The following is a 72089-nucleotide window of genomic DNA, read 5'->3' as shown; positions in this document are numbered from 1 at the left end:
CAAACAAAAACCATAAGCACAAAGCTTAGTGAGTTCCCTAATATACCACATACCATACATACACATTATACATATATATCAACCTAAAGTTGTAATGAGTTTATTTCACCCCTGAGTCCCTTCCGACTCCATGAGTCCCTTCTGACTCTCTAATTCCCTTCCGAATATTTAAGTTCCTTCCGACTCCTTTGGTATCTTTCAACCAGTACGGGTGTATTTCACCCCTTCATCTAAGCATACAATCATTCTAGCAGGAGTCACAAAGACAACAAGCACATAAAGGCATATTAGTAAGTGTCACAAAGACAACTATTATCCTACAATATAATCCAGTGGGCTGAAATTGGTGCCTTTGACCCACAAGTACAGCAAGGAGACTCACCTCAATCTAATGATAAACAATCACACTTTCGTGTTGCTGCTACCATGGCTCCTTACACTGAACATATCCAAAATCAACATTAATTAATAATTAGGGTAATAACCTCTAATTGGTCCAAATCATATTCTATCTTACTATGGGTAAAATATCATTCTACCCTTCCCATATTCGACCCAACTAATCATGGCCCAAAACTCATATTGACCCAAGGCCCAAAAATGGCCAAAATGGGCTTCTAGGAGTATGCCATGCATACCTCCCTATTACACCTTACGCACTGGCTTCAACAGAAAGGGAAATATGGCATAGCCCGTTACACCATGTATACTCCATGGTTATGCCCATCACACCCCCCTGATGCTCAAGATCCGTTTTAAGCACTTAATACCTAAAGTCTAAACGTCCAATTCACATATCAAACTCTTGGAAAGGTATTAACTAATAAAGTTGACAACTTTTGGATTTTACATGGCCTGGTAGAGCCCAAAACCAAACCCTAACTTCTAACTTCATAAAATGGTCAAAAACTCATGCATGGATGAAATGTACCAAACAAGCTAGATTCGATTTTTGTGACTTAATGACCTTAAAAATGGCTAGAAATGATGCTCAAGGGTTCTGGAGTAACTCATACTCACAAGATCCAAATCCATGAGATTAAACATGCCAACACATAACCCAAATCTAGATCTAAAATAATGAGCCATAAAGTTTAGAGCTTTATACCTCCAGAAGATGCTAGATGAAAAACCAAGTTTAGATCTACTAGCTGCAAGCTTCTGAACACCTCTCCAATGAACTATTTCTTCATCAAAGAGAACAAAAACACACAAGAATCACTCTAAGAGCTCATGAACCTCACAAGGTGGTTAGGGTTTCAAAATGAGGCTTCGGGACAATGGAGGCTGGTGATAAGGGAGGCCTCAAGGACTTAACGTCCTTTAAATAGGGTCCAAACCCTAAAAATTAGGGTTTGGGATTTGCATGAGTATGCCCTACGTACCCCTTATGTAAGCCTAACGTACTCAACAAAATCTGTGTCCAAATTAAGTGGTGTAGGCCTTGCGTACCCATCAGGTACGCCCAATGTACTACCAACCCCCATTTTCATCTTAACTTCAAACAACCATAACTTCTTCGTTCCAACTCCGTTTTTGGCGTTCGTTTTATGCTCGGGAAAGTATTCAAGAGCCCCACAATCCTATCTCATTACTTTTGAATTAAACCATACCAAACTAAGATTCTTAATTCATGCAAGAAGCCCAATCTATAACTTTTCCCCTTTCTTCTCTTTGGTTCCAACATACGAACCAAGTCTAGACCTTACAACCTAATAACGCTTAGTTTATACATATAATTTAGGTGTTTTCTTATTATTTTATGCTATGTTTTTATAATATTTAGAGCTAAAAGGTACTTATAATGCTTTGAATTGTAATTTACAACTATTAATTATTGTTGGAGCGGAATTTAAGCAAAAAGCCCGGAAAAACAGAGTCGGGCTGCAAATAAGAAGAATTGGGTTGAAAGTGGGCCGCACGCCCTGCGTTCCTCGGATGAACGCGTTGCATTCGTGGCTTGCTGATTACGAGATTGCTTGGAGGAACGCCCTGCGTTCCTTGGACCTACGCGTCGCATTCGTTTGGCGGTGTAAAATTACTATATAGACATGAAATATCTAAATAATTAATGAAACTAAAACATCCTCTAAAACATCCACCTGACAATCCTGGACAGTCGGCCTTACTTGATAGATATTGATCTAGACTTTGGGATTGTTGAGGAATCTAAGTCCTTAGGATAATAAGTTCCATGAAATATGAAATTAGACTAAAACATAGTGTTATGTACATCTAGGTCTTTTGGAAAAAGTTGTAAGGCGAAGCTCTACCCGATTCACCAATCACCAGACATTTTGTCAAGTGATTACATAGTTACTTTTATCATACACATAGACATGAAATATCTAAATAATTAAATGATATATGTTCTTATATTCAAAAATGTTTTGTGTTATATGAAATATTATAAGATTATTTTTATAAGATTTACCCTATATTTATTTTCTTACCTGTAATATATTGGTCAGAAATAGGTAATGAGGGTTGAATAGAATAGAGGGGGAGATAGGTGATGAAAGATGAAAACAATAATAGGCCTTAACTTACTAGTACTATTGCACTGGAATATGACATCATCTACCAGAGTATTGTAACGCCCGTGTTTCTAGGCTAGACATTAATGTTGATGTATCAGTCTAGGTTAACCTTTGTAACTCGTTTTGAAATAATAAGAATGTATTATTTGAGTATTATGTGTTTTATGCTTAATTGTGTGAGTTAAATGAATAAAGAACAAGAATAAGCGTAATAATAAAATATTAGATAAGCCCGATATCTATGAAGGAAGTTGTAGTGGTCGTGACGAGGATTCTGAAATTATAAAGAATGCCGAAATCCGAGTTATGACCTGTCGAAGTTTCGCGACAGAACCGGTACGACACTCTGTGATGTAAATAGTGAATTTACGATAGAGAGATATTTAACCTTAGTGATCTAAACGAAAGTCGTAGAATACGTTAAACCGAGAGCATACATAAAAAGAGCGTCAAAATCTGACTTTGTATGAGGAAGTTATGATTTTTCTAAGTTTCGACTTAGCAGTATGCAACCCAAAGTTCGAATATGGGATCGAGTGATTTCTAGCCGAAACAATCTAAACGAGAATCGAAGATCTCGTCGATAGTAGTCCAACGGTAAAAAGATAGACGAAAACGGACGTCAGATGAAGAAGTAATGAATTTCTAACCGAGTTTTCCTGTCCTGATTTACTAAAAATAATATAGTCAAAATAAAATCAAAATAAGCCGACAGAGTCTAAATGAAAGTTGTAGAGCATAGTCTCACCTACGCATGGATATAAAGAACGTCAAAAACGGAGCTCGTATGGAAAATATACAAATTTTAGAATTTTGGAAATGAGGAGTACGTCCAGCGTACAGAAGTACGCCCAATGTACTTATGGTTCATGGTCTGGGTTGGGCCACGTCGCCCAACTCCCTAACTCGAGTGCCTCGGGTCCGAAGCCGTGACGCATCCGATCCAATCCACCCGGTACGCCTAGCGTACTAAGCGTACGCCCATCGTATAGGTCGACAAAGCAGTACGCCCCGCGTACTCTGAGATTACGCCCAACATAATCCGATGCTCAGCACCCTATAAATAGAACTCGAGGGCTACCGATTTTTTTTTTTGCTAATTTCCACTTCTTCACCCCTTTTTCTTTCTTCTACTTTGCGAGAAATACCCCCAAAGCCCCAGTATCAACCCTGACACCCGAAGCAAGTCCCAAAGCCCCAAAGATCCCAAGAAATAGAGTTGTCGACCCGAAACTCTGCCCGCGTGAAGCCCGGTTTTTGGAAGATATCCCGGTTTCATCGAAGATTATTATTTTAAGAGTCGTAGTGCTATCCGAGCATCGTCTTATCAAGTGAGTGTGTAGTTGCTTTCTTCTAACACATATATATGAATTATTTCTCTATAAAATACGTTCTATGTGTATATATATTATCTGTTATTTGGAATGAGTATTGAATGAATATATTATACAGGTTTTAAGTTATGTATGAATGTGTGTGTGTGTGTGTGTATATATATATATATATATATATATATATATATATATATATATATATATATATACAAAAATATTCGTTAAAGCATAGGTAGATAGTTGATGTGTGATGAAATAAAAATGATGAGAGGCCTCGATGTTGTTGTTGATCTAGTCATCTAGCAGAGTATGGATGACGACCACAGACTCTTTCTAGACAGTCCAATGGAACGCTGACAAGTTCATAACCTGTAGGTGTTGTGAACGATGTGTTTAGCGGTGTACTCTATCCCCCTCATGGTTGCGTTTAGGACATCTATTATTGAGGAAACCCCTTTGCAGTAACGTCCATCCCGATGAAAATCCTTAAACTAGGTCCATTGTGATAGTTGTTGTTTTAGGGACATAAAGTGAGGATAACGGGAATGGGTAATCGGGTTATTGTTGGTTGGTGAAATTAAATATAATTATTTATTGTAGGTTGAAAACCCTATATGCTTACCAGGCTCCCAAGCCTGACCCATTCAGTTTTATTTGTATTACAGGTAGTGGTGTGGGATCATAAGTTGGATGAATCATCAAGTTATTTTGTTTATAGGCCTGTAGTTGTAAATAACCGTTGTAAGGCTTATAATGTGCTATTTATGCTTTTGGTCTGTATCGGAACATGACATCCCGAGTTTTGTTATATATGAAAATACATTTCTTTAAGGAATGCTTTGATAAATTTCATTTATCATATTTTGTTTTGGGAACAAATTCCGCAACTCTTTTAAATCAAAAGATTACTCTGAAAATTATTTTAAAAACATAAATTAAATCGCTTTTTCTGGCCGTGATTTTGGGGATGTCACAAGTATAGATGACAACCACAAACTATTCTAGACAGTCTAGTGGAACGCTAGTAGGCTTGCAACCTGTATGTGTTTATGAACTATATGCTCACCAGATGTACTCTAAAACCTATTGAAATGTATTGTGGGTGAATTCCCTAAAATAATATTGTCTAATAAAGAAAATGATCCATAGGATAAATCCTTAGAAATGAATATAGAAGAAACCTACTGATAAGTATCACAGAGGAATCCCTGAACTAGTATTGTCAGCATAGATGATCCTTATGGTAGATCCTTAAGAATAAAGAAGATAATGGGCATGGGAAATCGGATTAATTGTTTGATAATTAAACATATTAACTATATTATTGTGGGTTGAAAACCCTTTTTACTCAATTGGTTTCCTAACCTGACTCACTCAGTTTATTGTATGACAAGTATAGATATAAAAGATACATTCTGCTGAGAGATTAAAGGAGTATTAGGCCACTAGTTTAATTAATGCAAGAATTGTAATATTTCATTATGCTTATGTTTCTATATTGACGATGACATCTCAACGTTTTAATATAAATAAAATACATTTCTTCGAAAATACTTTGATAATATCATTATCATGTTTTTGGGAACAAATTCCGCAAATTATTCCCCAAAAAAGGATACTATTATTTTAAATAAGCATAAACAAATCGGTCTTTTCTGGCCGCGAAATTGAAGATGTCACAGTTGGTATTAGAGCATTAGATTAAGAAAACAAGGAATTTTAGAGGATTTCTAGACTTAAAATTAGAATACTAAGCAATGATCATGAGGTGCGTGTCCATATTATTTTAGGTCGTACACGTGAATTGACAGAAGCACTAACTTACTTTAGGATAAGATGCCTAATTTTCTTTTATGTTCTAAATGGTTTGAATTATAGTGTGCATTAGGTTTCTTATCTAAATTGCTATTATTAGATTTAAGGTCTATTGCCGACCTAGAATTAAGAAATTTTATGTGTTCAAGTTTCTAAACGTTTAATTACGGTACTAGAATTGACATATAACTTTTCAGAGTAATAAGAAATTAGGAAATGAATTCAATTCCAAAGATGAGTTTCCATTTCAGGGGTATACTATGCTTGGCAACTCATACAACAAAAAATCGTCCCACTACCAGTACAACAATTGAGACTGGAATGGGAAATTAAATGGGCATCAGTACAATAATGAAGCTGGAACGGGAATGGTGGTGGACAAAACAATGTGAATTAGCAACAGAATGGGAACGAAGTTGAGCAACGAAATGTAAATGGTGAAGAGGGATATGAACATGCTTAATCTTATGGTTCTCCAAAAAAGGTATAACTTTGTTTAATTTTATAAAACACAAACACGAATTTATCAGATAACTTAAATATGTATTTACATGCATTATAGGAGGTTGTTCATTTGTTTTTTGGATGAAGTCTTTTACTTAGATAAGCTTCATAAATTGAAAATCAAAGAAGAATTCATTAATTTTCCATGTTTTAACAAATTATTGTCTTAATTGCTTTTTCACTTCTCATTAATATTAATTTATTATCATGACTACATGTTGAATCTTTTGTTTTGATCACTTGTTTTCATTTAATTTTTGTGCAAGTGTCACCATTATCCTTCAAGGTTAGGTTATTTTAAAATCTTAGATATACTTTATATAGCAAACACCATCATCCATATGATTTTCCTTTTATATTTTTCAGATTAAGCTACCTTCAAGCATTCGTTCTTCGGATGATGAATGAAAAACAATCAAAAGCATTTGACCATATGGTTGTATACAATATAAATATTTATTTAATTACCACCTAAACCGTTTGTATTTATTTTTTCATATTCTTGGTCATTCACTTGGTGGTGGCAACAAAAGTAGATTGTTATTTGTTGCAATTTTCATATTTAAATAGCATAATCCTTTACAATGTAACTTAATAAAATCTTCCTGTTTTTTCCGTTGGCGTAGCGTTTCCAACCCCGTAAAGCGGGGTTCTTCCCTAGTTTAAGCTTTAAATTATCATCTATGCTTGTGGTTATTATCAGTAATTTATCTAAAATTCTATATTATTTTAATATAATAACCGTATAGTATGTGAGTTTTAACCTAATTAGATTATATATCAAATTAAATATTATAGTTTATTTGTGATAATATATTTCAGTTTTTTAACTAACATCACAATAAGAAAATTTATTATTCATATATTCTAGCTTGAAGAACGAACGTGCATCCTAACAAGATAGTGATATATATATAATATAGAAAATGACCAATTCATTGTCCGACAATATATATCGAATTGAATTATGAACTGTAGTCTTCATGCACTAAAAATTATAATAAATACAAAAACTATGAAAACAATAAGTTTATAATCCTGAAACGTGTCATTAATCGTGTATAATCCATGGTTGAGGGGTGCATGTTGAAAGGAATGAGATATTTGCCGTATAAAAAAAATACATTTTTAAATTATAGTCAGTTTTGTTAAATATTTTAATACAATATGTTAAATATAATGATTATAAAAATAATTACACAAAAGAGGGTCAATCACGTAAATATTTTAAACTGTGTAGTCTTGTTTATATCAAAACATTCTCATATTTCACAACGTTTTCTTTATAAGTCTTGTAAAATTGACAATGTTTTGTTTTATACAAAGTTTCCAAGTTAAAATGATTCACTTCTTGATCACACAAATAATATTCATAATTTTCTTTAATTGTTTTGCAAGAAAATTAAATATTTATGTAAAATAAAACAAAACAATTTTCATGATATGAAAGGATTTGTTTTATTACCAATACAAAGGTCGCATTGATCTATCCGATAACATGATAACCTCTCTAAAATGATTTGATCTTTTTTTCTTTCTTTTTAAATTAACCAATTTTGAGAAACAGAGTTTTAAGAATACAAATTTTTTTACAACCTTTTATCTCATCCACTAAATATCATATAATATCATATGAGATGTAAATCCATACACAATAGTACACTAAATAATTATCTTAAAGACACAATCCACATTATAACTGCACTCCTAGATTTGAACACTTAACCCTTGAAGATTTTTTAAGTATATCTGATTGGAACCAAATGTGCCCCGGACAATTTCGTTATTTAGGTTCAAATGTCACTTTTTTATTTTCTACTATTTTTCTTTGTATGGGAACAATAAAATAGCAATCTAATAAATACATAGAAATATTGAAGTTAAATCCATGATGTCATGAAAAATATATTTGTTGAAAGCGCAATAATATGTAATAGCATAAAGATTATACAACTTTTTTATAGTAGTGTATTATTAAGATGCATTTTTATCTAAATTTCAAACAAAAATCCAAACCTCATTGTTAGATTTGGTCTTTCTAAAAGACTAGAACAATGTTTCAAAATGATTCATTTTTTGGATGTGGTGTTTTGGTTTTTTGTGGTTTTGATTTTATGTGCACATCTGCAAATCGTATACTGAAAAAAAAAATTAAAAAAATTAGTTACTTTAAATACAAAATTTATACAAAGAAAAATACATGTCCACTCCAAGGAGACTGTTTTGTCAACCCCACCACCGGGTGGGGTTTAAGCCTGTTACCGTTATTGCTTCTCTTTCTAGTTTCTATATATAACGTATGCTTTCTCTTTCTCTCTCTAAAAAACCTTACTTTCAAATTTCAAACATGGCTTCCACCTTCTTCCTCCTCCTCCTCTTCTTCACCACCACCACCATAGTCACCGCCCAAACTCCTCCAGCACCTGCACCATCACCATCCTCCGCCACCTGCAACGGCGTCTTCCTATCCTACTCATACAGTTCCGGAGCCCAAATCCCACCAAAACTCAAATCCGACCCCGCCAAACAACCTTACCGCTTCAAATCCACACTCTCTGTACTCAACAACGCCGCCGAGGAGCTTAAATCATGGAGGGTTTTTGTTGGATTTCAGCATGATGAATACCTGGTGTCCGCTTCTAACGCTGTCATTGCCGACGGCTCAGCTACTCTTCCGGGTCCAGTCGGAAATGGGACAGTTTTCGCTGGGTTTCCGAATTCTGACCTCAAAACCGCCATTGAGACCGCCGGAGATCTGACTCAAATGTCCGTTCAGGTGAAATTTCTTGGTACACAGTTCGGAGTCGGGTCACCGGATGTTCCCATGCCTAATAACATCTCTCTCGTGAACGATGGGTTTATCTGTTCTGTACCTACTATGCAAGGTAAACTCATTGCAATTTCGAATTCATTCATCTGGATTAGTGGATTTGATTTCATTTGACATAGAAATGATTCAATTGTTATGATTTTTCAGGGATTAGAGTAATGGAAGTTTGTTGTATGAAAGATCCAAACGCAATAACGAACGTAACTCTCCCCGACGAGTTTCTTCCACGGCAAACCGGCGACCTGACAATCATGTACGACGTGATTCGCACCTACGAGTCCAATTACTGGGCCGCCGTCACCATCGAAAACCACAACCCTCTCGGCCGCCTCGATAACTGGAATCTGACATGGGACTGGATGCGAGATGAGTTCATCGGAGATATAAAAGGTGCGTATCCCTTCACTCGGGATTCATCCAGTTGCATATTCGGCCCACAGGGTGCGTTTTACACATCAATGGATTTCTCCAACGTTTTGAACTGTGAACGCCGACCAACGTTGATCGATTTACCCCTCGAGATGACCAACAATACCCAAATCGGAAACATCCCGTTTTGTTGCCGGAACGGCACCATCCTCCCGCCGACGATGGACCCAAGCAAGTCAAAATCGGCATTCCAGATACAAGTCTACAAAATGCCACCGGATATCAACCGGTCGGAGCTCGTTCCGCCGCAAAACTTCAAGATAAACGGCCGGTTGAACCCGGATTATAACTGCGGCCCGCCGGTACGAGTCAGCCCGAGCGAGTCACCGGACTCTGGCGGACTACCTGGTTCGACGGCGGTTTCGAGCTGGCAAGTCGTCTGTAATATAACTCAACCTAAAGGTTCGAGTCCACGATGCTGTGTGTCGTTTTCGGCGTATTACAACGAGTCGATTATCCCGTGTCCGACTTGTGCGTGTGGCTGCCGGAATACGAATCCGGGAACGTGCAGTGCCACCGCACCGGCGTTATTTCTTCCGTCGCAGGCAATTTTAGTTCCGTTTGACAACCGAACTGCACTAGCCACGGCTTGGGCTCATCTGAAACACCGAAACGTACCGAGTCCGTTGCCATGTCCGGACAACTGTGGAGTTAGCATCAACTGGCACTTGTTGACGGACTTTCGCGGCGGATGGTCTTCCCGTTTGACTATGTTTAATTGGGAAGATGAGGCTTTCGCCGACTGGTTTGTGGCGGTGGAAATGGACAAATCTACACCGGGGTTCGAGAAAGCGTACTCGTTCAACGGGACGATTCTGGAGGTGAACCGAAGGAACGACACGATTTTGATGCAGGGTCTTCCAGGACTGAACTATCTCGTCGGAGAAGTAGATGGGGCGAGCCCGGAAAAAGATCCTCGGGTACCTGGGAAACAGCAATCGGTGCTTTCGTTCACGACGAAGAAGATGTCGGGGATTAATGTGGCCGGCGGCGATGGGTTTCCGACTAAAGTTTTCTTCAACGGGGAGGAGTGTGCGCTTCCGGGAATAATTCCGACGAATGATTCTCACCGGAAGAAGTTGGAAGGAGTGTTTTCAGTGGTTTTAGCGATTATTGTATTGGTGTTGATGCAGCATTGACATGACATCCATTGATGTCGATTTTCGATTTCTTGATTCTTTTTCTTTCGAATGATTTTGGGTCGAATTTTGTTGTATAGAAGTAGTTTTCTATGTAAAACATTTATTATATATGAATCCCACGTATTTTGAAACATATGGTATTGATCTTATATAATTGTAGATCGATTGTTTTCCAAAAAAAGAAAATTTTGAGGTTAGTTATTATTAATACAAAACGTATTTACTTGTCTTCTCATTAATCACAAAAGTGGTATAAATACAATGCATGGTATCCTTGCTAATAACGAGAATAGACAGATCCTCACACCTAATATGCGACGGTGAATTTCCATGGTTTAAGTAGGTGCCAATGAAAGTTCTATGTTTCGCTTGGCGAGCTAGGTTGGGTCGAATCCCAACTTTGTTGGCCCTTAGCCGCAGGAATGTTAAGGTAGACTCCCAATGGTGTAGTGCATGTATCTCGAGGTTAGAAACTTCCGACCATCTCCTAGTGGACTGCTCGTTTGCGAATCATGTATGGAGGAATCTGGAGAAGTGGTGCGGTATTGATGAGGGTGTCAGACTGAAGATGGGTTCCAATCGCAAGAAGAAGGCTCTGTTCTCGATCCTCTATGGTGCTCTGTGGGCTATTGGCGAGCCAGGAATGATAGAATCTTCAATGGCGATATTGCTGATCCGATTAAGGTTGTCGATTCGATTAAGTCTATGACATTTCTATGGGTAAAACATAGATATGGCAGGTGTAGTATTAATTGGGGTGATTGGATTGGATCCCCGTTAAACTGTTTGTAATTGAACTCTGTCTTTTGTTTTTCTTTATCCTTCCACTAGCACCTTGCTAGGGTTGGTGTTTTATATAATATATATTTGCTGGTTCCAAAAAAAAGTTATAATGGATTGAATGAATTAGCCCCTAATTATTCCAAAAAGGTTTGAAAATTGAAACCACAAATACTCCACATGAAAATTAATTACGTAAATATGGATTTACATAAAATTATTTGAATGAATTAGCTCCTAGTTGTTCATTCTTAGGGTTTAGGGTTCAATTGTGTTTGATAATATGTTGAGAATATTAATAACTATTTGTGAAACCCATGTATTACATGACTTAATTTTTTTTTAAAGTTAAATATAAATATTTCAAAACTTTGAATTTTTAAGAAAATAAACCAAATAATGAATTATTATAATAAAAACAAATAATTAAAATAGAGATAAGAAATTAATGAGCTTTAATTTTAGGAATTTTAAAATTAAAAGGTAAGTTTATTAATGAAATTGATATCAATTTATTACTACATTTAATGTAATTATTATATTAAAATATTATGTAGAATTTAATAAAATTGGAGAACTCATAAAATAACATGTGAAAAAAAAATTAATTCAAAATAACCATAACATAACATTTGACAATTGAATAAAAATGTGACTAGTGACAAAAACTCTTATATGTATGCCAAAAAAAACTTAAAAGAAAAAGAAAGACATAATTACATAGATGGTCCTTGCGGTTGACATAGTTGACCAACGCTCGTCCTTATGAGAAATTGTGTGCATAGATGGTTCATGTGGTTTCAAAATCTTGCAAAAGACAGTCCTTTTAATTAACAATATTTAACTTTTTCAGTTAAGTCCCTTATGAAATGACATATTTGCCCTTCCTGCCATAGGGACCATTTATGTAATTTGCTCCGGTCATAGGGACCATTTATGTAACTGTCTATTATTTAATTTCTTTATATTTATGTGATTTAGAATATTTTTTTTGACGGTTTGTTCGAATATATTCTTAATTTTTTTTGACTTTTAATGTTTTTATTAATTTTTTTTGTTTATATTCATTAAAAATTTCATGGTCACCGTAATCATAATTCGTAACTTAATTCACTTCGAATCATATTCTCCTTCTTTTTGTTATTTATTATAGATAATGTTATATAATTATTATTTTTTAATTCAAATATATTACTATATAACACATATAAGGTTGTATAATTATTATTTTTTATAAAGCTTTTTATAAACATTTAAAAGAAAATATAAAAAAGTTTATTAAACGTGAATATGATTAAAATGGATAGTCTAATCGGAACATATAGGCTATTTGGAATCCAAAACCGATATCAAGTTATACATAGGTTAATCGAAATTTGTATAACTTGAAAACAAAAAATGTTTAAAAGATTTAAATAACTCAAAAATACTAAAATTAAGTCTAATGTGAAATGACATGGTCGTTTTCGTCAAAACTACGAGACAATCTTAGGTTAACCTATGTGTACCTAATTTATATTAATCATATTCACGTTTAGCAAATTTTTTTATTTTTTTTTTTACAAAAATGTTTATGAAAAGCTTTACAAAAATAATAATTATACAACCTTATATGTGTTATATAGTTATATATTAATTATAAAATAATACTTAGAAAAACTTATCTATATTAAAACAACAAAAAAGGAAAATATAATTGTAAGAGAATTAAGTTAGGAATTATGATTACGGTAACCATGGAATCTTTAACAAATATAAACAAACAAAATCTAAATAAATAAATAAATAACATTAAAAATCTTCGAACAAAAAGTAAAAAAAAAATTAAAAGAAATTATTCAAATAAAAATTCAAAACAAATATTAATAAATGTGTTCAAACAAAATATCAAAAATATTAGAAAAAATTATATGAACAAAGTATCAAAAAATATAAGCAAATATATATATATATATATATATATATATATATATATATATATATATATATATATATATATATATATATATATATAACATTAAAGAATATATTTAAACAAAATGTCAAAAAAATCTAAATCGTAGAAATATAAATAAATTAAATAAAAATAATAATAAATAATAGACGAAGTTACATAAATGGTCGGCTGAAACAAAGTACATAAATAGTCCTTATGACAGGAAGGGCAAACGTGTCATTTCATAAAGGACTTAACTAAAAAAAGTTAACACCGTTGGCCTTATAAGCTTTTGAAATTATAAGGACCATCTATGCATAAAATTTGTCATAACAACAACAGTTGGTCAACTGTGTCAACCACACGAACCATTTATGTAATTTTGTCAAAAAGGAGGTATACAATCGTATGATGACCAGACTTTTGATAGTTAAATTTTAGCAAAATCCGGTTGATAGTTGGAAATTATAGTTTTACTTGTTATACGAGAATTTGACAAAAATAGCTGAAAAACTTAAGAAATTAAATACTATCTTCTTGGCTTTTGTTAATGTGTAAAATTATATAAAAAAAGTTGTTTAAAAAAGAAAAATATATAAATATACTTTTAAAAATAATTTTGAAAATTGATTAAAAGGTTCAATAGTTGTTTTTTTTTAAGTGTTACATAAAATAACTTATAAATTTGGAGTTTTTGTTCAAAATAAAAGCTAAACATTTGAACTTTCAAATATAGTTTTTTATTTAAATTTAACTTTTTGTTAAAAATTAAAAAATAAAAACTCTCAAACGCTCGGTGTCAACCACGTCCATACTTTAGGGTAGAATTATCAGGTTTTTGTTATATTACTTTTATGTATCTTCAACATTTTCACATTATTTTATGAAACTGGGAATTATAAAAACCAAACTTTGACCAAGTGATTGTAAGTTATATGCTAACAAAAATATAAGTATTTTATCTATTAAACAAAATATTTAAGAGACTATAATCATCTAATTATACCATGAATGCCTTATATTCATTTTTTCTTTTTTCTAATTAAATATAATTTCACGCATTTAACAATTAACACAATACAATTCAAATCGATAAAAAACCAACAACATATTATATCACTAATCCAACAAATAATTTCCAAAAAATAAGATCATAAATATTCAAAAACAAGCATAAGCATCAAGTTAACCTAAAACTAATTCAATTTTCTGCAAATACCCTCAAATCCAACTCACAAAGTTAATCAATCTACTACCTAAACAAAACAAATTATCTGCAAATATGCGTTTGCATATACCATAATAAACAACCTATAAATCTTTGAAAATTCAGCTGAAAAAAAAAAAAAAAACTAAACTATGTACGCCTGATAATGCACGATGTCCAAGTGTTGAAGCACATCTTACACCGGAAGATTATCCAGTGAATACCAATCCAACCCTAATTCGTTTTCCCCTTGTCCAATGCCTTCTTGCTGTTGTTGCTGCTCAATGCCACGAAATAAATAAATAAATAAGAAAAAGTACAATACTCTAATAAAAATAAATAAAAAAGTTGTAACAAACCTGTGTAAACATTGCGGTTAGGAGATCATCTTGACTGTATTCTTCGGGGCAAAATGTGCTTTTGTAATTGACCTTTTCGGCCTTAAGCATTGAAGAATTGTCCACAACGTGGGTCCCACTTCCTTCCCCTGTCGAGAAAATGACCTTATTACCCCCGATTTTCTGACCAGAATCATAGTTGTTATGTTGAAGCACATTCAATCCTCCTTGCATATTTTTATTCATATGGAGCGAAGGGTCAAAGGTCAAATCCGCCCCTTGTAAAGGTCTGGTTTGAATTTGATTTCCATTGTTTACAAGACCATAACTTGGAATTCCCAAATTACCCCTAAGCTGAAAACGATTCCCTGTCGACTCCGTTACATGATTCCCAGGTGAGGAGACTACCTGACCAGGCAAAACGGGCTGTCTAGAGACATGATTTTGACTTTGACTTTGACCGTTCAAGGGAATCAGACCTTGACTAGTCAACCCTGCAAAAGAACCCTGCATCCCCACGAGCTGCTTTGGCTCCATAGTTGTGGGAATCCCATGAAGCAAATTCATCGGTCTGATGATATTACCATTATGCCCCTGGCGGTTTTGGACTTGACCATATCTTGATTGAGGGTTTTCAAAGCTAAAAATGTTTCTTTGATCGATTAAGGGCACGGAAATTGGGGATTTTGGGTAGCCTGACCGGCCAAGTGCCGCCGCTTGGAGGGTGGCGAGACTTTGACCCGGGAGTTGACCGAGCTGACCAAGCTGCCCGCTGGCGGCTAAAGCTTGAATTTCGAGATCACTGAGTGTTGAAATTGATCCGTATCCAGCATCGGGAGTGCTGAAAAACGAAGGGGTATTTCCGCCTGATTGGTGGGACCCACTGAGTCTTCTAAGATAAAGACGATATTTCTACACAAAATGTTATAAATATTAAATATGATTAATAAAAAGTAAAACTACACTGTTAGTATAATAATTTAGGAAAAAAACGATATTTGTGGTTTAGTATATTAAATATGACTAAAAACCATATCACTAAAACAATAATCAAATTTTGTAATAAAATAATTCAGGAAGATGTAATTGTAAATATATGAATAACAAAAAACCAAAATCAATCATTTTTAATCGTAAATTAACAAAAAAAAAAAAAATTAGTTAGGTTTAGGATTAAAATTTTTACCTGAAGGTGACTAGCAACATTTTCACGTGTTATTCCAGGAACATTCATGAGGTCCAATATTTTCTTAGGAACAGCTTCTGCGTAAACAAGATTCAAGTACACAAAGGACAGATTAGTAATTTCATAATAACTCACTGAAACAAGCTGATTATGTTCAAAAAATTATTTAAAAAAAAAACATACTATCGATTCCAAGCTGATTAACGGCTGCAACAAACTGTTGATGAAGTTCCACACACCAAACAACACGAGGCTTCTTCAAAGAAGAAGAATCATCTCTTTCTTCACCTTCACCTTCACCTTCATCCTCATCGTCTTTCCTCCTTTTTGTGTTTTTCCAATTATGCCCTTCGTTTGCAGAAGACGAGTAGTCCGGATCTTCAGCCTGTTTCTCCTCCTTCCTGTCCACGTCATCCAAACTTGCTGACGTGTCAATGTCTTTCCATTCACGCTTCTTTTTTCGAACCACATGTTGCCAAATGTTACGCAATGCTTCTATACGTACGGGTTTTATTAAATAGTCACATGCCCCGTGTGTTACTCCCTTCATCACTACACTCTTGCTGTCATCCGCTGACATCACTAATACAAAAAAGAAAAAAAAAATCAATTTTGACCAAATATAACGAAAGTCAAAAATTCTTTAAAAGGAGTAGATTGTCTTTTCGCTAACTTTCTCGGTAAGTTGTTCTTTTTGTATTCAGTTACATTTAATGAATAAGCATCCACATCAACAATATTACAACAGAGAGAAAATAGCCAAATCATCACTTAATGTTAGTTTGAGACTTATTTGTAAATTAGGGTAAAATAATGGGACTTTAATGGAACCAGGTTAGCAATGAAACCGGTAACCCAGGAAAAAAAAGGGTCGAATCGTTATTTTACAGGTAATTCATGCTTTTTTGTAAATAAATTTTAGTTTGGGAGTTTTTCGTAAATTTGGATAAAATATTGGGACTTTAACAGACACGACAACTAAGTTTTGTCCTGTTGGTTAACCTTGACACGATGGGACATAAAATTATTATGTGTTGGGGATTGATTGGACTAGAATGGGACTAATGTCAATTTTTATGTCACATCCAAAAGAGAAGAAACATTGTGAGACAAAAATTTTAGGGTTATCTGATAACCTCTGAATTGAACAATTCACATGTCACCTCTAAATCAGTCAGCATTCAGTGTGTTGTGTTTGATACAGCCTCTAAACAACCTCCGAACGAATCAAAAGGCTCTAAACAGTTATGGAACCGTACCTTCTCTTAACCATTAAGAGGTTGTAATCATTAAACACTAAATGGTTCAGTATTATCAAATGACGATAATGCCCTTGGCATCAAAATCATGAAAAAAAAAAGTCCTAGAAAGCTTGTAAACGGTCTCAATCACAGTTTACAAACAAGGATCACAAGCGAGAAAGTCACTGACAAATAGATCATGGATTTTTTTATTTTTATTTTTTTAAATCAAGAAACATGAAAAGGATTGAAAAGTGGTTGACTTACTGATAACAGGAAGGTCCATTTCAAGCCCAATGTGTACAAGGAGTTTGAATCCATCCATATCAGGCATATGAACATCGCTAATCACCACATCGAATCCGTTTTTGTTTTCCCGAAGTAAAGATAAAGCAACCTCGGCCCTATTGCATTTAGTCACTGCAAATTTAGAAGATCTTAGAATCAGTTACTTCAAATCTATACACAAATCATAAGTACATAAACGATTTTCAATTGGGTAACAAAAGCAAATTGAAAATCGAATCGAGGATTGCGTAAAAAAAATTAATCATATTATATTACAAAAACCGTGATCTAAATCGAAGTAATAAAAACCCAGATTTAGTAACTCTCGGCATAATTCATAAATCAGTGAGGATTTTTCACAAACAGTTGGTGTGCGTTTAGTGTATGGTTGTACTTACCTTCGTATTTGCAATTTCTTAGCATCTTCTCTAAGATCATGAGACAAGTTGGGTCGTCATCAACAACAAGCACTCGTAAACCAGCCGGAAACTGGTCCGGGACATTACTATCACCCCCGGCGGTCGAATTCCGAGAAACGCTACTTGAACTAGGCATCGTCGACTGTTTGTTGACTAGTGTTTGACTTGCAAGATTCAGTGATTTCTCCGAGGAAAACCTCAATCACACCCATAAAAGTACATGTCCTTTTTTGTGATTTATGAATCAAATCAAATTGATTTTCCACAGAAGCATGCGTTACCCAATTCAAGAAAATCAAGAAATTAACATAAAACGAAAACAGGAACAAGCTAAAGTTTTGACTTTTAGAGAGAGAGAGAATGGGGAATTACAAGTGGGTGGATTGGAGATTTATATTTAGACATGATTGTGTGCTTCAAAGGGTTCAATTTTTGGAAGTTTGTAGTTATTGGTGTTTTGGCAATTTATTGAAATTGATTTTTTCCATTTTTGAGTTGTTTATTGTTTAATTTCCTTTTTCTTTTTAAGGTTAATCATAAATGTTTTTGATGAAATAGTTTCCATTTTTTTTTTGTCATTGTCGAAAGTGGGTCTCTCCGTAGAGTTTGGATCCAGCTCATTTTTTAATGTCTTCTATTAAGCCTTTATTGTATGGTATGCGGATCACAAAGGGCGGTGGCTCGTACACACTAAGGTGCTGTTTGATTTTTTGAAGCAAAAATTCATGAAGTCTGCGGACCATCTCTATAACCCTCTGCAGTAGAAGAGGTGGACTAAACGGCTGCATACTGTAATAAGAAGCGTGTTTGTTTTTTTAACATTTGCATACTGCTGCAGATATTAAAAAATTAAAATAAACTAATTTTATAAACCGAAAATAGCTTTTTAATACGTAAAATCTAATAATGTATAACATTTCGGTAAAAATTAATGATATTTCAGTAAAAAATAACGATATTTAAACAAAAAATAAAGATATTTTAGTAAAAAATAATGATATTTCATCAAAAAATTATCATTATTGAATATAAAAAACGAAAAATAAATTCAACAAGATTAAATGAAAAAAAAAAACGAAAAAAAAATATGAAATAAAATTTTAACAACATATAATCAAAATTTCAACAATAAAAAAAAAAGAGAGAGAGGCTGAAAGAGGCAGTACAAGTGTTGCGCCAAACAGAGCACGCATAGAGGTTTTTGACTCAGAAGACTTTTAAAAAACAAACAGCTGCGAGATGAAAAGTGATGCGCGTGTGCTGCGCCGCGCAGCAATAAGAGGTTTGAAGAGGGTTTTTTCCAAAAAAACAAACAGCACCTAAGCATGAACTTCCGTGGTATGTCGTTGTCGTGCTCGATTGTGTTGCGCACCGCAAAGTTAAACAACCAATGGGAGTGGGGTTTTTCATTTTGATCGTTGACAGGACCCGTTCAAGTTTCAATGGCTAATTTTTAAATAATTTTTTTTAAAACACAAATTTTACCTATAAAAATCACAATATACTATTTTTTAATACCATTTTTTTCTTTCTTTATATATGTAGCACTCAACATTTTTACAATCACCCCCCCCCCCCCCTTCCCCAAAAAAAAAACCCTTAGAAATTACAAACCAGATAACAGTTTTACATTAGATACAACTCCTCGTCAATTTCGACCATGAAATCCTCTAGGTGGTTTTGTTAATTTGCTTCAAACCAATTTCCCTATCCAACAAACACCACTTTTCCAACATCAATTCCAACCTTTCCCAACCTTTCAACAACAATTTCATCAACAATCGTCACAACCACCACCTTCACAACCACAACAATCACAACCACCTCATTCGCAAGATTTTGTTTGGGAAACGCAACCTTCACCACCACCACCTTAACCAAAAACAAAGAAAGCAAAAAAAAAAAAAACGGTGCGAACCACTGCTACCCAAGAAAGGGTGCCATGGACAAAAGAGGAAGAAGAAAAGATAGCGGAGGTGTGGGTTTCGACTTCCCAAGACTCAATTGAAGGAGATAATTAAACCTTCAATTGTTTTTAGGAGAAAATTTGAAGCGTGTTCTAACTTCTATGAGTTAATGGAAAGTGAAAATCGAAATCTCAATCAATTTAGTTCTAAGTGGCGAGACATTTGACTAAAACGCACCGAATTTGAAGAAATTTATAACAACCTCCAAAACATACGCAAAATTGGTTCTGTCTTCAAGGTGGCCTTGTAACAATTTGAAAAGACAACGCCAACCCGCAAAGCTTTTTCGTATGTCAAAGCATGGCTAAAACTGAAAGACTTTCCAAAATGGAAAGAGCAGACGGAAGGAACTTCACAAACATCTTCTGGTTCAAAGCGTTCAAGAAACTCGGATGCAACTTTCCAACTATCTGATGGGCGAAGACACAACGACATCAACGATGATCTGCTCGATCTTGAAGACGACCAACCTCTTCGTCGGTCGGTTGGAAAAAATAAAGCAAAAAAGCGGGTTCATCGGCTTCGGGTTCTATTGTTATCGATCATTTTGGAGAAAATTTTGATCGATATGTCCACATTCAAGAAACCAAGGCAGAGATGTTGAGTCGGTGGAGCAAAAAATGATAGAAGCACATATGTCATTCCAAGAGGAGCAAATGATGCTTCGAACACAAACAAACATGGAGATTTTGAAGATGAAAGCGGATCTCGAAGGCGAAAATTTGGAGATTTTTCTCGCGATGAAAGAGTCGGTTCGAACCCAATATAGAAATATGGGGTAGTTTTTTTAGTTATGTTTGGTATTTTTAGGTATTTTATTTTTATTTTCATTTTTATTTTTTTATTTTAATTTATGTAATTTTTTTTAATGTAATGTGGTATTTAATTTAATTAAAAATAGTATTAAAAAATTATATGTTTTTTTGAAATAAATTTAATTAAAAAAATGAGTTGGGATGATGTGTTTAGTGGTAGTCATCTCATAGTTACTAATAGGGAGTATGGTGATGATGTGACACCTACTACTATAGTCGTTAGTGGTGGCTATAACGGATGATCTAAGGAAAAATAAAGGCTTAAATATTAGTGTTTCTAATAATAAATAACATTGTCTTATAATTATTATCAAATAGCTATTCATTATATAAAAATATAAATGGTTGATGTGTGTGAAACGGACTAGTTTTTAATCCTACTACTTCAAACACAATTTAACACACGAAAGGCAGTGTACCTATCGTTAAACAATATAGTTCAAGTAAGCAGGGTATCGAAAACAGGAAACGGTAACAATTAACTAACCACTAGAATTATCTAATTAAAACTAACGATAAAAAGAAGGGGTTTCTCTAGTGTAGCAAGACTAAAAACTTAAATAAATGACTAACACTCAACCTAAGATAACTAAGCAACTAATGCAAATAAGAGGTAATTAAATTCAATAATAAAAAAGACTTTTGTTCAGGTTCGACTCACTTGTTTCTATAGTTGATTTTATGGCAAGTGCAATGGATTATTTTGTCATTGGCTACCGATTAATGTGATTTGATTCATGTTCACTATTACTAATCCTTAGAAAAAAAATTAATTTAAACAGTCGCCAATTGGTTAAACTAATGAATTTCCTAGTATTTTGATTCGTGTTAAGTAAGACCTGTAGTTGTAGCTAATTAAATTACTAATTCAATTAACATCTTGTATGGTTGTTCATCACACAAGTAACTTACCTATTTTCTAATTAATCCTAGGTTCATATTCACTAATACTAGGCATATAACATTGTTTTCACATAAATCATCTGAAGCAAGCAATTAAGAGGATGTTCATGCAACTTAATAGACTTGATAATTAACAGAAAATAGTTATTGTCAACACATAAGGATCGTTTACAAGCTTAACAAAACAATTTTCACCAAATCAAATAATCCATGCCATAAATTCAATCCATATTAACAAGATAGTCTACCCTAAACAGAAGTAATGAGTTTTTAGCTCATATCAACAACAAGTAATATCTCAAAAACGAAATCCATAAGTAAAAACATAGTTTTGTGCAATAGATTAAGAAAAAGAGAATATATGTTGCCTTTGATCTCTTCCAAATCAATCTCTAGGGTTGATCTTCGAATTCCAGAGCTTCAATAACCTTCCAATCGCAGATAAGTCGCTAAAAGATCCAAAGGAAAAGTCCTTCTCTCGGAAACTAGAGCCCTTTATATAGTTTTTTGAAAACAGGGGCGACTCGTCGAGTCCATAGACTGACTCGCCAAGTCCATCACTTAAATCCCGTGTACGGTAAGGCACCTGATGGTTCGTGAATATTCTTATCGACTTGACGAGCTGAGGACCAACTCGTCGAGTCCTTCAGCTTTTTGGCTTAATTTCTTCTTTCTTCAATTCCCGAGATTCCGATTTCTAATCCCGCTTCCTTTTTAACTTGAGCATGTCTTTTAGGCTAAAAATAAAAATTAAACATAATTAAGTACCTTTTGTCCAATAATCGAGACAAAATAACCAAAAAATATTAAGATATTAACCAAAATATATGACTAAATATGCACATATCAAAATACCTCACACTTGACTTTTGCTTGCCCCCAAGGAAAACTAAGTTTTAACACACTAGTACCATATAAGACAATCCTAATCAAACTCAGCCATTATGCCAAGACCGTAACGCATGCATTTGTGTCTAAAATTTTTCCTAAAGACCCCTTAATCCTAAATACTCACAATCCTCATAAACACTCGCCCACTTCTTGTGAACAATGCTCATTTTATGCATCCCTCCGAATCATCCACGGAAAACTTTCTTAACCTCAAGTCATTTTTGGTTAAACTACCAAGCATACATAAATTCTAGGAAAATTACAACTTTGATACCACAATGGAGCTCTTTGAATTCTTCACTTATTTGATCTTTGATCTCTTTGAATTCACCACCTTCTTTGTTTGATTTTTTTGGTATCTTCAACTTTTGAATTTTGATCTTCATACTTTATATTTTGACTACTCCAAAATTCTTTAACTTTTTGGTAATTTCTCTCTCTTTTTTTTACATGTTCCTCACTTTTTTTTCACTCAAACCATACATGCTTAAGCAAGGAGCTTAACTTCATCCTTTATTGGTTAAGGTATTAGTGTTATGTGCAATGAGTACTTAAGTTTTCCTGGATACATTTCTGGTACACGATGCTAAACATATTGCATTCCTTAAACTAAGAAAGGTCATGTTTTTTCCCATGATTTTACTAGAATAAAGGGGGCCACAAATGCATTATAATGTGTATAGGCTCAACTAAATATTTGGGTCCTCATAAAATCATCAAACACAATACTATCATGAATCCTAATTGCTTTACCAAGCTTTCCTAAATTAACCATAGAAATTTATGAAAAATTTTTAAAAAATAGACTAAAATTTTAAATTTGACTAAATGTGACCAACCCCCTACCCCACACTTAACTGATGCGATGTCCCCATTGCATATTATGCATGATAAAAACATAAAAGTAAAGAGAGAATTGGAACAAACTCCCCTGGGATAGTGGTGGCGAGGTTGATCTTCTTCATTTAAAGCTCCATCTTCAATTGACTTTAGGCATGGGAACAACTCATCCATACCTCGGGCGTCAAATCTCGTGTGTACAGCTCCAAATATAAAAGAAAAAGCTCTTGGAAATGCTCGGAAAATGATCTTCAAATAATATAATCGAAACCAGCATCAAAGGGAATCGAATCATCAAGCGGAAAATAAAAAGTTGAGAAACTCGTCGAGTCCATGTGGAGACTCGGCGAGTTATAGTTATAAAAGCAGAACAGTCGCATTTTTTCACTTGGACTCGTCGAGTTCTAGATGTGGACTCGACGAGTAGGCGTTGTATGGAAAAACAAATCTCTTCTTCTTCAGGTCCGTTTCTGGGGTGTTTGGGTAATATCAAAATGACACTCCCCCTCACTTTTCTTCAATAAATAAGCACTCTTTAACCCTTTCCATTATCAGACTCATACTTGGACTCAAAACTCCTATTTCTCTTGCCTAAACTCGACTTCTCTCATATTTTTCTTTACTCTCTACTCTTGCACTTATTTCCTCACCCCTAAACTGAAAAGGATAAAAAACAAACACACATAACAAAACAAGGAAAACAAACTAAAAATCCTAATAACTAGGAGTTTAAACATCAAACAAATAAACAAAAAACAAACCAAACAAAATAAAAATTGTCTTAAAACAAACCACACAAATAAAATTAAAAGGATAACTAGTCTTCATCTCCTATTCCGCTCCCCCCGGCTCCACTCCTTCTTGCATTTACCCTCTCTTCCCAACTACTCACATAAGGATACCCGGGCCCATCCATAGGTGGTATGTTCAAGTGATTAAGCAAATGAGCGAGTGTTTGATGGTTATAATTCATACTCCTCCCCAAATCATCTTGATATCTCCTCACTTCCACATTATACCAATCCATCGGCATATCATCATCAACCGAGATTACCGGCAAGTCTTCTTGAATATTCTCTTGCCTCGGTCTAACCCGTCTACCCGGTTCCTCGGGTGCCGCAACCGCATCATCATCCGGGATTGCAAAGTGACCATTACCATAGTCTTCCACAATTCTTGCCCTCATGCATGATACTAAATGGAGGTGTTGGTAACATAGTCAACATGCTCCCGGCTCCCGTTTCCATGATATCATATGATCTTGCCAATAGAGTAACAAACATACCCCCATTTATTTTTTAAGTCGTCCTATTCTTCACCGCTCCCTCTCCTAAATACCTCACCAAGAAATATGGAATATTACAAAAGGTGTTGGGCATTATAATGCACTATAAGTAAAAAACGTCAAGGCTCGGGACCTTTTCATCATCTTTCCGCATGTTAATGGTGCTAGAAACTAGGCGGTGAATCAAATGGTGAATGGGGGACCGTATGCTCCCTTCTTGAGCCGCAGAAGGAATATACACTTTGTTTGCAATTGTATTCCACCAATTTACTAAATTTGTTCCCTCCGGAAAATCCTTGTGACAATTCTCCAAGATCCTCCCAAAAGCTCCAGTCATAACTACTGACTCATCATAAATTCCCAACCTCCAGCTCAACTTTGCCATACTACACTCTCGGTGCTCCCCACCAAGACAAAAGGTTAGGACTTTCGGGTTGTAAAAATCATTCCCCCCTCAGAATGATATTGTAGAGAAAAAATCCGAACATATCTCCTGGTATACCAGTTCTTGAATCTGAAATAAATTCCTCCATCCATCACACGTAACCGAGATCCCATCTTGTACAAACACTTTAGTCATGTATGGGTTTAATGCCTCCTCTAAGCCTACTTGTACTAGTCACTCCTAATCTATCTCATTTGGTACATAGATGTCCTTGGCCTTGAGTACTTCCAGTTTCTTCTTCCACCTCGCCATAATTGATTTTGAAGCTATTTATGGAAAGTTTAACCAAGGGAAATCCCCTTGTCTACCTCTTGAGCTCTATCCCGTTCTGAACATTTTCTGCAAAATCAAACACAAAGAAAAACCACCAAACCACAAAAACATTAAATCAAAAATCTGGAAAATAACAGCATGGACTCGTAGAGTCCATGAACAGACTCGACGAGTCTGATGAATTGCTCGCGAAAATATGCTCTAATTCAAGACAAATCAGCCATGTATACTCAAAATTTCTTTTAGGGGTTTGTCTAGGGTTGTACACCAAGTGTTAATTCACACAAAATTTCAACTATAACACTCTAAATTGACCAAAATCGAAACCCTAAAATTCATGTCAAGTTCAAAAATCGAGATTCTAACCAATTATGGCCATTACACTACTAAAGATCAAAACTTTAACATAATTATGGGTGAAAGTACTAACCTTTTAGCAAGAAATTGGAATAAATCACGAAATTTGGAGGATGGTTGCTCGAGAAAATATCTGCTCGTCGAGCGTGTGTGTGTGGTGGCTGCTAGAATGAACAAGTTTACCTTTTAGGGTAAAAACCCTATTTTACAAAGTTTAAAATTATTATTCTTTTCTGGTTAAAAAGTCGACTCAGCGAGTAGGTGCCCTGACTCGGCGAGTAGCATCGCGGTTTAATGTACTTATTTTCAAATGGATAGGTGTCCCGACTCGGTGAGTTTTTTACTCTGTGTGAAAAAATTTTGAAATTTTTTTACTGTCTTTAACTAAATTGCACCACACCCCACACTCAAACTTTGCTTGTCCTTAAGCAATCATTTAAAGCTTAGAAGAAGATTTAGACTGAAAATCCATAGAAAACACACAAAAAGAAATAAAAGACTAAAAAAAAAGAAAAAAAAAGGGAAAAAGAAAGCAAACTCAATCATCGGGTTGCCTCCCATAAGCGCTTCTTTTTTAGGAGTCTTTAGCTGGACTCCTTCCCGCTCTACGTTGCAGGGGCTTTCTCCAAGTCCAACCCTTCTTCTAGTCCTTCATCCTTTGGCATTCCCTCTTCGTATCTCTTGATCCTATGCCCATTGACTTTAAAGCTTGACCCATCCTTGCTCTATAACTCAATCACCCCGTGTGGATATACATGCTTGATTGTAAAAGGCCCGGACCAACGAGTGTGCAATTTTCTCGGAAAGAGCTTTACTCTTGAATTGTACAAAACTTTTTGCCATTCTTCAAACTCCTTATTACCCTTCAACCTTGCATCATGCCATCTTTTGGTCTTGTCTTTATAAATAAATGAGTTAGTGTAAGACTCATTCCTTAATTCCTCCAAAGCATTCATTTGCAATAATCGATTGGCCGCAACTCATTTAGCTCAAAATTGAATGTTTTTAAAGCCCAATAGGCTTTATGTTTAAGCTCCACAGGTAAATGACAATTGTTGCCATATACTAGCCTATAAGGTGTGGTTCCAATGGGTGTCTTGAATGCGGTTCGGAAGGCCTAAGTGCATTATCCAATTTATCCGCCCAATCTTTTCTATTGCTACCCACCGATCTCTCCAGAATTCTTTTAAGTGCTCGATTTTTAATTTCAGTTTGCCCATTTGTATTGGGTAATATGGTGTAAAAAACCTATGGCGTATACCATATTTTTGAAACACTTTCGCGAGTTCATCATTAGCAAAGTGGGTTCCTCTATCACTAATCAAAGTTTTTGGCACTCCAAATCTAGAAAATAATTTTTTAAGGAATTTTACCACCACCCTAGCATCATTGGTTGGTAATGCTTGCGCTTCTGCCCATTTTGACACACAATCCACCGCCACAAGTATGTATTTGTTGCCTTCGGATGAAGGAAATTGTCCCATGAAATCCACACCCTAAACATAAAACACTTCACAAACTTGAATATTCCTTTGAGGCATTTCAGTCCTTGCCGAAATTTTACCCGTTCTTTGGCAAGCATCACATTTCTTTATGTATGTAGCAGCATCCTTGAAGATAGTAGGCCAATAGAACCCCACATCAAAAACTTTCTTAGCAGTGAATTGTACACCATGATGTCCTCCTGCCAGCCCATTGTGGCAATGCTCTATAATGTCACAGATTTCCTTGCCAAATACACATCTTCTAATAATCCCATCTGCATAACTCCTAAAAAGATAAGGCTCATCCCAAAAATAATATTTAATTTCTGAAAAGAGCTTCTTTTTCTGTCGATGAGTGAGCCCTTTTGGAAGAAAATCTCCTACCAAGAAGTTTGCAATATCGTCATACCATGGTTTTCCCCCATTATAACCATCAAATACTCTTCCGAGAAGCTATCTTCAATACCCTTGTCGTCTATCTATTCCCTTGTCGGATTCTCTAATCTGGAAAGATGATCAACAACTACATTTTCCATCCCTTTCTTATCCATGATCTCAATGTCAAATTCTTGAAGTAGCAGCACCCATCGGATCAACCTTGGTTTTGCATCCTACTTAGCAAACAAGTACTTAATAGAAGAATGGTCATTAAACACATTAGTTTTAGACAAAATTAAATAGGGACGAAATTTGTCAAAGGCATACACCACGACTAATAACTCTTTTTCGGTTGTGGTGTAGTTTTCTTGGGTAGGATTTAGGGTCTTGTTGGCATAGTAAATGGGTTGAAAGTGCTTGTCAACCCTTTAGCCAAGTACAACTCCTAAGTCAAAGTCGCTTACATCATACATTATTCCAAACGGTAAGTTCTAATTTGGGGCAATAATGATCGGGGCATTAGTCAATTTTTCTTTCAAAATTTCAAAAGAGGCTAAACATTCTCTAGAAAAATTAAAAGGTGCATCTTTCAAAAGTAGTTGAGTTAAAGTTCTAGTAATTTTTGAAAAATCTTTAATAAAGCGGCGGTAAAACCTGTGTGCCCTAAAAAACTCCTAACGCCCTTTACATTAGTTGGTGTAGGTAATTTAGCAATAGTGTAAATTTTCGCCCGATCCACTTCAATCCCCGCCTTGGATACTTTATGGCCTAACACAATGCCTTCTTTCACCATAAATTGACATTTCTCCTAATTCAATACTAGATTGGTCTTTTCACACCTAGCAAGCATCAAGTCGAGGTTAGTAAGACAATCATGAAAAGAAGAGCCAAAAATAGAAAAATCATCCATGAATACTTCCATAAAATTTTCCACCATGTCATGGAATATCGCCGTCATGCATCTTTGGAAAGTCATCGGCGCATTGCATAACCCAAATGGCATGCATCGATAAGCAAATGTTCCACTTGGACAAGTAAAAGTGGTCTTCTATTGATCAATTGGGTCTATAGGGATTTGGAAATAACCTGAAAACCCATCTAAAAAACAATAATATCTATGGCCCGATATACACTCAAGAATTTGATCAATAAAAGGGAGAGGAAAGTGGTCTTTGCAAGTGGCATTGTTTAGCTTTCGATAATCGATGCACACCCGCCAACCGGTTACCGTTTGTGTAGGTATAAGCTCGTTCTTCTCATTTGTGACGACCGTCATCCCTCCTTTTTTTTGCACTACTTGAACGGGACTAACCCATGGGCTATCATAAATGGAGCATATTATCCTTGCATCTAAGAGCTTGAAAACTACTTTCTTGACCACCTCTTGCATGTTCAAGTTTAAACGCCTTTGGTGTTGTACTACTGGCTTCGCACCTTCTTCAAGAATTATCTTATAGGAACAATATGAAGGGCTTATTCCTTTTATATCGGTAATTTTCCATGCGATGGCATTCTTCCTTTTCTTTAAAACTTGGACTACCTCTTCTTTTTCAGCTTTGGTGAGGGCGGAAGCAATGATAACATGTTTTTGATCACCTTCTTCGAGAAATGCGTATTCCAAATGTCCAGGCAGAGTTTTCAGCTCTAATTTTGTATTTTATACACTGAACACGTCGACTCTAGAGAGGGGACTCGTCGAGTCCAGGGCAAAATTCTTGTCTGATCGCGATTTCCCAGATGGACTCGTCAAATCAGTGTCTCCAACTCGGCGAGTCGATTTTTCAGAGACTTTGATTATTTCTTTGTATTCAGATTCTTCAAGCATTTTGTCTATCTCCTTTAGGTCTCTTTTAGCATCAAAGTCATCTTCAAGGTCAATGGAAGGCTCGTTTAAGTTTTCTTTCTTCCATTCTTCCATTAGGTCATCCAAAGTGTCCACCGAAAAGGTCGTGTCATCACTATACTTAGAATGCTTCATTGCCTTATCAAATCCAAAAGTGACTGACTCGTCCCCCAATCGAAGGGTAAGTTTGGATTCTCTCATGTGTACTATGGCACTCGTGGTGTATAACATCCCGGAAATTCAGAAGTATAGTTGAAGGGCTAAAGTGTAAATTAAGGCGGGGACTCGACGAGTAGGTCTTCCGACTCGCCGAGTCGGAGTGGGATTGGTCGCGGGATTAAGTGACCAACTCGCCAAGTCGGTAGCTGGGACTCGACGAGTTGGTGCTGAAGAGAGGAAACCCTAATACCGGGGGTTGTGCCCTATATAAAGAACATAACACCTCTTCCCCAGCCTCTTTACCTTCCCTTTGAGTTCCAGAAACCCTAGATTCGTGTGAGCTTTCCTTTGTGAGAGATTAGAGCCTTGGAAGAGGAATCTTGGAGGGAAGTTGAAGAGCAAGTAGATTGGAACAAGGGGCTTTACATAGATTTAGCTTACTCTTCAGTTGGAGCTTTCATTTGAGGTAATAACCTGTTGTTTGAGCTTTTGTGCATCTAGATTTATCATTTGTGGGGGTTTTTTGGGGCATGAATGAGGTCCATCTCGAGTTTGGTGTGAGATCTGAGGTTGCTACCTCAGATCTTGGCTTGTAATGACCCAAGGATCCATAAAGTCTATGTTCAAGAGATGTAGGTGAATTTATTTTGTCCCAAACCTTAGCCCAAGAGTGTTTTATGCTTAGGTCTCTTTGGATTCACGTAAAGGTTGCCACTTTACGTGATGGATGGGTTGTAAGGGAGTGGATCTATGGTTTGGAGCCCCTGCATGGCTTGGGAAGCCACTGTATGGATTAAGAGCTAGAGGTACTCGGCGAGTCACATGGGTGAACTCGGTGAGTTGGACGAAGATGGGCAGGAACTCGACGAGTTGGAAGAACAACTTGGCGAGTGTGTTGAATGTTGTCGTGGACTCGGCGAGTCTTGGGGCGACTCGGCGAGTTGATTCGTGGATTGGGAGTTCTGAGTATAGGGACTCGACGAGTCAGCGGGTTGACTCGGCGAGTAGAGTCAGTTAGGAAGGTTGACTTTGACTGAGGACTTTGAATTTGACCAGGAGTTGACCAGTTGACTTCCAGGGGCATTTTGGTAATTGTTGGCATTTATTTTGAGTTCAGTGTTTTGGTGTTGGCTAGTGGTGGAGATGGTGTCAGTGGTCGGAGCAGCTTGGTCTTATCTTTTCAGTCGGCAGTTGCAGGTGAATTATCCTCACTATATCGACAGGGTCTACGGCACCAAGGCCAACCCTTTATCGGATTGTAATCCGGGTATCGTTATGTTATTGCTTTGCTATGTTTGCATCCTAGTAGTTAGGATGGTATATGTTAGGGACCTGGTTAAGGTTGGTATCCTGGTATATAGGATGATTCTATGCTAGTGACCGGTTAGGTCGATATCCTGGTTAGGATGATGTTATGTTATGTGATCTACTAGATCGGTTTAATTGGATGTGAATTGTTATATGATTGTATGTTTATATGCACATGGTTGTTGGAATGGGGTTGGGTTGAGGCGGGTCCTGCTTTGTGCTGTAGGCCAACATACCCAGGGTGGACCGGTTATCCCGAAGGCCCAGCGAGCGGTCCAGATAGGCTGTAGGCCCCACGAGGGCGGACCAGACGTGCCGAGGTTCGGAGAGAGTGGACCAGGCCGACTGAAGACCCGGTGCGGGCGGACCAGTCATACTGTAGACTCAGAGAGTGGACCAGGTGGGTTGAAGGCCTGGTGCGGGCGGACCAACCACATTGCAGACTTGATGTATATGGCTAGACTCAGAGGATGGACCAGGTGGACTGAAGGCCCGGTGTGGCGGACCAGTCACACAGTAGACCCGAAGTGCATGGCTGTTCTGTGTTCTGTTATGATATGACATGTTATGTGTATGGTATGTGGTTGGTATTTTAGGGGTATCTCACTAAGCTTTTGGGCTTACAGTTGTGGTTTAAATATTTCAGGTACTTCAGGAGACCGTGGCAAGGCAAAGGCGTGATCGTACCGCTCCTCATGTTTATGTTTTACGATATGGTTCTGGGAATACTCTGATAATAATTGTATTTAAAACCTTTTGTAATAACTTAATGAAATTGGGTTATTTTTGAAAAGTTTAAATTGGTTGGAATTTTTAGAGTGTTACACGGTGTTTAGGAAAGGTCTTCCAAAGATGATCGGCACTTGGTGGTCCTCTTCCATGTCTAGCACTATAAAATCCATGAGGAATACAAATTTATCAACTTTGACCAATAAGTCCTTGCATATTCCCCTTGAAAATGTCACTATCTTGTTAGCTAAATGAATTGCTAGACGAATCGGTTTCGGCTCCGAAAGGTTCAACTTTTTAAAGAAAGTGTATGGCATGAGATTAACACTCGCCCCCGAATCCACCAATGCATAACTAGTGGCTAGGTTACCGAATTGGCATGATAAAGTCAACATCCCGGGGTCACCCGTATTCTTTGGCAACTTGTTCAACATTTCAGCTGAACAATTTTCATTAAGTAATACCTTAGACACCTCTTCCAACTTCTTTCGATTTGTAAGTAGCTCTTTTAAGAATTTCGCGTACTTAGGCATTTGTGTAACCGCTTCTATGAAAGGCATGTTGATTTGGAGGGCTTTGATGTGTTCCAGGAACTTTTTAGAATCTTCATTCTGCTTCTCTTGTCTAGCCCGTCATGGAAATGGCAATGGAGGTTGATAAGGCTTCAAAGGGGGGTCTATTTTCTGTTCAGACTATGGACTCGTCGAGTCCTTCTCCACAACTCGTCGAGTCGAGTTGACTGTTTGCGATTTTGGGTCCTCTTTCTGTTCCTCCTGCATCTCTTTTGTATCTTCATTCATAATGGGTATCATAGGGGTAATTATCTTTCCACTTCTAGTCGTCACGATGTTAATTTGAGCACCTCTTGGATTTTTCTCGGTATTGCTTGGAAATTCACCCGATGCTCTTTGATTGATTTGTAGTGCAAGTTGGCCCAACTGTTTTTCAATGTTAAGAATAGAAGCTTGTTGATTCCTCATCAAATCTTGTTGCCCTTTCATCATGACTTGTTGTTCTCTTATTGCAGCATCGGTTTCGTTGTGTCTTTTCTCAGATGCAACTGCAAATCTTGTGAGCATATCTTCAAAGTCCAATTTCTTTTCTTGCACCGGCTCCTCCTTTTGATAGAAACCTCTTGTCTTTAGTGATGGGTTTTATGCATAAGAACAATCCTATGTGCTCATACAAACCCTAATGCTTGGATCTAGGTTTCTCTATTGTACATGCTTTGAATCCAAGACTAATAAACTTGGATCTAACATATTATAAACTGAATTAGGGTTTAGAGAATTACCTTTGATTGTTATATAGCAATAACAATCAATTCTTTGCTTGGATTGGCCTTAGAAAGCTTAGTGTCTCAAGTGTTGCACCTCTAATGGAGTCACAAACACCATATACAACTTGGATGAAGAGGAGAAGAGAGAGGCTGCCCAAAAACGACTAGAAACCCTAGAGAATCAGTTGTTCACGTTTTTGGGGCCTAAGGGGTCCTTTATATACTTGTGTGGGCTGCTAGGGTTTCAGTCAAAACCCTAATGGACAGCTTAAACTCTAAGTAGCCCATGGAACCTTCTGGATAAGGCCATGGACGAAAATATGATGGGCTTCCATCATAATTTCGTTCACCCCTTGATCCTTTAGCATTCCTTAGCCCAATAACTCAATTATCCAATAATTGCAGTCCAGTCCCCTGAATTTAATTAATCTCTTTTAGCCACAAAATTAATTATCAATTAATTCTTGACTAATATTAATTAAACGATATGATTTCTCCTTTAATATATTATTCTCATAATATATTAATAAATCATATTTAAACCCTTCTATCCTTAAATCATCCTACATATTGCTATGGTGAAGGCAACCCAAAAGGACCATGCTCATAATCGGTTCAAGTACATACCAAAATAGTTAAGGACTTAGACACTAATCCAACAGTCTCCCACTTGGATAAGTCTAATAACTATTTTCCGTATGACTTCAGAACCTGATCAACAATCGTAGCTTTCAAAAGCCGCTGTCAACTCTGATCTTATCAGATAGCGTGTCCTCTAGATAAGGGATTATATATTCCTCCATTCTCAAGATATCGTATAGACAAAAGACATGAATTTCAATCATTCTGTCTATACTGCTTCCCGACTTCCGATTTATGACGACTGATAACAGACTACAATTGAACACATCAACTTAGTCCCGGCTTGGCCAAGCGCTTAGGTGTCATCACTAAATCATCGAGAGGCCCACATATATCGCTTTTATCCCACTTTGAGTAAAAGTAATGGATAAACTTCGACTCAAATGCTCGCTTGAATTTACTGATCGAATCACACACAACAATAAGTTTTATAACACCATGTTACTGGTGCGTTTACTTATTATCAATGTGCAACCGACCAACAAATAACAACTCACACGTCTCGGTTTCAAGAATATACAATATTATCGTCTCACTAATCACTCGTGATAAAACCATGAAGTGATCCAAGTGAGCGTGGGTTTAATCCAATACTCTAATCTTATCAAAGCACTCATGAACTCTGCAGCAAACTTGTGCCATGTCTAAACACTTCAGACAATCTACAGACAGATTCATGACAGTCTTTATTCATACCTACTCCTAACGTATGACCGACTGTGGATGTTTGAATAACCTAGTTATTCTGGAAGTCAAAACATGCAAACTGAAACATGACAATAATACTTAATCCTATATGGCCCCAAACTTGTGAGAGTAAATAAAACACTTCTATTTATCCACCATATTGATCACTCATTATTTATCATTTAATGTTTCGTATAATCAACTCATTACTTGAATTACAACAACAATTGTCCCATGCTCTAAGCATGCACACTTTGTTTCCTATGGTCCATGCTTTGTGAAATAGAACAATTGAAAACTTTTCCAATGATTCTCATTTCACAATTCCTCAATCCTCATTATTAGTGTAAGAACACAAGGTTCTTCCACTACTAGAATATGCTAGATTCTAACATTTTACGCAACGATCCTTTCGTAAAGTCATAGCACAAAAGTCACCAAGACTTGGCTAATGAAATTACAAAGTACTTTCTTAGATATTGTTACAAGACAATTCCATAGACGTGAAGTCTCACATTCAAAGTACATTCCTTTGAACATCCTTCTTGCATAAAGTTTTCTAATCTAGACACATAATCTCAATATCCAACTCCCAATATGGAAACATTTCCACATTTGCCATATGACAGCTCATTCTTAATAGAATCTTATCTATTCATAATAATGTCGATATGGTCCATCCAATACCATACTTCCAACTACTCACAAGCGACCAATCATCAACGAACTTTGGATCGTCCTTTGATAGTTGTTTAATAATTTTAGTCAAAATCCATTCTAGTCCTTTTTCCCTCTTAATGTGCTAGACATTTGAAAAATTTTAGAATGGTAAATATTATAGCATTTGCAATCGATCCTATACCCGAAGCGTATGGGACACGATGCATAATGTCTTTCATAAAGATATGATACTTTACCAATCTTTTGCCATAATATTTTATGTGTCATGTTCTCACAATTCGAACTATGAAGAGGGATGCCGTAATCATAATCGAATTTTAAGAACACACAATGTATCCTTTGACTGAAAATGTTAAAATTTCTCAATCTAAGCTTTAGATTTTGAAATGAAGTATAATATTCTCTCCCTTAATTATATTAAAACAACTTTTCAACCCATGCAACTTTGCAAATTGAATCTTTGTTTTTCTATAATTAATATTGCTAACTTGCAATACTCGCCATAATAATCATACAAGCATAACACTTATGCTCCCACTATCATGATGATTATTATTATATAAGCATAACACTTATGCTCCCACTAGCTTTGACATGTATTCAGAAAACAAATGAACTTCCAGAAAACAATGCCTATTGAATTTCTGAAATTCATATTTCTAATACCAGATGCTTCGATAAGCCTTTATCTAAGCTTCTTAAACTTATACACATTTGCCTTAGATAGCTCATATGTGTGCTTAAACAATTCAGAACTTATGTTACTAAGTTCCAAATGTTCAAACTAACTGCCAAATCTCACAATTCGAACTATGGAAAGGGATGCCGTAACCATAATCGAATTTGAGAATACAATTTTCACAATTGCTATCTTCTTAAGATCTCTCTTAGTGAAAGCATTTCCTCACAGTCATTTTCATGAAGGAGGGAATCTTATGACACTTAGATCTTACGGTGTATGAATTCCTATCCATGTGAATTAGCCAAAACCAAGGTTTGCGACAAATCCAAACTCATATGGACTGAACTTTCTTAATCTTGATTTCTTGCCTTATGGTAACACGAGTGCCCACCATGTCTTCCAAGTAGTTTAGTAACTTGTCCTTACATATCAATGTATTTTTCATCGACTAAGGCTCTAGTATGCAATCAAATGAGAACTCATAGAGCTCACATACACAATTAACTCAATTGGAATGGCAAAGAAACAAAATAATGTCAGCACGACAGGTTGTAAACCTTAAGTCGTGTGCTAGTGATGATCTATAAGGTTTATTCTTGATTTGTTCTTGAAACCCTTCAAGACCATTAAGACTCCCACTGACTCCTTGATATATAAAATTCTCTTGTCAAGAAACATTTCTTGACAAATCGAATATTCAATAGTTAGTGTAGTTCTTATCAAGACAAAACACTTCACAAATTGGTCCTAGTTGGTCTTTGTCTTATCCAAGACATCACAACTTACCAATTTCTAATGTGCAAGAATAAGAAAACTTTTCCAAATTCCACATTTGATGAGTGTTATAAACCTACTTAAGACTTGTCACTCAATGTCACAATCTTGGAGTATGACTCTAAGACTTGATATTGGAATGAAGTATGATTGGCTCTTTGATTTAACCATTTCTACAATTCTCGATTCCTCTTCTTAGACATGCAAATGCACTAAGACTCACTTAGAGGATCAATTGAGATATGGTTCTTAATCATTAAGACTTCATCATAAAACACAATAAAAGGTACTCTCCCTTCTTCTTAGAATGGAGAAAATTTTATCTTTCTGCCTTCCTGATTCTTCTTATTCGTTCTGCTATTGATTGAAACTATTTCAGTTAACTCAGAATTATACTCAATCTTATAAGTATAACCATATTTACTAAACTTTAGTAAATCATGACGAATATCTTTGTCACTCTTGTGGTAGACTTGATCAATGTACGACCTAGTGTACTCGATCTCCTAGTCCTTCAATTGACACTTTGTCAAAGAATTAGTCTAAGTTTCCCAAATGTGAAAGTTTTTCATTTATCATACAATACACATTGCATGATTCCAAGTTTCTGTCCAATTGAAACTTGGGCGATGAGAAACTCTCCCTATTTGGTAAACTTTTGATATGTCCACAAATAACATAATTAAGAATCAAATCCATTATTGCTAATAATAGAAACATTCAAACATCAATTTTTCATACATGCCATTGCAAGGATAAATAAATAAGATAAAATCAAAATTCATTTTATTGCGGAAAATTTTTGTCCTTACAATGCAATTCAATTGAAAAACTATGTTATTACATATTTCTTAACAATCTATTCTAACTCCAAGTAGTAGCTCAAGAATCCATTCTTCAAGTAATGCGATCGAAATCCATTTCTTCACGATTAGATTCAGCTCACTTCTTCCCTTAAGCTTCCTCTCTTTTCTTCGATCCTACAAAACATCAAAATGCAATCTTATCACATCATGTATTAAGAATCTAGAATAGGAACTTAAAAGAGTTAGATAATGGATTTTACCTGAAGTAGAGCCATACGTCTTGACTCTCCCATCTCTTAGATCTCTCAGGTAGTTAGGGCAACTTCGTCTCCAATGCCCCTTCTCTTGGCAATAAAAGCAAATGGACTCCTTTGGCACAGCACATCGGACAATCACAGACTTAGTTCTTTCTGGACTTCCAATGTTGCCAGTGTCCATTGAAGTTTGGGAGTTTGATTCACCAGACAAATTTGCTTGATTAGCACGCCAAATCATTGCTGATTCAGCAGCTATAAGCAAATAGGTGAGATCAATAAGGGTCATGTCGTGGTCCATCATATAGTACTCTCTAACGAACTCACTATATGATTCAGGAAGTGACTGAAGAACCCAGTCAACAGCCAACTCACTTGAAATCTCGACACCCAACATGTTTAACCTATCAATGTGTGTTTTCATCTCTAAGACGTGCGCACACACAGGTTTCCCATCTTTGTGTTTACTTGCCAAAAGGGCTTGAGTGAGCTTGAACTTTTCAAGCCTTTGAACTTGTGGGTCAGGGAGAACAATTGGAGGAGGTGGAGGAAGTGAAGCATGACTCTCATTTCCTTGATCGTATCTCGGAACGTCATCTTCATTTGGAAAACTTGTTCCATGGGATTTGGGAAGACCATTGTAAGATTCAAACATCTACAAAACGGGAGAAAATTCAAGTTAAGTTGATTAAGTCCTTAATAAAACACCCAAATGAGTTATTAAGGCTAGGATCCAACACAATATTCTACAACCTAGAAAAGGGATGCCGTAATCTAGTTGCAAAATATTTGAAGGTAGGTAAATGACGATTTACCAATTTCCACCATGAAAAACGAAAAGGAAGATTAAGTTTTAAATGAATTGAAACTCCTAGATCTTTTGAGATTCATTGAACTTTTCAATGGCATGTTTAATCTCGATTATGCCCTACTATTTGTGACTGGGATGCCGAGGATCACAAACAAGGTGTGAATAACCATACGAATCACGTGGTGCACCCAATGCTACAATCACCCAATCAATGTGCCGATTAGCCACACACGCTCCATTGATCTACGACAAACATCGAGTCACCCTTCGCTACCAATGTCATCCCCAAATTAGTGTGCCGGTTAACCACACACGCTCCACTAATGTTTGACAGGGGTACGAAGTGTAATTCTATGGATTAGCATACAATTTCACATTTTTCCTAAAGTAACTATGATTTGGGAATTTGAAAAAGCATTTAGTTACTTTGTACTTCATTATACTTATAATGGAAGGTTTCTGTCCTATCCTACCCGTTTGGCTAACGACCCTCCACTAGTCAAGAGTGCGGTGGGTAAGAGTGGATACCCATTCAATCGCCATTTTATAGGCAATTTCCTTAAACACCCCTTATAGACCAGCTTCGTGAATGAGGCCTACTAACGGTAAGACTGACTGATTACTCATACATATATAATATTAGACTTTTAATGTTATATATAGTATAGGGTGTATTTTACACTTTTAAAATACTAGGTGGTTTAACTTAGTAAATTATACTTTTAATTTAATTAAATGTAAACCAAAAACTTTATGGGATTATTAAATCACTTTTAATTATACACTTTAATTAATTAATAAAACCATAAGGGTGTGATTTGAACTTTTCAAATTACTAGGGTTTTAGAATTTAACATTTCAAAATTAAACTTTTAATCAAATTTAAAATTCCAAAACTTGAGGGCAAGTTTTGAAACATTTCAAAACATTAGGGTTTAACTTATTTAAATTTCATAAACAAAACTTTTAAGTTCAAATTTAAATTATAAAACCTAAAGGGTGCAATTGAAACTTTTTCACATCACAAAGGATCAAATAACAAATAATATAAGTTAAACAATTAATTTACTCATTATCTATATTTGACCTAATCTTATTTTAGTCATTAGATAATTACCAGATAACTTTAAATAATCCATATTTATCACATAAACAACCAATATTTAAAAGATTTGAAATTATCTATTGTTTTGGCAAGGATAATCATTAATTTAAGATAAAAATCGGATTTTAACTTCAAAAACCGAATTAAGCATCAAATCCAAGTCAAAACAGCATCCAAAACCCGAAAATCCCTCTGCCTGACGAACTGACTCGCCGAGTAGGGGTCAACTCGCCGAGTCCAGATACTGACTCGCCGAGTTGAGTCGGGCAGGGGCCAAAAACTCGATTTTCATCAAATAAAGCAGTTAAGCATCACATACAACTGAAACCAATCAAGGCTCTGATACCACTGATGGGTTTTATGCATAAGAACAATCCTATGTGCTCATACAAACCCTAATGCTTGGATCTAGGTTTCTCTATTGTACATGCTTTGAATCCAAGACTAATAAACTTGGATCTAACATATTATAAACTGAATTAGGGTTTAGAGAATTACCTTTGATTGTTATATAGCAATAACAATCAATTCCTTGCTTGGATTGGCCTTAGAAAGCTTAGTGCCTCAAGTGCTGCACCTCTAATGGAGTCACAAACACCATATACAACTTGGATGAAGAGGAGAAGAGAGAGGCTGCCCAAAAACGACTAGAAACCCTAGAGAATCAGTTGTTCACGTTTTTGGGGCCTAAGGGGTCCTTTATATACTTGTGTGGGCTGCTAGGGTTTCAGTCAAAACCCTAATGGACAGCTTAAACTCTAAGCAGCCCATGGAACCTTCTGGATAAGGCCATGGACGAAAATATGATGGGCTTCCATCATAGTTTCGTTCACCCCTTGATCCTTTAGCATTCCTTAGCCCAATAACTCAATTATCCAATAATTGCAGTCCAGTCCCCTGAATTTAATTAGTCTCTTTTAGCCACAAAATTAATTATCAATTAATTCTTGACTAATATTAATTAAACAATATGATTTCTCCTTTAATATATTATTCTCATAATATGTTAATAAATCATATTTAAACCCTTCTCTCCTTAAATCATCCTACATATTGCTATGGTGAAGGCAACCCAAAAGGACCATGCTCATAATCGGGTCAAGTACATACCAAAATAGTTAAGGACTTAGACACTAATCCAACATTTAGCCTATATTTCTCCTCATTTTCCTTTTTGTACTCGTCGTATGGTAGCCACTCTTTTTTCGGTTTTCGCCAATCTTCATCATAGCTATCGCCACTAGAGTAACACACTTGCACTTTTTGGTTCCTATGCTCGTTTAGATCACAATCTTTAGTAAGGTGAGGCTAGCTACAATTCTCACATCCCACCTGGATTGCATGGATTGATTGATCCATCTTTTTCATTCTTCGGTCCCAACTATCTAATTTAGCTATCACTGCCGCCATATTATCAGACACCGAGTTCACCACCTGACGAGTCAAGTCATTCCTTGAATTATGATATTCTCTAGAGTGCTTAGAGAATTCTTCAATTAGCTCCTTTATGACTGCAAAGTTTTTCTTTGTGAGTGGTCCTTGGGAGTCAAGGAGCTGTCTGGTTGTCACGTTCACTCCATCATAGAAAATGGAGACTTCTTGTGGAATGTTTAAGTCATTGTGGGGGCAATTCCTCAACAAGCCTTTGTATCTCTCCCACGCCTCATAGAGTGACTCGCACGATTGTTGCTCAAAATTGGCAATGACTTTCTTCAACTTTGCTATTTTTGAAGGAGGGAAAAATTGATATTCTTCACGCATTTTAGCCCATGTGGTGATGGACCCTGGAGGGAGTGATTTTAGCCAATCTTTCGTGGCTCCCTTAAACGTCACCGGTAGCATACGAAGCAAAATGGTCTCGCGAGGCACATTATGAATGTTGAAATAGTCGGCAATGTCATTGACCTCGTCGATATGCTTGTATGCGTCTTCGTGATCTTTCCCGTAGAATGGGATGTCCTTGAGTTGACCGAGTATGTGGCCTTTTAGCTCGAAGGTAGCAGTTGCTGGAATCGCGGGTTTCACGAGTTCCGGCCCGGTATTATCACGCATTCTCTTCTTGTATTCACCCATGATGATATCAGCGATGTTAGCGATGGTGTTATCGGGTTCGCCTTCTAGGTCGCTTTCTTCTTCGGTTTCAATTTCTATTTCATATCCGGTTTCTTTTAGATTGGGATCGTGTTCAAAATTTTCTATCTTACTTTCTTCGCTCCTTTAACTGCTAGACTCACCCACTTTCTTTCCTTTCTTCTAGGGCCGGTCCAGACGGTGGGCAACCTGGGCGACCGCCCAGGGCCCATGACTCCAGGGGCCCAAAATTTATGGGTTATGTAGTTTTATATATATATATATATATATATATATATATATATATATATATATATATATATATATATATATATATATTACCTAAAGGATTTTTAGGGCTTAAAGTTGGTTGAAACTCAATTTAGCTCAAAATATAAACAATTTAGTTTGCTTTTTATTTCAAATTGAAAACGTCTATATTGAAGAGTAATGATATTTTTTGAATCTTTATTATATTTGTATTTGAGGGACCATTTTTTTCTTTCGCCCTGGGCCCCATATATGTTTGGACTGACCCTGCTTTCTTCTTTCCAAAAACAGATTTAAGGTCCTTGAAAGGTGACTTCTTTGGCGGGTTAGTCTCTTTAACGGTTTTACCCTTGTTCTTCCTCAAAGTTGATTCTGGATCTTCAAAAGGTGAGACCAAATGTGTATTTTATCCTCGGGTCATAATATACCTGAAAGAAAACAGAAAAACACGCGTAAAAAGAAAAACGAAAATGAAAAAAATGCGATGGACTCGTCGAGTCAGTTCGACTGGACTCTACGAGTTCACAGCTAAAACAGAAAACTAAAAACTAAATTTTTTTAAGACAAACTAGAGCTTAAACTAGATAACTAATTTACTAAAATAGTAACTTTGTGCAAGATAAGTCTTATACAAAGGATCGATAACTCTAGTAATTAAGATAACTATTTAAAACCGTTACCCGCCAACGGCGTCAAAAACTTGATGTGTGTGAAACGAACTAGTTTTTAATTCTACTACTTCAAACACAATTAAACACACGAAAGGCAGTGTACCTATCGTTTAGCAATATAGTTCAAGCAAGCAGGGTATCGAACACAGGAAACGGTAACAATTAACTAACTACTAGAACTATCTAATTAAAACTAACGATAAAAAGAAGGGATTTCTCTAGTTTTGCAAGACTAGAAACTTAAGAAAATGACTAACACTCAACCTAAGATAACGAAGCAACTAATGCAAATAAGAGGTAATTAAATTCAATAATAAAAGAGACTTTTGTTCAGGTTAGACTCACTTGTTTCTATAGTTGATTTTATGGCAAGTGCAATGTATTATTTTGTCATTGGCTACCGATTAATGTGATTTGATTCATGTTCACTATTACTAATCCTTAGAAAAAAATTAATTTAAACAGTGGCCAATTGGTTAAACTAATGAATTTCCTAGTATTTTGATTCGGGTTAAGTAAGACTTGTAGTTGTAGCTAATTACATTACTAATTCAATTAACATCTTGTATGGTTTTCATCACACAAGCTTACACATTAACTTACATATTTTCTAATTATTCCTAGGTTCATATTCACTAATACTATACATATAACATTGTTTTCACATAAATCATATGAAGCAAGCAATTAAGAGGATGTTCATGCAACTTAATAGACTTGATAATTAATAGAAAATAGTTATTGTCAACACATAAGGATCGTTTACAAGCATAACAAAACAATTTTCACCAAATCAAATAATCCATGCCATAAATTCAATCCATAGTAACAAGACAGTCTACCCTAAACAGAAGTAATGAGTTTTTAGCTCATATCTACAACAAGTAATATCTCAAAAATGAAATCCATGAGTAAAAACCTAGTTTTGGGCTTCAAGTTTGGACCATTTTATGGGGCTTGGATGCTTGGGTTCTTGTTGGGCCATATGAGAACAAGAGTTTTGGACTAGGAAAAGTTATTGGGATGTAACGCCCCGATTTTCAGGTAATAATTTAAATAAAAACATTTATGGGTTTTGGCCCTACTCGACGAGTTGGTTCCCTACCCGTCGAGTAGCAGCGGGTCGGATCGCGAATTAAGTGGCCTACTCGGTGAGTCCTTTGTTGGACTCGGCGAGTAGGAGCTGGAGAGTGAAACCCTAAGTTCCGGGGTTTGCACCCCTATTTAAAGAAGCTCACGCCTCTCTCAGTTCTTTTGCAACCTCCTTTGCATCTCTATCTTGTGTGTGTGTGTGCCCTTGTGTGTTGAAGTTTGAGAGAGAATTTCTGGTGGAAAAGTTTGGTGAATCAAGTGATTTTGGCAAGGTGCTGGGAAGAGATCCGATTTCTTCTTCTGTGGACATCTCTTGGGTAGGTAATTGACTATTTCCCTCAGTTATTTCTATTAGACCTCATCTTTGAATGAGTTTTAGGGTTTTTGAAAGGGGATCAAGTTGGTATGACGATCTATGGGCTAGATCTGAAGTTGTAACTTCAGATCTGGACCCCCTTTGGATCTTTTGAGCATAAAGTCCCAGCTTTAGTCGAGTGTAAGGTCCCCTTGGTCCATGAGCACCCATTTAGGGCTTGGTTTTGGCATTTGGAGCTTGTAAGGCAATGCATGCACGTAAAGTTTGAAACTTTATGTGATAAGTAGGCTTAAGAAAGCTAGATCTACAATTTGGGACCTTGCCATGGCTTATAGACGTCTGCATGTTAAGTTGACTAAAGAAACTCGGCGAGTCGCAAAGCCGACTCGGCGAGTCATATGAAGATATGCATTGGACCCGACGAATGGGATGAACAACTCGGCGAGTCAGTTGAAGGAAGCCGGAAACTCGACGAGTTGGTTGAACAACTCGGCGAGTTAGATGAAGTTGGTCATGAAACTCGACGAGTTGAAGAACAACTCGGCGAATTGTATGAGTTTTAGCCAATGACGTGTTTGTATGTATACTCGTCGAGTTGCAAGGAGGAAACTCGACGGGTGGTCTTGAGACCTGATCAGGATTCGAAGGAACTCGACGAGTCACCCCGATGACTCGGCGATTTGGTGTGTGCTTCAAAGACTCGGCGAGCCGCCGAGTGTACTCGGCGAGTTGAGGTCAACATGAACTATTGACCTTGACCAAGGACTTTGACCTTGATCAGGGATTGACTAGTAGGTTATGGGGTGTCTCATAAGAGTAAGAACTTATGAGTATATTGTGCTATGGTTATAGGTGGTGGAGCCGGTGTCAAGTGATCCGATAGTTGGAGTTCGCATTTCTATCGACATCTGCGAGATGAGTTATCCTCACTATATCGATAGGGTCTACGGCACCAAGGCCGGCCTTTTATGGTTTACATCCTGGGTCAGGATGGTTGTCTTGATATTGCCATGTTAGATTACATCCTGGTTTAGGATGGGTGTTATGTTATTGCTTTGCTAGAATTTATCCTGCTTAGGATGGTCGTTATACTAGAGCTTGGTAGTTATGGTATGCTGCATAAGTAAGACTGTTCACTATTCGGATAAAACCGAATTATCCAATTGGACAATTTGGATTGGACAATTCGGTTCGGATATTCGGATTTTTGGATTGGTTTTCAACAAAACCGAATTATTATTTTGGATTAGTTTTGGTTTATAAAATAAGAAGCGAATAGTCCAAAAAAACCGAATAAACATTTATTATTTATCTATTTATAATATATACCTATAGTTTTTTATTAATTTTGTAATTTATTTTTTCAAATAAGAATGTTTCACCAGATAAAAAAACATTAATATGTATTTTCACTTAAAAGTTTTCTATCTATAAAATATTTAACTATAATATATATTCTTATTAGTTGTTTACAAATTTCAAATCACAACTAAGTAATTTGTTTTTGCTTTTTGTGTAAAGTCTAATAATATTATAATTATTTGTCGTTTTAAAATGTTTCGGTTTTTGAAAACCGAATTATAAAAACCGATCCAACCGAATTGTAATTGGATTGGATCGGATTTGATTTAAATTTAGTTTGGACTATTCGGATCCAAGTTTTGAAAACCAAAATCAATTTGGATTCACTTGATTGGATCGGATCAAACCGATCCATCCAAACGAACACCCCTATGCATAAGATTCTGATATGTTGGATTGGAATCAAGATAGATAGTATGTTATGCTTATATGGCCTGTGAGGATTGGTATGTTAGTGACTTGTTAGGTCGATACACTAGCTATGAGTGAAACTCTACGATTGATGGTCAATGAGATAGATATGTTTGCTATGTGAACATGCCAATATATGATAGTATGCATACATGGTTAGTTACTTGATGGCTGGGTTGAGGCGGTCCTGCTTTGTGCTGAAGGCCAACACACCCTCAGAGCGGTCCGGGGAGACTGTAGGCCCACGCGGCGGACCAGTCATGCCGAAGGCTTGGGATAGATTCAGATAGACTGTTGGCCTAGTAGGGCAGACCGGTCCGGCCGATGGCCTAGTATGTATGTTGTTTTGATTGATCGTTATGGCTATGGTTCTGTCAATGTGGTATTGGTATTTTGGGGGTAGCTCACTAAGCCCTCGGGCTTACAGTTTCAGTTTATTGTTTCAGGTACTTCAGGAGAGCGAGGGAAGGCGAAGGCGTGACCGTACCGCTCCTCATCCTCATGATCTATTTTGGGACACTCTGATGATAAATGGATTGGAAATGTTTTGTAAAAACAATTACTATTTGACTCTTTTGTTAGTATTAAAAGTTTAAATTTGGCATAAATTTTATGGGTGTTACATGGGATTTAGGGTAAGTCCCATGAGAGGGTTTGGGAGTGGGCTTCGGATGATTATTTGGTTTTGGGCCTTTTAGATTTTGAGTTGGGCCTTAGTCTTGGGCCAAGCTAGGTGAGGGGTAAAATGGTCTTTTTACCCTAAGTATGTACTGTTGGACTTATGGTTATGGTTTGGAACCCAAGTGTTAATTGGGTGTTGTTTTGGTATGATTAGTCAGAGATTCGTTGGACCAGCAGCTAGGGATTTTTATACAGTGAGACTCAGCAGTCGAGGTGAGTTTCCTCACCATGTATAGCGGGTTGAAGGCACCAATGCCGACCCATAATCTGATATGTTAGAAAACTCATTGTCAGTGTGACACTAGTATGTATATGTGCTTGTATGCTTACTGAGCGGGGCCCGATAATTATCCTGTATGTCATTACTTGTTATGTAGTATGAATTTTATGTGGGTGGGTCCCGTTATACGAGTTAGGGCGAGGCCTGTTATACTCATTGGACGGGGTCCGTTATGCGAGTTAGGGTAGGTGTAACACTCTAAATTTTCAAATAAAATTTTCATTTTTAAAACCACATAAAACACAATCTCACATTTCTCAAAACCCAAATGTATATTTTGTTCAAAACACAAGACAACATAATGTTTGACAATATCCCAGAATCCTCAAAACATAATCTCAAGCCGGTGTGTATAATCAAGTAGGCACCTTCCCGTGATCCTGAGAGATACCTGAAACACATTTCACACAACATTGTAAGCACGAAGCTTAGTGAGTTCCCCAAAATACCACACACAAATAACTAGCATCTCATGGCTATATATCGATAAGGACCCTCCAGTCATGTGTCTCAGTGAAGACCCTCCGGTCTCACAGCTCGGGTTGGACCCTCCAGTCCTGTATCTTAGTGAAGACCCTCTGGTCCCACAAAGACAGAATAACTCAATAAGGCACATAATAATATACAACATAAGTCACAACAAAATGCATAGTATATCACATAACTCAGTATAAGCACATAAGACCCTCCGGTCGCACTCAAGTAAGTATAGTGAGAAGACTCACCTCGTAAGTAAGCAAGTAGGTCTCGTACTCAACGATCGGTCTAGACTCCGCCTACATATCATAATCATCTCTAATTAACAATTTATAACAACAACTTGCAAAGATGTTAAACTAACCCCTTTTCTAACTCTCAGGAAGGGTAAAAGACCATTTTACCCCTCCATGGTCTCCATAACCCATAACTTGACCAAACCCTAAAAGTCAACAGAATTCAACACTTGAGTCAACAGTCCATATTGACCCATCTCGTCGAGTGTATCTATGCGACTCGTCGAATTCCTTCGTTTCTCTAAAAAATCGGGAAAATCTAACTCAACTCGCCGAGTTTGCAACACGTCCAAACCATTGGGGGAAACCCTAACCAACTTGTCGAGTCCCTTCACTCCATTCTCTCATTCAGACATTTTTAAGCAGAACTAAGTCCTCATACTCTAGATCTAACCTTCTAATGCTGAAATACCACGTAAAGCTGCAATCTTTACATCCATGCATGACATCCAGGGCTAAGTTTGCCAACCCAAAGCTCAATAAAGGGTTTAATGCATGAAATTTGGCCAATAGCTTGATAAAGCTTGAATCTTAAGCCTAAGGGACCTAGTATTGTCCAGATCTGAAGTCTCGTCTTCAAGGCGTGCTCAAACAACTAAAGGACTTAAAGAGAAGATGGAAATGGCCATAAACTCCCTAATGGAGAGATCTAACGCACAAGTGGTCAAGGTAATAGCTTTTTACCTCCAATGACAGCTAGCACTGAAAGAATACTGGATCCAAGGGCTCCTTCTCGTTCCAAGCCTTTTGCTCCTCAAACTCCTTCCAAGGATGCACTAAAACATACAATATTAGCCTCTCTCTCTCTCTCTCCATCTCCCTCTCCCTTCTCACAGATGATAATCACTCGATTAGGGTTTCTCTCAACGTGTTAAAGGTGATGAGGGAGGCGGGGTAAAGGACTTAAGGTCTTTTAAATTGGGTGCAAACCCTGAAAATTAGGGTTTTCACACTCAACTCCTACTCGTCGAGTTGGGTCCCCTCAACTCGTCGAGTAGACTCTAAAAATCACGCGACTATCTCAATATCTACTCGGCGAGTTGGGGCCTCCAACTCGTTAAGTTGCCCTGTCAAAATGAATATAATTTAATTAAATATTTTACATGGGAATCAGGATGTTACAACGCGGCCCGTTATACTTTTTGGGCGGGGCTCGTTGTGTGTTTTATGTTTGGTATGCGGTATCTTGGGGAATTCACTAAGCTTTGTGCTTACGATTTTCACTTTATGTTTCAGGTACTTCCGATTCCAAAGGGAAGAGCTCGGGATGACTGCATCGCACACACCACAGAGTTTCCACTTTTGAGATATTACTATGATTTATATGATGTTTGATACACTTATTTTCACTTGGGTTATATGGATAATGTTTTGGAATATTGTTGTATTAAATTAAAAATAAATTTTTTGGATCATATTTTTGGGACGTTTCATGATGGAGGCTGGGGGTGGTCGAAAACCTAGCCTCCATATTCCTTATAAAGAACCCAAAGCTTGAAACTTAAGGTTTTGTACACACAGCGGCGCCATGCCATGATAAACAATACACCACATTGTGACATCATCTAACAACCACATCGTGGTAAACAATGCTCAACTCCATGGCAGGACAAAACACTTCACACATTTTCATTGAATAAACATAAGAGTATAGTCCCTGAAATACAAATATTACATATTTTTATGCTTTCGCGCTTATGAGAAGTATTGAATATTGTTGAGAATTTTACACATATCATAATGTTGTTTTTCTCACTTGGTTAAGAGTTTGTTTAATTAGGTTACTAAAAAGTTAAACTTAATTGAAGAGTTTGTTTTAACTAATTAATTTAGTAAAAACGAACTTACTAGAGCTTGTTAGTAGTTTTCATTAACAAATTAAATAAAACACATCATAAATAATTAGATGTGGATTGATCATATAATTAGAAAAGTCGTAGCAAAACAAAAGTGTTTTTTATTATTGAATTTACTTTAGTTATTTTACATTTATTTTTAGTTGTTGGAATAATATGCAAAAAAAAAAATGTATTGTTGACTGGATGGAAACTTACGCGGTTGCATATTAAAAATCATTATAAATGAAATAATAATAATATTTATAATATATTTATTTTTTTATTAGAATAGTTAAATAACAAATTGCTTATTATTTATTAGTCAAAAAATAAAATAAATAGATAAATAGTTTATTTATTAAATTAAATAAAATCTTTAGTTAATTAAAATATCAAATTAATTAATAATGAGTGTTTGGCTTTCATGGTAAGAAAAATGGGCTTGAGAAACTCATCACTTAAGTAGTATTTAAAGGACAACAAGTCTAAATAGTTAAAACTTTAATTATTGTTATTTATTTATTTATTTATTTATTAATATTAATATTATTATTATTATTATTATTATTATTATTATTATTATTATTATTATGATGTGATAGGTGTCGTCCATACCTTATGGGTGTTGTTAGTGAAACACCCTTTTTTGGTTTTATCTATTAAAAACATTTAAATCACCTTTTAAAAGTAATAATATCATTTGTGGAAATCGATCCTAAAAATATTTAATGTCTTAAAAAAATAATTTTAGTTTCAAAAGGTTGTAGAAATATCACTTCATAACATTTTTTTTATCATAAAGATCTTTCATGTGAGGAAGCACTAAAGGAAGCATTAGAGCTTCACGAGAGCATTGTTGATTAAAAGCTTAAAAGCAGGATTTTTTTTAGCATAAAGATCTTTCAAGATATGAGGAAACATTAGAGCTTCATGAGAGCATTGTTGATTAAAGCTGGAGTTTGGATGGAAGATTTCTTAACCAAAGATTAAAATCCACGTCGCATGAAAAAAGCAAAAACACGATCGTGTAATTATCTCGAAGAATTTATGGATCACTATTTGTGTTGAAGACTCCTCGACAAGGTTACACGATCTAAAAACCATCCATGCAGTCCACGATAGAGTTACACGTTAGTGTTTACTTTTACACTATCATGTTTTTCTCCCAAGGTCTCAAAATAGCAACGTACTTCATTTATTCCAATCAGAACACACTTTGCATAAATTATAAATAGTTGGTTTTTTTTATGTATGTGTCAGTATAAATTTGAGTTTATCTACGTTTCGACGTATTTTTTTAAGTTTTCGTTATTATTTTTATGTATGTTCTCTACATATGAGTTGAGTTACATATAATACGTTTTTGAAATTTTAAACTTCCGTTCGTTACCTTAAAAAAATCATAGTTATTTTTATGTACATGTCGATATAAATTCGAGTTTTTTTACATTTCGACATGAATTTTGTATATATTTCTGTCTTTTATTTATTTATCTAAATTGAAGTGTCGAAACATTTTCTTTTGTCCCACTTTAGTCATTGCGTTTTGATTTTCATTTTTGGTCATTGTTTATTTATTTATTTTTATTTTTTATAGCATTGTCATTTTTGTAAATTTGTTTTATGTAACTTTCGGTATAGTTGCTACATGTTTTCTAAATACTCCGTAAATATTTAACACATGCAAACCATCATTCATCAAATACATTACCGTTGCCGCAACGTACTATGGACAAACACCTAATCATGTACTAAAACCTAGGGGTGTTTACGCTCCGGTTTTTTCAGATTTTATGTCAAACCGAAGCCAAACTATTAGTACGGTTTTTGTAAATCGAAAATCGAAGCAGAACCATTGAAAATTAAAACCGAATGAAACCGAACCGTTACTAACGACAACGGCGTAGCTAGGATTTTGTTTTAGGGTAGGCCAAATAATATAAAAAATATAAACGAGTGGTAAAATTCTTCAAACAATAACAAAATATAAGTATATATGTATTTTTACCTAAGTTGCATACGATGTTGTATTACATCATTAAAGTAATCTAAAATGGAGTCTAATCGACATAGGCAACTATATATTCTCTTCTATTAATTTCAAGTTTTGAATGGAATAAGCCATATAACAATCGTAATTCCTTTTATTTAACAAAAATATATATTATACATACCATATATATGTAACTTTAATTTTGTGTGGGTGGGCCAATGCTTACTCTTGTTCTATATTGGCTACGCCCCTGACTAACGGTTTGACTCCGGTTTACTTTCATGAAACATTTTAAGCTTATTTGAGTCGAGCTCATTATATAAATATTTGGGCGCAATTTTTTCAAAAAAAAAAAAAAAGCCTGTCAAACAAGGGTTGGTCTTCACTCACAACATAAAGATTGGGCTGCAATGTTTGTTTATCTTGATAATCATATATCTATAAATTAATATATAATAAAACTATATATAATTACATATAATAAAATTATATATATATATATATATATATATATATATATATATATATATCCTATGGTCCGGTCCAATTTTATACGGTTTGAAATTTTTTATGCCAAACCGTTCATCACGGTTTCGAAAATTTGAAGCCGCAAGCCAAATTGTAAATAAAATACAAACCGTGAAACCAAACTGATGCCGGATTTAACCGGTTTAGACTTCCAAAGTCCGACCAATCCGAACCTAAATCCAATTCCAATTAATGGAACCAAAGTAGAATACCTCGTTAAACTCTTTCACCATTTTACTTAAATATCAGCCCATCTTCACGCGCACACAAATTACCCATCTTTAAATTCATTACAATTTTGAATTTTAGCCCACCACTTTTCTTTGTTAACTTAATAGTACCATATAGACCTATACAAACCGGTTTTTTTCGAACTTGTTTTGTGTTTTTATATAGAAATACATAATACAACTTCAAACATAAAAACATAAAGCATCTAAATTATCAAACTAATACATCTTCACACATAAAGACATAAAATATAAAACATCGTCGTCATCTTAGTCTTTATTCCTAGTCGTAGTCATTGTTCTTTGGATTTATTCTTCATCCGCCATATCATCGTGCAATGCTCTCTCGTACTCGAGCTCTTGTAGGGTGAGGGACACCGACAATCCCATGGCTACTTCTTCGTCATGTACTTGTTGTTCAACATGCAACGGTTTGCCCTCTAGTAGTTCAACGTCTTGTATTCGTTCCACGCCATTGAGGTAACATTTCAAACAAATGCATATTTCCACCGACAAAGGGATGAGTTTTGTTCTTCTTGGTGGTAAAACCCTGCCATCGAGGTTTTTTGACGTTTGGTTAAGCTAAACTTGAGAGCTAAACATCTCATACATATATATACTATAAGGAATGGTTAATATGGACAAATAGGAGCCAAAATCGAGCCATACACACCCTCAAATGGCTATATAGCTGGTAGGAAAAAACAAAAAAAAAAAACGGCCATATCTTTCCTCGAAAAACCGGTTCATCAGACCGGTTCCAAACTGGGCCCAACGGTCAAATACTCGAATTGGTATGATCTGCCGGTTCGGTCTAGCGTGGGTTCGCTTAGAGGCTGGACCGGTTCAGTGGTTAACTGGTTTTCGGTTCCGATACCGGTTCGGGTCGTGAACCGGTTTTTTTTGCCCACGTCTAGCACCATACAATATATAAAAAAAACTTTTTTCTGCCCACGTACCTTTGAAAGAAGAAAACTCGGCGTATTTGGCCCATCAGTACCATAACCATTAAAATTCACCCAAACCAAATTCAAATCAGTGAATCCAAATCCAACAGTTACTATATGAAGCTTTAACCCAACAACTTCAAAAACTTTAAATCTTTGTAACACCTTCAAAGTTCAAACCCCTCGACATATTCCTTTAACCCACCAACATCACTATTATCATTTTTTTTCTTTTAGGATCAGAACTAAACAAACCAAATCCAGCAATCTCAACTTGTCATGACAACTAAAATTAGCAACCAACTTCCAAAAACCATTGCTATTCTTCACATTCACCTTACTAATTAACCAAAAAATTATGCTATTCTTTTTCATTTTTACCCTTTTGCAGTTTTCCAATTCCATGAAGCTCAACTCCAGAACCTTCTTCGGTTAGTTTGGACCGGGTTAATCATATTTTTTTTCATTAAAAATATAACTGAATTACTATTTGGATATTTGGGTTTCAGGTAATTGTATTTCGGGTCAGGTTGGGTATGTTGTAGAAATACTCGAGAATTTTTCCTCAGAACTAAAATCACGTTTTGGGATATATTTTCATGTCATATATATAAATCAATGCTAGATACATCTTTTTTGAATTTCATAAACATAATACTATCGCAACTTTGTCGAATACATATTATGATATTAATTAATGAAAGCCTTGTTGATATAAAAGTATTACATACCTTAATCTTTCTTCTACTCTAATAAATGAAAATCTTTTTGTCACATGTCACACTCTCATTGATTTGACCACATGTCATTTTGTGGTTATTTTCAATTAAATTTTTTCCACATGACATTTTGTGGTTTTTTTTTTTTTTTTTTTTTTTTTTTTTTTTTTTTTTCATTTTATCAAATTTCACCTAATATTTAAATTGTAATAATTATAATAAATATAACAATAAATACATATCAATTTCATTAATTGACTTTCTTTTTAATTTTAAAATTTCTAAATTAAAGCCTCATTAGTTTCCTTTGTTTATTTATCTAAATTATTTGTTTAAATTAAAAAAACATATTAATTTTAATAATTCCATATTTTTCTAATTTTTTTTTTTATAAATTCAAACTTTTAAATGTTTAGAATTTCATATTTAATTTTTTCTTTAAATGAATCAATGTAATACATGAGTTTTACATCTAGTACAAAATAAATGAATAGACTTAAGCCATGGGTCTATAATATGAAGAATCTTGAACGTTTATACCCTTTGCAATTGATACTTTCAGTTTTCTTGTGCCAGAAGTTGTGGAGTTACTCAATAGAGTTCAACGGGTCATGCATAGTTATATTATGACTCCAAGATCTATAGATGTTGTTTTTAAAAGAATTATTTTTGCCATCCAAAAAAGGGTTGTAACACAGCTTATTGCTCGGTTACCCGCAACGTCTATGTATATCTTTCTTATGAATTTGGTAATAAAAAAGACTATAGCATTTTTGGTTATGTAACGACTTCCTACAATAACTATCCATTCTGGAACTGTCTCTCGTTTCAGTGCATGATCAGTTGATATATATAATCTAATTCAAGAATAAATAAATATATGAAAACTCTTCATTTTTGGGTATACCCGAATTTAAGTTTGCTACCTTAGACCCGAACCAAAATTATCATGGTTAAACCAATTACCCTATATTGAGGACCAATTGTGAAATATCTATATACATAAAGGGGTAATAGCATAACACAGACATATGTACACCATTAGCTGGGTAGTTTGGTGGAGAGTTCCTCTGGTGTCTTTCTCTCTCCTCTTTCTTCGAAATTACATCACTTTCGCAATCTGAGAAAACCTATACAACATCCAGACCATAAAAAGCTCAATCAATACACGGCTGCTCATAATCTTTTGAAGAATTTCTTGTCATTGTTGCTTTATTTCGAGATTTATTTTCTAAGATCGAGAAAAAATGGACTCAGATTCATGGACTCGTCTCTCTACATCTAATTCTTCTTCAAGACGCGGAAGTTACCAATCTCGCTCAGGTTCGTCGTGTTTTCCAATCATCCTCTGTTTTCCTTGAAATTATTTGCAAAAACAGATTGAATTTCAGGAATATGCTTTTGAGTCGTTGGAATTTTGAGTTAATTTGTACTTAGTTAACATTATCGAAGCTTTTGAGTTACAATTGGTATTTTTCAATATGGATATAGAAACAAATTAATCGATGTATTTGCATATTTTAAATAAAAAAAAAATAAAATCATACATTCATACTTCAGTGAGCTATTATTCTTTTCGCATATTCGTTTTCAGAACTTTACCAAAAGGTGTACTTTATGGAACATGTTTATTATATTTCAGAATACTCTCATTGAATTTCTACCGAGTATAATAAATAAATAAACCTAACATCTATAGATGATGATGATGATGATAAAATAATAAAGCAACTTTCAGTGTTTTTAGAAGCTACTTTGGAAAAATATACTCTGAAACATTTTAACAGTTTGTTTTTAAAAACATTGAAAGTATAATACACAAATAAATGATAGTACATTGCTATTTCTTTTACAGAAACATTTCATCTTGTGGATGAATTTGAGGGTGATGAGGAGCCAAGGCCAGAGTTTTTGTGCCCATTTTGTGCAGAGGATTTCGACATTGTTGGTCTTTGTTGTCATATTGATGAAGAGCATACACTTGAAGCAAAAAATGGGGTATCACTTTTTCTTTCAAAAAATAAAAAAACTCTTTATTCCTTGTTATTTGCAATCATAAATGGTATATTGTCTATTTCAATGGAATATTTGCACTAATAAATTTTATTTTTAATACTGTAAATGCAGATATGCCCGGTGTGTGCTAAAAGGGTTGGTATGGATTTAGTTAGTCATATGACAATGCAACATGGGAGCCTTCTAAAGATATCCTTTTTTTTTAATCGAATTCCTTTCATATCTCTTTACTTTTTAATCACAATCGATACTCGTGACTCGTGAGTAGTTCTATATATCATTGAGGGTTAATTTTGTAAATATGTAGAAAATACATTGCTATTCCTTGACTAAAGATTACGTTCAACGCAAGAGAAGGTTTCGTAGAGGTGGGACCCACACCCACACAAACACCAACTCAACCCTTTCGATTTTAAAGAAAGAATTTCGGGAAGGAAATCTTCACTCTCTTTTTGGACTTCAGTCATCATCATCATCATCATCTGAGCCTGAACAATGGTTATCTTCTTTCATTTCCAACACACCATCATTACTTGATGTTGATCAACCACCACCACCACCACCACCAACTGCTCAACCTCATGCCGCCACGTCAGCAAAGTCAATGGCGGAAAACACCCACAAGGATTTGTTGCGAAGGTATCACCTATTATAGCATATCCTACTTTTGTGCTTAATACATAAAGTACAATTTAACAAAGAAACACTTTGTCTTTTTTTTTTTGGGTAACATACGCACTTTTGATTGTTTTAGGAGTAAACAGCAGCGGGGTCCACTTTCGGACAAGGATCAAGAGGAGAAGGCTAGGCGAAGTGAGTTTGTTCAAGGCCTACTGTTTTCTAGTTTCCTTGATGATGGTTTATAAGTAAGTTATCAGGGGTATTTTAGGAAAAAACAGACGAATTCTTAAAAAGTTAAAGCCTTGTAATGTATTTTAGATATAGGTTATATAAGTTTGCTTTAAATCGTTATGTGCAAACTTTTCTATTTCAGTTTAATAGAACATGACGACATGACCATGATATAACATGTTGCAATGTGTTTGACATATGTATTTGACATAGTTGGGCTAATGTCAATTGGATAATAACTCAAATTTTTTTGTCCCAATAAAAAAGATGATGGGTCAGGAAGTCACTCTTGATTTTTTAACTTTGAAAAAGACGAGAATGCCTCGTCGTTATCGAAAAAATATTATTTTATAAGGTATTAAAATAGATATCTTAAGTTGGTTATTAACAATATTTATACCCAAGTAATTATGAAATATAAAATCTTCAGTTGATGTCAAATTCAACTAATTGATATCCATGTAAACAATAACATGTTAAAAAAGTATTTTTATTTTATGTTATATTTTATAAATGAAAGTAAAAATAAAGCCATAAACTTTAGTATTAAAACTTAGAAAAAGAAACTAAATTAGACATTTTGTTAGTTCATTATTTTACAAAATTAACCTGACAAGAGTGGTGTCGAACATCATTTAACTCCAACACTTCAAATTATATATCAAACTTTTATATTTCTACAACTATTAAGCCTTTTAAAGTATCCACCACTAATCATAAATACGATGAGTGTCACCTCATCGTCACACAACCACATGTCACCTTATCATCACACAACCACATTCGGTTGAACTCACTATTCCATATATCCTTACTTTTTTAATCATTTAAAATGGAAGAGAGAGAGAGAGAGATGTGGTTATTTGTGCAGCACACTACAAATCATCATGACCACAACTAATCACAACCCATCGGGGTGGTGTTCACGGATCGTGGTTGTTGTCATGTACACCACGGAAGGGTCTGTGGTATGCAATGTCTTAAAAAACGGTTTTTTAATTGAACTGGTTTGGTGACCGGTTCCCGACGGTTGATTCAACCAAGAATTTTCTACATCCGACAGTTGTGTGCATTGACCTTTGAGTTATATACACTCTGAAAATATTTTATTATCTTTGGAAATATATTGTTCTTAATGGGCTAAGTAAAATCAAACTATATAAGTCCAATAAACCGGTTCTATTAACCGTTTTTGAATAAACCGTTAAAGCTGGTCCTTATTGAACTGCTCTTGTCTCGGGTTTAATGTTCAACCGGGTTTTTAAGACATTGGTGGTATTTACTCCAAATGACTTATACTTTTTGATCATTAATGGTGTCTATTGTTCTTTTTGTAACCTACTTTTTGAATGAACTTAAATATAAATATAACTAGTAAAACTTTCTATTCTCAATATATAACTAAAAATGGGATAAATATTTATTTATTGCAAAAGCATTTCAGTTCTCTAAAATTATTTAACAAAATGGTTTTTAAAACAAAACATACAACCATATTTACTGTAGGGAAATTTTGGCTAAATGCTTATTTATGCAAAACAATATTTCAATCTTCTAACAAGCTTATAACTTACACAAATCATAAATCTCAATTAGTTTCTATTTTAGAAAAAAAAAACACATTAGTTACAATCAAGTCTGTACAAGCCTCTAGCAAACCAAATACAAAAAGTTTCATCATTCAACGAAACCTTAACAAAAACAAGAAATCTAGTATAACATTCAAAATTACCATATCAATCAATTTATACGGTTTTTTAGTGGTTTTTAAAAAACTCGTAATCGGGATGATATACATCCAAATTTCGGAGCCAATTCTCGGTTGAGTGAATGAGTGAGTTGATTTTCTCAGTCCCGTGGGCCCCATTTATGGTCCAGTCAGAATTCTTGAACTTGTAGACAGAGAGCCCAAAAATCGGTAACGAAAGCTGACATGGCATTTGGCCTTCATGAACCTGCCTAGCTGTCAATGAACCGTTTGTACCTGAATAGTCAATCACAACATTTCAACATAGTAAGTAAAACTTTGTTTTTTGTAATAAACATAAACGTGTACGGAGGGTAAAAGAGGAATTTTACTTTTTAATGGTGTTGACAAGGAATGGTAAGTCAAGAAACTTGTATCCACATTTTGGAGAGATGGACCCACGGGTATTCTATATATTGGATACCTACAAAATAAAATTCAAATTAATGAATTATATAACTCTAAAAAGACACGTCATCTATATGCCATGAAATTTATAGAGTTTTAACCAAACAGAAAAAAATAGAAATTAAAAATGATAAAAGAATTTTACCAAGCAACAGAAAGCCAACTTGACTGAGTTAGATCACAGCTCCTGTATGTATTTAGTTCTGGAAATATGGATTCAAGATCTGATATCTGTAAAACCAAACCCAAAACATTTTGTAAGTCAACAAAAAGTCAACCATCTTATTGCATATTTTTTTGGTCATAAATGAAATGTTGTTGCATAAAATGCGCATTTACATGTTAATTGATATTTAATGATAGTAAAAGGAATAAAATTGTGTAGTACTACTTCACTATTTTGTAACGTAAAAGGAATAAAAAAAAAATTGTTATTTTAATGACAATTAAAGGAAAATTGGTAAATCTTAAATTAAGGGCAAATTGGTAATTTCAATTTTGCATGGTTGAAAGACTCGCCTTGGTTGCTAAAGGAGCACGTTGAAAGGGTGATGCGCGTTCAAAATATTCAAACAAATCATCTCTAAGCATGAGTTTATTCAAACTCCGGGCAGCAGAATCAACATTTTCAGCTGCCCGGGGTCCTCGGGCAGCCGCTTCATAGCTCTCATCACTGCTAGTTGTTCTAGATGACTCACAGTCACTATCCTCACCTGGTCGTCTGTAAATATTAAATAAAACAAAATGTCAAAATTTAAAAACTAAATTAGAAATAAAGTGAAAGCACATTGCCATTGATGTACCTTATGGTGGTTGTAGATGATGCAGGATCAACATACAGTTGAATGGCTGATAAAGATGGTGCATAGTATTGAACAACAGAGTCTTGTTCATTTAACAAAAGAGGAACTCCAACTCCATATGCACTCCATTCCTTAAAAGATTCCCAAAGATCACCAAGCAAAAAGTATGGGTGATAATCATCTTCATCATTCCTCCATCCCTTCATGCTGCTCTACATATCTCAAAATCACCATAAATCAACACCAAAAAAATAGAAAATGATCTTACTAAAAAGATATAATACTCTTTCAATCTTTTTCCCTAATCAATAGCGTAGAAAACAAGTAAGAATTTCATATGTCTTAATTCACAGTTTTGGAAAGGACACCAAGAACAATGGACTTGTTGAATTTGAAAAGGGTTTACACAGATTCACAAAAAGTGAAAACAGAACACGTAATTCCATTACAGAAAATGCATATTTGGTTGATTAATGATTACCATTTACGCATATAGTATAACATCAAGAAATGGTACAAGAAATGGCGATTTAGTGATTCGGATGCTTACAATTACCTTAGGGAAATGCTGGGCAGTAACAATTGGTGTAGTATGCTTCATGAATCGGTCCAAATTAGTCATCGGTAGAGTACTATTACTACCCCGACTCACCGAAGACTCCGATTTCTCCTTCTTCGCTTGATGTTTTGGGTGTTCTGCTTGCTGTTCCTGCTGCCGCTGCTGTTGCTGTTGCTGTTGCTGATTGTACCTTCTCATCGCAGGCGGGCTGTAAAATCTGTCCTTCCGTAGCCTACTCCGACTCGAATTCGACATATCCGCAAATTATAACTAGAACACAGAAACTTGAAAGGTTTTCGAAATGATGATCACCAGAGCCAATACAGAATATATATAGGTATATGCGTTTATGTATGAAATGATTATATGTATGTATGTATGAAAGGTTTTTGGATGAAATTGATAGAGCTTTCTTTACTTGAATTGAAGATGTTTCGAAGTAATGGAAGTCAGCAAGGTTTATACCGAGATCGAAGTTTTATGAAACTCTATTGTTAGGGTTTTTGAAAGAGAGATTTGGGTCTTTAGGCTGCTTCAAATTTTGGACAAAGCAATTTACAAAAATGGTCCCTTGGCTATTTCTCTACACACAAGTTTCAACTTAAAAAGAATAGTACGTGACTTTGTTAAGGTGTTTGGTGTATGGAGAAAGAGGAAACAAAACCGATTAAACATTAACTTCACATGGAAAAGAGCATCGGAAAAGGACTTTCATAGATTATGATCAACTTTTTCAACTTACTATTTGATTTACTTCTTATCGGGTCTGGTAAGAGGTTACCTCTTACTCGGTCCAATAAGTGAGTTTGATATCGACACTCTTACCTTCTTACTTGGTCCTAATGCCTGTTACTGGGTCCTTCTAAAAAAGATGTTGACAGAAGACTAAAACCTTTATTTCCTTTTCTAACCCTTTCTACGCCTTCAGTTGTTTTGTCACTTAAAGGAGACGAGCATCATCGCCATTTATCTGTTGGGAAATTTAGGGTTTGTGGTGGAGATCTGGATACGAACTTGGATCGTGATATCACTTTCCGAACTGATATTTCTACCCTATGCCTGGGTTACAAGAAATTCAGCCTAGGATAATCCAAGTGGACACTTACGTTTCTAGGCACAGAAAACATAAACTAATATGCTAAAGGATTCTGTGAATGTGTGATGAAAAACGAGAGCTAAAGAACGTCCCCCTTCTGGAAAGGAAGAGTTGTTTATATATTAAACATGATTAGGGTTTCATTAGGGTTGGGGGCCGTTATTAGTTGCTTTGGAAGCAAGTAATATTAATCCGGATTAGGGTTACCAAAACTAACGAGTTTCGTTAGTTTTACCATAATCACCCTCAAGAAATTGAGTTTTCCATTGTGTTCCCACATGCAAAATTCTGCCCCTTGGACCCCGCTAGGGGCGTTGCCCTTGGACCCCCGACTAGTCGTTGAATCGACTTCTGACTCGACCTTATACATGCGTGCACTCCGCACAACCCCGTACATATATTAGAGTACAAATCATGAAGCCCCTTAGCTCACATGTTAGTTCCAATTACTTAAAATGACATGATGACACTAAAATCACCAACATTATCAGCCGCACTTCGTCCTCCACCCTCTGCCAGTAAGTTCCTCCGATACTCGTCCACTTGCGTCGACCTTCACACTCTATAACTCCCATGGTAAGCATTTTCTTTTGTGTTTTTTTCTTCTTCTGAAATTATATGCAAACATGGTTGAATCGATTACAACAATATAAGCAACGAAGTCATCTGAATCGGCTTCAATTATAGTAGCACATATATAGTCGTTTCGTTCCTCATTCTCTTTGTCATCCGATTTCCATTACAAACTTGTTTTTTTTGAAAAACTTTGTGCATATCAACTTTTTGATGGAATGTTCGAATGAAATCCATTTGTAATTGTTGTTTGTGTTTGCTATGTGGTAGAATGTGGACGTTTTTTTTTCTGGTGGTTTTATGTTTTACAACATGTACCGGAAGGCATGGTGTTGGTTGTTGTTTTTAGGTGGTGTTTTGCTTTGTTTCCAGGGTGTTTTTGCTTGGTTCTCCTTGGTTGCTGCTTACATGTGTGTTTGTCTACGAGCATAAATGGATTTTATTTGTATACATGTGATGTTATTTTTTGAACTTTCTTAAGACCATACTTGTAAACATATGCAAGACAAGTCACAAGATGGTAAAATCAAATATAAGCATTTATAAACATATATGAATTGAGTTGCTCCTTATACAAAACTAAAAAAGTTCAACTCTTGTTTTTACTTAATTCTTTTTCAAAATAAACAAGATCCATGAAGAAAAAAAAACAAATATATAGAATGTTAAAATAATTCTATTAATACAAATACTTGGTAATTTGTATTTGAACATTATGAAGATAGAATGTGCTCATATTTGTTTATTGATGTGTGGAAAATTTTAGAGTCTTGATTTGCTTCTTGATACCATTTGTACACTTGATTTCTAGTTTTTGGATAATTAATGGAAGAGTTTGAGGAAGTATAATATCTCTATTTATCTATTTATAGATTGAGGATACAAGAAACCAGTTGGAAGAAGTTGTACCGAAGGCCAACCATAGATGAATTTGGTCACAAAGAATATTCGAAAGAAGTTTATACACAAGAAGCTTGATTGGAAAAACAAGGAGAAATAGTAAAATCTATTCAAGAATCATCAAGTTATAATTTTTTAGAGTTCTTGGTACTGTTTTTTGAAGTAGTTGGGAAATTAGATCTTATCTTTCATCTCTACAATCATTGTTGTTTTTAGTCTTTGTAATTATTTATATTTAATTTAGATTTTGTATGTATTTTGTATATTTTGTATACTTCATATAACTATTCATCAATGTCTTCAAATATTTTATCAAACATATACATTTTATTCAACACAAAACAATTAAGAAGAGTAAACTAATCATTGTTAGTAGTCAGCATAGTCAGTCAGATGCGTAATTAAATGCGTAATCAAAAACATGTTTCAGTCAGATGCATTCAAACAACATGATTTCAGTTAGATGCAATCAGAGCTTCAAACCCAGTCAGGTCCTAACTAAGTCAGCAATTATCAAAAAACCTCTTAGCGTTTCACCCATACATGAAACACAAGTTAACAAAGTCTAAACCTAAACCAACAAACTCAACACGAAATGAACAAATTTGGTAACCGATTTCAATTTACAAAATAAATGGATTGACATGACACAACACGAAAGCTAATCATATAATGTTAGGGTCAATGGTTATCATTTTATTTATTTAATGTTTTCCAGGTCAATATGGTAAAAATAATTACATAAAATTAAACATATATTAGTTACTTATTATAATTTTAAGCAAATGATTATCAAATTATATGGTTTCAGTTATGATTTTAAAGTCACAATAATCAATTAGAAAATATGAATCCAACTACATCTCAAGTGTTCAAATCAATTATGTTTGTCTCTCAGATGACTGATTGAATGTAATACGATGGTATAAAAGGGAACTACATGCAAAATAAAGAATAGTAGTACACAATATCAAAGGTGTTTTGTTCTACACTTTCAATAAACTCGTCATTTTGGTTATCTTATTCATAAGTTATATATATATATATATATATATATATATATATATATATATATATATATATATATATATATATATATATATATATATATATATATATATATATATATATATAGGGTTAGGTTCATGTGAGACGGCCTAATTTTGTGAGACCGTGAGACGCATTTTTTTTATTTATTTTTTATTTTTTTACTTAATTCAAGTTCCGAAAATAATATTTAAAAAAAGAATTTTTTGATTTTTCCATTTATTTTTCATTTTAAAATTATTTTTAGAATATATACAGTGTAATATTCTATTTAGAATATTTCACGTATTTTTTAAAAAAAATGGGATTTTTTAATTTTTTTTAGTTAATTCAAGTTCCGAAAATAATATTTAAAAAATGAATTTTTAGATTTTTCTATTTATTTTGCATTTTAAAATTATTTTTTAGAATATGTCAGTGTAATATTCTATTTAGAATATTTCATGTATTTTAAAAAAGAAAACGGGATTTTTTTTATTTCTTTTTAGTTAATTCAAGTTCCAAAATAATATTTAAAAAAAGAATTTTTGGATTTTTCCATTTATTTTGCATTTTAAAATTATTTTTAGATTTGGTCTCACAGTCTCACAAAATAATATTTAAAAGAAGTACTATGATTTTTATAAAGCATAAACTAAATCGGTCTTTTCTGGCCGTAAAAATGGGGATGTCACAGTCCTAACCCAGTAAGGCACAACATAATATATCATATATCATAAAGACAAGATGCATAATATCACATAACTAAATATAAGCACATAGGACCCTTCGGTCGATAACTCAAATAAGACCCTCTGGTCACTCAATATTACCACTCAGGTAAGTATAGTGAGAAGACTTACCTTGAAGTATGCAAGTAGATATAGTACCCCATGAACACCTAGACTTCGCCTACAATATAATTATCTCTAATAAGCAAAACGAAATAACCAATCCGAGATGCTAAGCTAACTCCTCCACTAAATCTCAAAAAGGATGAAAAGACCATTTTACCCCTCCATGGTCTCCAAGGTCCACCGTTGATCAAACCCTAAAAGTCAACAAAAGTCAACGCTCAAGTCAACAGTCCATGTTGACTAAACTCGCCGAGTGCATCTATGCAACTCGTCAAGTTCCTTCGCTTCCTCTGAAGTATTGGGAAAATCCAACTGAACTCATCGAGTTGTCTCATCAACTCGCCGAGTTGTAGCGTGTCCAGTCTATCGGGGAAAACCCTAACTGACTCGTCGAGTTGGCTCATGCACTCGCCGAGTCCTTCTAGACCAATTCTCATCCAGGCGATTCCAGGCAGAAATAATGTCTCAAACTCTAGATCTAGCCTCCCAAGGCTGAATTACCATGTAAAGCTGCAAGCTTTACGTCCATGCATGGCATCTTGGGATCGAAATGTCATAATAAGCTCCATATGGGGTTTAATGCATTAAGAGCTTGTCACTAGCTTGATAAAGTTTGGATCTTTGGGATCAAGGGACTACATATGGTCCAGATCTGAAGTCTCAACTCCATGACAAGCTCAAAACACTCTAGAACTTAAAGAAGGATGGGATAACGGCCCTAAACTCCCTAGAAACGAGATCTAACCAAACAATGAGCAAGGTGGTGACTTTTTACCTTCAATCAGAAGCTAGGAATGAATGAACACCGGATCCAAAATCTCCTTCTCATCTTCAAGTCTTTTGCTCCTCAACTTTTCCTCCAAAAATGCACTAAATCACATAATGTTAGCCTCTCTTTCTCTCACACAAAGTTATAGCTCGATTAGGGTTTCTCACAGAGTGTTGGGGTGATAAGGGAGGCGAAAATGGAGGCTTAAGTTGCTTTAAATAGGACACAAACCCTGAAAATTAGGGTTTTCTCACTCAACACCTACTTGTCAAGTTGAGGTCCTCCAACTCGTCGAGTAGACTCTAAAAAATCACGTGGCTATTAACTCCTCTACTCGGCGAGTTGGGGCATCAAACTCATCGAGTTGCTATGAAATTATGACTACAAAATAATTAAATATTATACCTGGGAGTCGGGATGTTACAATTCTCCCCCACTAGAATCAGACTTCGCCTCCGAAGTCATCCTTTGGAAACAACTCTAGGTACTACTCCTGCATCTCGAACTTCGGCTCCCAAGTACACTCGGATCCTGTCCGATGCTGCCATTGAACTTGAACCAAAGGCACCTCTTTATTCCTCAAGACCTTCACCTTCCTATCCAAGAACGCTATCGGCCTCTCAATGTAGTTCATGCTTTCATCAACCTACATGTCCTCTAAAGGGACCACTTCCGTCTCCTCGGCTAGAGACTTCCTCAGCTAGGACACGTGGAAGGTGTTATGAATCTAGCTCAACTAGTACAAATATTATATCAAACAAATAGAATGCATAATGAGCCATCAGCCTGACTGGACCGCCTCACATGGCCATCAGTCTATCTGGACCACTCTCCGAACCACTGGCACGTCTGGACAGCCTCTCAGGGCCTTCATCCTATCCGAACCGCTCGTCGGGCCTTCGTCCTGACTATTATGCCCTACCGGGTCTGCAATCTATCTGGTCCGCCCTGGGTATGTTGGCCTTCAACACAAAGCAGATCTGCCTCAATCCAACCCCCAAATCAAACAATTATGTGCACATAAATATCACACACTAGCATGTATAATTGTCAAACCGATCTAACAGATCACTAATCATAGCATCATCCTATATACCAGGATACCGACCTAAGCGGTCACTAACATAACATTATCCTATATACCAAAATATCGACCTACCAGGTCACTAAGCATATCACCATCCTAACTATCAAGATGCAAATCAGTAAGCATATCATACAATAAACCCCGTATACAAATCCGAAAAGGGCTGACATTGGTGCCTTCGACCCTGTTAGTATAGTGAGGAAAACTCACCTCACAAGTAGCTCGGGATGATAATGTCAATGCTCCAAATACAACTCCAAAATTAATCACCTACATCCACCAGTAATCCACTTCCATAAATTTCCAATTTACTAAAATACCCCCAGAAGTCAAACTGGTCAACCCTTGGTCAAAGTCATAGTCAATTGTTCAAGGTCAACAATTCATGTTGACCTAACTCGTCGGGTGTAGCCCACTGACTCGTCGAGTTCTTCTAGAACTCGAGAAACCGTGAAAACCCTAGTTGACTTGTCGAGTTTCCAGACAACTTGTCAAGTCCCTGCGGTGTCTAAATGTCGGGAAAACCCAAACTAACTCATCGAGTCATCTCACTGACTTGCTGAGTCCATGCATAAACCAAAACGGCCAATCTTCATCTAACTTGTTGAGTTGACCATGCAACTCGTCGAGTCCCTTCGGTCCATTTCTCATTTAGACGTTTTTAAGCTACCCTAAAGTTCCAAATTGTAGATCTAGCTTCCTAAGTCATAGTTACCACATAAAGTTGCAAAATTTACATGCATATAAGGTCTTAAACGCCAAAAACATGCTAAGGAAGAAGTTTTAGGTAATGAGAAGGCTATAACTTGCTAAAGACTAGAACTTTATGACTATAAGGGTCTAGAGGAATCCAGATTTGAAGTTACAACTTCATATCATGCCCCAAACCAGAGATAACTCCATAACAGGCTAGATAGAGCCCTAAACCTTTGGATGAAGAGATCTAGCTAGAGAAAAGTCAATGTAACGACTTGTTACCTTCAAGATGATGCTAAGATGAAGTAGAAATTAGATCCACAAGCTTCTCCTTGCTCCAAGCTCCTTAGACTTTAAGACTTCTTCACAAAATCCACCTTTCAAGATTCTTAACACACAAAAATGGAGAGTAGGCGCGATTAGGGTTTTCTGAGCTCAAAGGGGACGGTAAGGGAGGTAGAGGGAGGCTAATGACCCTTTAAATAGGGTGTAAACCGTGGAAATTAAGGTTTCATTTTCCAGCTCCTACTCTTCAAGTTGGGGTCCTCCAACTCGTCTAGTAGACCTCATAAATCACGTGGGGTGACTAATCTCTACACGATGAGTAGAGGTCTCCAACTCGTCGAGTAGGCTTCCTTAATTGCATGCAAATCCCTACAATCTCATTCCTGGAAATCGGGATGTTACATAAATCTATCCAGTTAGTTATAGCATGCTACTTTCATTCTTATTACAACATTCTAATTCGAACTTTTTTCTTATTAAAGCATTAGACATCGAGAAATCTATTAAAGTACAACATTGTACTTTCAAGTTTTCTCTTATTACGACATTACACCTTGAAAGTTTCACCTAATTATAATAGTGAAATTCTTTTGTTTCTGGATTACATTGTTATAAGTGGGTAGATTTTTCAATGTACAACTAGTAATCGCTTAATTTTAAGCTCCCAATCTAAGTGTATCCTACCTCGATAGCCAGTAGAGTCGTAGCCAAATAGTAAAATTGGCATGCAACCATATATGTGCAATACATTTCAACAATAATTAACTTTATAATCCTTAAAAATAAATAATTGAACAAAATCTCCTTTTCTAATCGTGAAAATAATTCCAAGACTTTGCATATTCGAACCAATCTAATTAGAAAAAGGCACCCCACTTCTTCTTTTCTTCTGGAATCCTAATTATATAAATTGATATAGTTTCATTTTAGTGATAATATAAACAAAAAATCATATCATTTTGTAATTAATAATTATTTCGTTGCATAATGAATAATAATGAATACCCTATATATGTTATCCCAAGGTATATTGCAAGTATATTGAACATAAAATGAGATCTGAGGTACCTGAAATCACAAAAAGGAGAATTTTAATATAAACAATTTTATAAAGTGCTTTATTAATTTAGATATATAAAGAACAAATTAATGATCTAACAATGATTTGGGTGTCTCTGTAGGCTACAAAGAATTATAGAATTGTGACGACGAGGATAACAATTTTGCAAGCTATGTCCAAGAAATAGAGATTTTTGGGCCATCCTCTAAAGAAACCTAACTCCATTGGTGTAAGGAACAAGAGTATAATGTCCACATTAATAAGAACTTTCGCCATGCCTTATACTAGCTGCATTCAAAAGTGTTTGTACATGTTATAGTTTTCATCTTTTTTTTTTTATCCTTGTATGATCTAAATATAAAAGAGACCAATTTAAATGTTTGAATGTTATAGAAGAATATGATATTTTTTATTGTTTTCCTTGTATTTTGCCCATATTAGGTATGGACTTCCCCATGTCTTATACCACAAAATATGTTGGTAAGACTTGAAATTATAATAATCAGTTTTGATTTTGTTTGGGAAGAAAGTAGAAAATTGTAAGAAGAGTGATTTTTTTAATAAATGTAGAATATCTATGTACATTTGGATTTGAACAATTGATTTTCTAATTATCTAGTTTTGATTCTTCAAGTTAAAATAATAAATTTTAAAAACAAAAATTCAAAATCCCTCTAAGAAATTTCATATTGATTTTAGGTTTTAAGCTCAGTTTAAATCTAACACAAGATTAAAATCGATGCTCTTACTATTTGTTTTGATTTTTGAATGGACGGAATATATTGTGATTAAAAAATAGACCCAACATAAAGTACCTCTTTTTGAGGGTTTTAACTCCCATTTGAGGATGAAACATCATAGTCTGCAGTCGAGACACTCTTAGTTTCTTTAACATTTTTCGTAGTTTCTATCCATTGATCCTTCTTTGACCAAACTACTTAAAGAGATATGGATAGACAAGTCACATATAATATTCAGAAAACTCTAAATCATCATTGATTGAATTTAATTAATCGTATTGATAAATAAATTCATATTATTAATCCTAAAATAGTATAAAGAGATTTCATTCAATCGTTTCATGACCAAACTTATCTCAAGTCATGTCACACAGATAAACCAAAAGAACAAGGAGATTTTAAAGAGAGAAACAACATACACGAGTCTAGTTCATCCCCAGAACAGGAAATGTATATCAACGGTAAGAGTAGAATACAAAATCTGAAGGTTTTTGTTATTACGAGCTACAATGAAGACATCTAACACTACCAACATGCAGTCATCAGCATGTTGGAAGAGTTGCAGTTTTAGTCACCAACACAGAGGAGGAGTTGCAGTCATCGATCAACGCTACAATCAAGAGTGAACCGATTGTGTTGTAAGGTCTCTGTTCAAAGAATCCCTAACTATCATTACTCAATTTTTTGATGAGGACAAGTATGGACGCTAGATTTTAGTGAAAAATATATAAGGCAATTGGTACTCTTGACAAGCTAATTTGATATGGGTTAGTGTTTTCTTTCTTTTTTTTTTTTAAAAAAAAAATTATGACACTATTTTTAAGAAACAAAAAAAATGCATTCTATAAACCCTTTTAATTTAAGTAGAGATGACATCTTTTTTTATGACACATACCTTTGCATGTCATAAAGTTAGGGTGTGTCATAGTTCACATGTCATTAAAAGCCTATATTCTAGTAGTGATGTGTATGTATATGTATATATACTAATTTGCTTCACTAAATTATTATTATTATTTCTTTAATAAGATTTTACATATTTTAAAAGCTAATTTTGTCAAATACTTCCATAAAAATAAAAATTGCACCTTCCATTTAAATAAATAGCTACATTTTCGTCTCAAAAGACATTTATGAAAACTCTTTAGTTAGTTATGAAGATTGATAACATATTGTTCATAATAAGTTGTTCATATAGTTGAAAAAATTATTTTTAGTTTCATTTCACAAATCAAATGGTGCTAGACCAACTTTAATATCTCTAAAGTTATGTTATTGAAATGCACAATAAAGTATGTTTCCCACAACATTTGTAAAAACCCTTTACATAGTGATGCAGAAGGATAATGAAATGTAGATATCAAGTAGTTAATATAGTTGAATGAATTGTTATTAATGTTATTTCCCAAATCAAAATATGGGAGACCTATTGGAGTGCAAAATGAATTTTGTCTTCAAAAAGCATTTGTAGAACCTTTTTACTATGCTATGAAGATTGATAACGTAATGTTGATATCAAGTTCTTATTTCGAAAAAAAATATTGTCCTTTGAAATATCATTATGCACGACCCACTTTAATACCTCTAAAGTTACTCGAAGTGCACATTAAATTAGATCTCGAACAAAATTTGTAAGAATTGTTTACTTAGTTACGAAGAATGATAACATAATGTTGATATCATATTGTTAATATAATTAAATAATTTTTTCTAGTGTTATTTTGAAAATAAATTATTCAAAACCAACTTTAATATCTCTAAAATTATATTATCGAAGTGGACAATGAATTACATCTCAAACAACACTTGTAAAAACCTATACTTAACTATGAAAAATGATAGTGCAATAATGACATAAAATAATTAATATAGTTGAATGAATTGTTTTAATGTCATCTTTAAAATCCATTGTGCAATATTACCATGTGTATATGTATTTTTATCAAAAGTGCATAATGAATTTAGTCTATACAAACAATTGTAAAACCCCTTTATTTAGCTATGAAATTGATAACGTAACGACGATATCAAATTTAGCTATGAAAATTGATAACATAATGATGATATCAAATTGTAAATATAGTTTAATGAATTGGTTTTAATGTCATTTTACAAATCAAATTCTACAAGACCAAGTTTTATATCTATAAAGTTATGTTATCTAAATGCTTAATAAATTTCGTCTTAAAACACATTTATGAAAACCAGCTACTTGTTATGGAGATTGATAACATTATGTTCATAACAAGTTGTTAATATAACTGAAAGAAATGTTTTTTTTTTTTTAATTTTTTTTATTTTTTTTATTTCATTTTGCAAATCAAATGATGCATGACCAACTTTAATATATTTAAAATTATGTTATTGAAGTGTACAATGAATTATGTCTCAAACAAGATTTATAAAAACCATTTACTTAGTTAATTTTGTGAAATGCTTAGTAAGTATGAGCTTATATTATTTGATAAGATTTACAGATAATAAAAATTAGCTTTTCTAATATTTTCTCTTCCGAAATGTTCATATAACACAACATGGCACGATAATAAAAAAACATTAATAAGAAAGCATCGATATCATGACCTCGAACTTAAATAAGTTAAGAAATCGTATTCACAAGGGTCGATACTGACATCAACTTTTACAAGTTCAGAAAACATGAATGCTGACCAACATTATTTATATTCGCATTCAAACTGACATTAACAATGTAACATATTTACTTTATAATAAAAATCTTTTGTAAATCATTTTGAGTTTTGCATATCTCAGTTAATTTGTGTCGTATTTACTTTTTCAATTCATACAAATCAATATAATTAAAATTAAAGAAAAGTAAGTAAATATTATAAATATTTTTCTTGTCAAATAATAGTTTAAAATAAAAAATAAAATACCGCTTGATAGAAAATAATCGGTTATACATGAACTCGATTACAAATAAATCACATAACATAAAATAATAATATAACGGAATATCAATCTTCTTAATCGATCATGATGATTGATGAGTTATATTTCTCATTTGTTTAACAAAAAGTCATCAG

General features: G+C 34.9%; 5 protein-coding genes and 1 non-coding gene across 7 annotated transcripts; 3 read left to right on the top strand and 3 right to left on the bottom strand.

Annotated features, from left to right (window-relative positions):
- Positions 1-8497: 8497 nt before the first annotated feature.
- LOC145057710 (COBRA-like protein 7) lies at positions 8498-10725 on the top strand. The gene is made up of 2 exons (XM_079005586.1): positions 8498-9078; positions 9171-10725. The coding sequence occupies exons 1-2, from the start codon at positions 8541-8543 to the stop codon at positions 10589-10591; spliced, it is 1959 nt and encodes a 652-aa protein (XP_078861712.1). The 5' UTR covers positions 8498-8540; the 3' UTR covers positions 10592-10725.
- Positions 10726-14445: 3720 nt separating this feature from the next.
- LOC145057709 (two-component response regulator ARR2-like) lies at positions 14446-18411 on the bottom strand. Its single transcript, XM_079005584.1, has 6 exons — positions 17969-18411; positions 17550-17702; positions 16225-16623; positions 16042-16118; positions 14877-15767; positions 14446-14794 (listed from the first exon to the last, which is right to left on the bottom strand). Exons 1-6 carry the CDS (start codon positions 18123-18125, stop codon positions 14714-14716), a joined length of 1758 nt encoding a protein of 585 aa, XP_078861710.1. The 5' UTR covers positions 18126-18411; the 3' UTR covers positions 14446-14713.
- A 13347-nt stretch (positions 18412-31758) lies between these two features.
- On the bottom strand, positions 31759-32226 carry LOC145060533 (uncharacterized). The gene has a single exon (XM_079008182.1). The coding sequence runs from the start codon at positions 32224-32226 to the stop codon at positions 31759-31761; it is 468 nt and encodes a 155-aa protein (XP_078864308.1).
- Positions 32227-40999: 8773 nt separating this feature from the next.
- Positions 41000-41106, top strand: LOC145060873 (small nucleolar RNA R71). The gene has a single exon (XR_013687055.1). It is a non-coding gene; the product is annotated as a small nucleolar RNA R71 (small nucleolar RNA).
- Positions 41107-54608: 13502 nt separating this feature from the next.
- On the top strand, positions 54609-56612 carry LOC145057708 (protein DEHYDRATION-INDUCED 19-like). The gene is made up of 5 exons (XM_079005583.1): positions 54609-54891; positions 55424-55566; positions 55696-55773; positions 55925-56223; positions 56339-56612. Exons 1-5 carry the CDS (start codon positions 54816-54818, stop codon positions 56448-56450), a joined length of 708 nt encoding a protein of 235 aa, XP_078861709.1. The 5' UTR covers positions 54609-54815; the 3' UTR covers positions 56451-56612.
- Positions 56613-58018: 1406 nt separating this feature from the next.
- Positions 58019-60495, bottom strand: LOC145057706 (uncharacterized). 2 transcript variants are annotated; one of them, XM_079005581.1, is made up of 6 exons: positions 59945-60495; positions 59395-59606; positions 59111-59312; positions 58737-58822; positions 58516-58607; positions 58019-58420 (listed from the first exon to the last, which is right to left on the bottom strand). In XM_079005581.1, exons 1-6 carry the CDS (start codon positions 60206-60208, stop codon positions 58194-58196), a joined length of 1083 nt encoding a protein of 360 aa, XP_078861707.1. In that variant the 5' UTR covers positions 60209-60495; the 3' UTR covers positions 58019-58193. The 2 variants fall into 2 exon arrangements, with proteins under 2 accessions (XP_078861707.1, XP_078861708.1); XM_079005582.1 differs by having other exon boundaries at positions 59951-60492.
- Positions 60496-72089: the final 11594 nt, after the last annotated feature.

Source organism: Lactuca serriola, chromosome 6 (assembly GCF_051521515.1).
Source record: "Lactuca serriola cultivar US96UC23 chromosome 6, Lser_US96UC23_V15, whole genome shotgun sequence".
NCBI lineage: Eukaryota > Viridiplantae > Streptophyta > Magnoliopsida > Asterales > Asteraceae > Lactuca > Lactuca serriola.
The sequence above is the reverse complement of the archived record's forward strand: the minus strand, read 5'-3'. Positions and strand labels throughout refer to the sequence as shown.

Bases quoted from the DNA above. Each gene is read 5' to 3' on its own strand.
- LOC145057710 (XM_079005586.1), top strand. From the start codon at position 8,541: ATGGCTTCCACCTTCTTCCTCCTCCTCCTCTTCTTCACCACCACCACC. The intron at 9,079-9,170 runs GTAAACTCATTG...ATGATTTTTCAG, and splicing joins TTCTGTACCTACTATGCAAG to GGATTAGAGTAATGGAAGTT.
- LOC145057709 (XM_079005584.1), bottom strand. From the start codon at position 18,125: ATGCCTAGTTCAAGTAGCGTTTCTCGGAATTCGACCGCCGGGGGTGAT. The intron at 17,703-17,968 runs GTAAGTACAACC...CTAAATTTGCAG, and splicing joins AAGAAATTGCAAATACGAAG to TGACTAAATGCAATAGGGCC. The intron at 15,768-16,041 runs GTAAAAATTTTA...CATTTTGTGTAG, and splicing joins ATGTTGCTAGTCACCTTCAG to AAATATCGTCTTTATCTTAG.
- LOC145060533 (XM_079008182.1), bottom strand. From the start codon at position 32,226: ATGCCTTTCATAGAAGCGGTTACACAAATGCCTAAGTACGCGAAATTC.
- LOC145057708 (XM_079005583.1), top strand. From the start codon at position 54,816: ATGGACTCAGATTCATGGACTCGTCTCTCTACATCTAATTCTTCTTCA. The intron at 55,774-55,924 runs ATATCCTTTTTT...ACTAAAGATTAC, and splicing joins AACATGGGAGCCTTCTAAAG to GTTCAACGCAAGAGAAGGTT. The intron at 56,224-56,338 runs GTATCACCTATT...TGATTGTTTTAG, and splicing joins CACAAGGATTTGTTGCGAAG to GAGTAAACAGCAGCGGGGTC.
- LOC145057706 (XM_079005581.1), bottom strand. From the start codon at position 60,208: ATGTCGAATTCGAGTCGGAGTAGGCTACGGAAGGACAGATTTTACAGC. The intron at 58,608-58,736 runs GTAAAATTCTTT...TTTATTTTGTAG, and splicing joins AGTTGGCTTTCTGTTGCTTG to GTATCCAATATATAGAATAC. The intron at 58,421-58,515 runs GTAAAATTCCTC...TTGACTATTCAG, and splicing joins CTTGTCAACACCATTAAAAA to GTACAAACGGTTCATTGACA.